General features: G+C 48.4%; 1 protein-coding gene across 3 annotated transcripts; it reads left to right on the top strand.

The window, feature by feature from the left end:
• The first annotated feature begins 17,055 nt into the window (after window positions 1–17,055).
• On the top strand, window positions 17,056–54,075 carry KIF3C (kinesin family member 3C). 3 transcript variants are annotated; one of them, XR_004678462.1, is made up of 10 exons: window positions 17,056–19,311; window positions 36,897–36,947; window positions 38,886–38,987; window positions 39,687–39,809; window positions 40,962–41,080; window positions 41,561–41,677; window positions 50,866–50,974; window positions 51,154–51,326; window positions 51,568–51,740; window positions 53,122–54,075. XR_004678462.1 is itself a non-coding variant. In XM_035000725.1 (9 exons), exons 1-9 carry the CDS (start codon window positions 17,764–17,766, stop codon window positions 51,659–51,661), a joined length of 2,436 nt encoding a protein of 811 aa, XP_034856616.1. In that variant the 5' UTR covers window positions 17,056–17,763; the 3' UTR covers window positions 51,662–54,075. The 3 variants fall into 3 exon arrangements, 2 of the variants coding, with proteins under 2 accessions (XP_034856616.1, XP_034856618.1); XM_035000725.1 differs by having other exon boundaries at window positions 51,568–54,075; XM_035000727.1 differs by lacking the exon at window positions 36,897–36,947 and having other exon boundaries at window positions 17,764–19,311; window positions 51,568–54,075.
• Window positions 54,076–70,856: the final 16,781 nt, after the last annotated feature.

The following is a 70,856-nucleotide window of genomic DNA, read 5'->3' as shown; positions in this document are numbered from 1 at the left end:
CCACGTCTGTCATGGTCAGGAATTATAAGAAATTTGTTACAGCTGGAGGGCAGAGTGGGTAGAGTAGAAAAGCAGGAGAAGATTCAGAGTTGGGGCAACATAATTGACTTGGATTTTGCCAAGAGGCTTACTTTAAAAGTCACCTCACCCCCACCCTTACTAGATGAAGGATTGTACAGGCTTCTTCCTCTTGGATCCCTCAGCCCCCTGAACCAACAAGGCTGCCACTGAACTGGGGCTAAGGTGAAACCCAAGTCAGGAAGCAGAAATGCTGAGCACACTCCAGTTTGTCTTGCTACACAACTCTGGTCTCAACAAGTCGAGGAACCCACGCCCTGTCCTTCCTCTATTCTGGGCTTCCTCTCTTGCCTACAGCCTCAGCACACTCCTCGGCCTGGTAAAACTGGGTAAACCTGGATGGGAAATTTTGCCCCACCTACCTGACCCTTAGGTTCATGTTAATGAGTCATCAGGGGTGGTTTCTGGGAGCACAAAAAAGTGAAAGGAAAATCCCCCAGTCCCCACATATCTTCCCCATGGCCTGCCAGAATGAAGGGTATCCCTCCAAAAGAAAGAGATTTTTTGGGTTGACCTTCTTTGTCCCTAAGTCCTCCTTACACGTTGTATGTATGTGTGTCTTGTACACCTGTTCAGGGCATTAGATGATTGAAATAGGCCCCCCATTGGCTGGAAGGAAGGGACTATCTCCCATGGACCAGAGAAGGCAGGGTCTCTTCTGGAAGGTGAGGTTCATGGTCGAGCTCTGCCTTCCATCCGGTTACTTGAACAACATGTATTCGGTAAAGTAGAGACCAGACTGCTGGAAGAGCTCCAAGGAATGTCAGAAGGAGACTCTTTCTTGGCTCTGGTTACAAAGGGAGTAGCTCTGGAGAAATAAGTGGTAAGATGGCACATCCCCAAGGAGAAGACAAAAGCCAGGACATGGAACCCAGGAAAAGTGCCCAGAGTGACACCAGGATTCTGAGACTAGAGTAAATATCATGAGACCAGAAGTTAGTGGGAGATTTGCAGGCCTGAGACTGAGTTAACTATGATATAAGTAGAAATCTTTCCAACCTAGCATTTTTTTTTTTTTGCCTCTTTTTCCGCTTCTTTGCAAGGTCAACTTTTTTTGTTTTAAATATTTTATTTATTTACTTGACAGAGAAAGAGAGAGAGAGAGAGAGAGAGGGCACACAAGCTGGGGGAGTGGGAGAGGGAGAAACAGGCTTCCCATGGAGCAGGAAGCCCAATGTGGGGCTTGATCCCAGGACCCTGGGATCATGACCTGAGCCAAAGGCAGATGCTTAACGCTTAATGACTGAGCCACCCAGGCGCCCCTGCAAGGTCAACTTTTTTTTTAAAAATTTTATTTTATGTTTTGAAGATTTTTTTTTTAAAGATTTTATTTATTCATTTGACAGAGAGAGAGAGAGAGACAGTGAGAGAGGGAATACAAGCAGGGGGAGTGGGAGAGGGAGAAACAGGCCTCCTGCTGAGCAGGGAGCCCGATGTGGGGCTCGATCCCAGGACCCTGGGATCATGACCTGAGATGAAGGCAGACGCTTAACAACTGAGCCACCCAGGCGCCCCTAAAGATTTTTTTTAAAGTAATCTTTACACCCAGCACGGGGCTTGTACTCGCAACCCAAAGATCAAGAGTCCTATGCTCCACTGCATGAGCCAGCCAGGCGTCCACAAGATCAACTTTTTTTTTTTTTTTTAAAGATTTTACTCATTTATTTGAAAGAGAGAGCTCCTGCTGAGCAGGGAGCACAACAGGGACTTGATCCCAGGACCCTGGGATCATGACCTGAGCCAAAGGCAGACACTTAACCAACTGAGCCACCCAGACACCCCAAGATGAACTTTTAAACCAACTAACTGGGATAATCAGCACACTCAAAATGTGTTCACTGTGGCTTGGTCTTAGGAGGAGAAGTAGAGAACAAAGATACAGTTTCTCCCCTCAAGGAGGCTACTAAGTAACTGGAGAGAAGAGAACAAGGCCTGGGAAACCCCTAAGGAACAGTGCAACTGATAGGATTTTTTGTTTCTCTTTTAAGCCAAAATCAAAATTATCATGAACTCCCTGAGCAGACACCAGCTGGGCAACAGTAAGAGTTAAGCATACAGGGCAGAGAGGAGGAGCTATCCTGGGACCCAAAATTATTTCCCATTCATCCGTAAGTGTTGATGATCCTTGTGTGAACTGTCAAATAAACTGTAATACTCCTAAAAAACAAATAAACAAGATAACGAAGACCATATCTAGTATTAACCTATGTGGGTTGAAAGGGTCCACAGGCACCCAAGAGGGTCTAGGTGCTGAAAAATTTCTACTTGTCACTGGCCTGGGGGCAGAAGGGAGGACAGGCTTTGGATAACCAAGCAAAGGGCATTCTGGACAGGGGAACAGCGTGGGGAAAAGGCAAAGAAATCATCACCTTCAAAATCACTCCCATTTCTCTTGAATTTTAAAGTTTTCATACAATTTTCATAGCCCTGATGTATTTTTTATTTTCCCAGTAGCTTTCAGCATTTGGCAGAACAGAGATTCCCACTCACAAGGGAAGTGAGAACTGGAGAGTATCTGTTGATCTTGTTTGCTGTCTCCCATCTTCTGCAACAGGGACCCTACTTTTCCTTGGGAAAGCACTTTCTCCACTCTCAGACTCCAACCAGAGCTGGCCCACCACTTACCACAGTAGTTCAGGCGTGAGCACGTGACCCAAGCAGGGCAATGAGACAATCCAGAACCTTTGATGGAACAACTGAGGAAGAAAATAGAGCCAACACAGAGGACACCTGAGCCAGGAGACCATTTCCTGGTGACACTGTTTGAGTCCTTATATCCAGCTATGCCTGAAGCCAGTCTTATCCTCAGATTTTTCAGAGAAGCAAGCCATTACATTTCCTTCTTGATTTAAGCCAGTCTGAATTCAGTTTTTGTTACTTGCTATTGAAAGAGTCCTGATTCAGGGGCACCTGGGTGGCTCAGTTGGTTAAGCAACCAACTCTTGGTTTCTGCTTAGGTCATGATCTCAGAGTTGTGAGATCAAGCCCTGCACTGGGGCTCCGCAATGGGCGGAGTCGACTTGGAATTCTCTCCCTCTGTCCCTCCCCCACTCGAGAGTGCTCTCACTCTCAAATAAATAAATAAATAAATAAATAAATAAAATCTTAAAAAAAAAAAAAAAGGTCCTGATTCAGAAAGCTTAGCAGTATATTTAAATTCAGACAGTCAATAAATGACAGGGAACTAGAATCATGTCCAGAGGTGACCACCTGGGTGACAAACAGGTCCTGGTGTGGGCAAGCTCTAAGGTCGGCGTTCGAAGAAAGCAGAAGAAGAGAGAGACTGGTTTCAGCCGGGGAAGGAGAGGCAGGGGAAGACCCGAGCCCAGCAGGGCTGCTGTGGGTGAGGGCGCCAGGGAGCCTGTGGCCAGTGACATTCTCTCCAGGATTCTTGCTTTCCCATCCCCACGCCACCCCCACCCCTCCCACTGCCCTGCAGCCTCCCTTCCTCCACTCCAGACTCCTTAAAAGCTGCCCCCACTCCCTCGCAGCCCGCTCGGCGGGGACTCCCTAGAAACGTGCTAGCGAGGTCTCCAGCTTTCTGGCTGCGCTAGCCAGGCCCTAGACACCCCCCAGTTCATTCATCCTTCATTCATCCATTTATTCAGAGAATGTTCGTTAGGCGCCAACTACTTGCCTGGTGGTGGGGCTATGATGCTGAGCAAGATGAACGAGGCGGAGGTTCTCTGCAGAGAGCGTGAACCTCTTCCTCCCAAGATGCCCCGCGCTCATCACGCATGCACATGCGCACATGCGCACATGCGCACACGCACACGTGCACAGGCGTCTGCGCTTGCTTTTTCGGTGCGGATCTCCCCCAAAGCGTCTGACCGGGAACCCAGCTGCCTGCCGAGCATGTGATCTCTGTGGGACACAGACAAATGGAGAGGAAGTTCGGCCTATAACTTAAGGCAGCTGGGGCGGAAGAGGGGTCAGTCGTCCCGGCGGGGGTACCCCCGATGTGCACATCAGCCGTCTGGCCTGGGGAGTGCGTAACTCTGAAGGGCAGGCACCCCGTGGAAAAGAGCGCTCTGCCAGGTTCTCGGGTTCTGGGCCACTTCAGGCAGTGCTGGGGGCAAGGCTCTTTCCAGAAGGCCAGGGAGGGACCCAGGGACCTGGTTCCAGCGTGTACATGTCTGCGACATCGTATTCCTTCACTGAATCCTGGCTTGGCTCCTGGAGCATGAAGCTCCCCACCCCCCACCCCCCCCGCGAGAGGGGAGACTCCGGGCGGGACCCTGGCATCTTATAAATGCAAAGAGCCAGCCAGTTAGAGCTCCAGCTGGTTGAACACCCAAGGGTTTTGGTGATGGAAGGTCCCAGAATTTTCCTTTCTTTCTCTTACTGGGGAATTATACAAAGTAAATGAAGAATAAAGAGGAGAAGGAGAAAGAAAAGGGGAGAAGGAGAAAAGAAGGAGCAGATAAGGAAGGAAGAGGTGGAGAAGGAAAGCATTTTTTAACAAAACACAGATCTGATCACAGTATTTCCCCCGCTTTTAGTAACTTCCCATTGCTCATGAGATAACCACAGCCTTCTTTACCCTCTCCCGGATCTCCCCACCCCTTCCAGTCATATGGGGGTTCTGAGGCCTGCTAGGATGTGTTCACACGACTTGTGGGAAATTGCCCCATGGGGTTGCAGCAACCGAAACAGGGAGCACCGTAATGGGCCCATCCTAAGGAGCATAGAGAGCTATAGAAAGGGGGTTTTAGTCCTGGCTCTGTGACTGTAGGACCATGAGAAAATCATGGTCTCTAAGCCTCCTTTTCTTCACCTGCTCAGTGGTCAGGGCGAACAATCCCTGCCCTGCTTCGCTGGTTATTGTGGGGCTCATGTGAGATAAAGAGCCTAGAAACTCTTTGTGAATTCTCAAGTACTGAACAAATAAAGGATTGTTCCTACTACTGAGTACAGTACCTCGAGAAGTGTCAGTGTGTCAGTGGCCTACCCCTTTCCTATGTCAGCGCTTTTCTGTCTAATAACCCTCATGTCATTACAACACTTTAAGCTTTTCCAAGTACTTCTATATACATTGTGTCCCTTGTTCCGACTCCGTTGCGGTGCAGGGGCTGGGCAGGGCTGCCCCTTGCTGGGCCTATCCGGGCATAGGCTCAGAGGGGTGAAGTCACCAGGAGGCCCAGCATCATGGGGCACACGGTGGCCAAGCCAGGCTGGAGCTCAGGTTTCCTGACTCCAGCTCAGAGCTTGCTCCCATCTCCTGGGGCCGCTCCACTCCCTGCTCATAACAGCTGTTGTTCTTTTTTGATTCTAAACCTTCAGAGAGTACAGACAGGATCTCCTTAGGGTATTAACTTCCCCATTGAAGAGAACACCTGAGCCTTTACCAGAGACACAGGCTTGGGTTTTGAAAATCTACTTGCCCTGGCCTGTGGGCGTTTGTCCCAACTCCTTTGTCACTCCTCGGTGACAGCAGTCAGCCAGCACTCAGGCCAGAGGTGCACATTATTTTTAAAGATTTTATTTATTTATTTGACAAATAGAGACACAGCGAGAGAGGGAACACAAGCAGGGGGAGTGGGAGAGGGAGAAGCAGGCTTCCCGCAGAGCAGGGAGCCAAATGTGGGGCTCGATCCCAGGATCCTGGGATCGTGACCTGAGCCGAAGGCAGATGCTTAACGACTGAGCCACCCAGGCGCCCCCAGAGGTGTGCATTTTGGACCACTTTGGAATCCTTCCTCCCGACACCATTTGATGGCTCCCTCTCACAGCTAGAGAGCGCATTCCGTGTCCAGCCGCGGGGTTGGGGAGAGGCAGACGATCAACGCATGCTCCCTGACTCATAGCGGCAGAAAGAGCATCGCATGAGAAACAGCCAAGGGGATGGCGTGAGTGCCCTCTCAAGGGGGGAGACACGATGACCCTCCAGGATGAGAGACACTACGAGCTCAGAAAGGCAGAGATCCCCAGGGACGCGGGGCGACACTGAGGAAGCTTCCTGGCTGAGGACACCCGCATCCCCCTTCCCCCAGGTCAGTCTCTGTGTCAGACTGAAACATTCCTGCAGTTTGTGAATCACACCAGGAAACCGCCCCTGCAACATTCCAGGATGCAGAAGCCAAGACCTTGGTCTGACTGCCGATTGGTGGTGGTGGACCAGGGGAAAGGGCACCAGACTGGGCAGTCTGCAGATGCAGGATTCTGTGCCTTGATCTCCACACAAGTTGGATGAGGCAGAGAGAGTCGGGTGCTTTTCCTGTCAAGGTCAAATGCCAGGGTGGCCAGAGTTTTGCCTCAACTCAGGTCTCCTGACTTTCCCCTCTAGGCACCTCCCAGCTTAGGGTTGGCTGACAGGCATGGGGAGAACCATCTGGAATTCAGGAGCAGAGCAAGGCTAGAATGTTAGTGGGCAATACCTCCCACCCCACCTCACCCTGGCTTCCTTTTCCTGAGTCCCGGAGGGCTTGGATGAGGTCGTTCCCACATTTAAAATAGTGTTTGAAAATAGAAAAAAGGGTCACCCTAAATGTGCAACAATAGGGAGAATGGCCTGAAATAAATTATAAAGTTAAGTTGCCATCTAAAACAATAATGCTTTTATTTTTTATTTTTTTATTTTTTTAAGATTTTATTTATCTGAGAGAAAGAGAGAGATATTGAGAGAGATCATGAGCAGGGAGGAGAGGAAGAAGCAGGCTCCCTGCTGAGCAGAGAGCCTGACGTAGGGCTCAATTCCAGGACCCTGGGATCATAACTTGAGCCAAAGGCACTTAACTGACTGAGCCACCCCGGCACCCCAACAATAATGCTTTTAGAGTCTAGGTGACGGTTGAGACTTCACTGCCAAGCTGGGAATGGGGCAGATGGCCGAGACTGCCTCTAGCACCTGCAGGATCTCACTTTGGTCGTGCAGACACTCCCGCAACAGATGCAAGATAAATGTCAGACTGTGTCCGACCAGATCATGGGAAGAATTGATGGCATGAGTAGTCCCATTGACGACCTGGAGAAAAACATTGTGGACCTCGTGACACAGGCTGGGCTGGAAGAACTGGCAGGTAAAGACAAGATAACCTGCCACACCAAAGAGTTGAAGGTTCCTAATTTACACTGAAATCCGGAACACCATTTTTACAAGCCAAGAGAAGACTGAAAGGCTTTTTGAAGCAACTACTATGGGTAGACAGGTTTTCTATGATAAAGTGTGCGTTCTTCTCTTATCACATACTGTCTAGTGAGTTTATAGAGTGATTCCTCCCAGTTTCTTGAACATGGTAACTTCACATCTTGGACCTTGGTCAGTTACGCTGCTAAATATTAAACACCCAAACTTGGCAGTTTCTGTATAAAATTGTCAAATTTTTTAGTGTAAAAAAAAATAAAACAACAGTTTTAGAAAATAATATAGGAAAATATCTTTGTGACCTTGTGTAGAGGAAGAGTTTTAAAGCAAAACGTGAAAAGGGCTAATCAAAGAAAAAGATTGAGAAGTATGTCTGCATTCAATTTAAGGAATCCTGGATATAAAAAGGCACCACGAAAAGAATGAAGTATCGAGCCACAGAGAAGATGCTTGTAACACATATAAGCAACAGAAAGTTCAAAGGCAAAATATGAAAGAACTCCTATAAAGCAATAAGAACAAGACAGGTAACTCAGCAGAAAAATGAGCAAGAGGGGCGCCTGGCTGGCTCAGTCAGAAGAGCATGAGATTCTTGATCTTGGGATTGTGAGTTTGAGACCCATGTTGGGCATAGAGATTACTTAAAAATAAAATCTTAAAAAAATGAGCAAGAGATATGAAGGGGTAATTCACAAAAGAAGATATGAAATGTCAACAGGCATATGAAAAGATGTTTAACTTTATCACCAGGGAAATCCAAAATAAAGCCACGATGAGATACCAAGTATCTAAAACCGAGAATGCCAATATTAAGTGTTGGTTCTGATGTGAAGCAACTGGAATTCTCATACACTGCTGTCAGTGCAACCTGTTACACCCAGTTGGTCAAACAGTTTGACACCATCAACTGAAGTTGAAATGTGCATGCTCTATGACCCAGCAATTCCACACCTAGGGATACGTGCAACAGAAATGGGTTCAATGTGCACAGGAGACGTAAACAAGAATGCTCATAGCAGCAAAAGCTATAATAACTGCACACTGGAAACAACCTGAATGTCCATCAAGAATAGATGATAATTTGGAGGTGATGGGTGGCTCAGGCAGTTAGCCATCTGGCTCTTGACTGAGACGTCAGCTCGGGTCATGATCTCAGGGTCCTGAGATCGTCCCCATGCATCAGGCTCCTTGCTCAGTGGGGAGTCTGCTTGAGGATTCTCTCTCCCCACCCTTCCCTTCTCTCGTGCTCTCTCGTTCTCTTGCTCTAAAATAAATAAATCTTAAAAAAAAAAAAGAGGGGTGCCTGGGTGGCTCAGATGGTTAAGTGTCTGCCTTCGGCTAGGGTCATGATCCCAGGGTCCTGGGATCGAGTCCCGCGTTGGGCTCCCTGCTCCTTGGGAGCCTGCTTCTCCCTCTGCCTCTCTCTTTCTCTCTCTGTCTCTCATGAATAAATAAAATAAAATCTTTAAAAAAAAAAAGAGTAGGTGATAGGTGGTATAGTCATACAATGAACTATCACACGGAATAACACTATACACAACAGACACAACAACATGGGTGAATCTATCAAATAAAAGAAACAAGAAAAAAGCCAGGTACAAAAGAATACACACTGTATAAAATTATATAAACCTCAAAAGTGGGCAAAACTGGGGCACATGGCTGGCTCGGTTGGTAGAGCATGTAATTCTCAATCTCAGGGTCATGAGTTCAAGATCCACACTGGATGTAGAGTTTACTTTATTTTTTTTTTTAATTTTTATTTATTTGAGAGAGAGAGAGCATGAGCAGGGGGCAGAGGGAGAAACAGACTCCCTGCTGAGCAGGGAGCCTGATGTGGGGCTCGATCCCAGGGCCCTGGGATCATGACCTGAGTCGAAGGCAGCCACTCAACCGACTGAGCCACCCAGGCGCCCCTCAACCTAATATTTCACAATAAAACCCAGTTTACATGAAGATAAGCAGCCATTCAAAATGATGATTGTAAAGGCCATTAATAACTACATTTGTTTACTTTATTTAAAGATTTATTTATTTATTTGCGAGAGAGAGAAAGAGAGAGTGCATGCGAGCTAGTGGGTGGGGAGGGGCAGAGGGAGAGAATCCTCAAGCCTCCTGGCTGAGCGCGGAGCGGGGCGCAGGGGCTTGATCCCATGACCCTGAGATCACGATCTGAGCCAAAACTAAGAGTTGCACGCCTAAGTGACCGGGCCACCCAGGCGCCCATCATTTATTCAACAAATGTTTAAAAAAACAAAAAAACCCCAAATGTTTCCCGAGGGCTTATGATGAATCAGGCATACTTCTAGGCACTGGACTAGAGAATCAAATTCTGTCATGGTGCTCCCATTCTAATGGATTTGAAAATGCAAGTGAATGAAGTGGAGGCGAGAGACCATGTGCAGCCACGGGAGGAAACGCCCGAGGGCAGAAGAAAGAGCAAGTGCACAGGCCCCATGACTGGAATGTGCTCGGCAGGGCTGAGGAACAAGGAGGCCAGTGTTACTGAATCAGAGCGCAGCAAGGGGAGAGAAGGAACAGGGACCCATCACGGAAGGCCCATGCGCCCAGGCAAGGGACTGCAGATTTTATTCTGAGAGTGATGAGAGGCCATTGGAAGGTTGAGAGCAGGAAGTGGTATGATTTGATTTATAGCGTAGAAGGAAGACTCTGGCTGTTCTATAGAGAAGGGGAAGTAGGGGCGTGGAAGCAGGGATTCCTGTTAAAATGCTACTGGGGTGTCCAGGTGAGAGGGGAGGTGAGATCAGGGTGGCAGCGGTGGGAGTCAGGATTGGTAGATTTTATAGGTAGAACCCAGGTAGGATTTGTTGATGGATTGCATGGAAAGTAAGCAGAAAAAGAGTCGAAGATAGATAGATGATGATAGATAGATAGATAGATAGATAGATAGATAGATAGATAAATAGATAGATAGATAATAGATAGATTTAGTTTTACTTCAGTGAGAGAGTGGAAGAGTGAAGGGGGGAGAGGCAAAGAAAGAGGGAGAGAGAGTCTCAAGCAGACTCCCTGCTGAGTGTGGAGCCTGACACAGGGGCTCAATCTCACAACCCTAAGGTCATGACCTGAGCCGAAACCAAGAGTCGGGCGCTTAACTGAACCACCCAGGCACCCTGATAATGTGTATATATTTTTTTAAATTAGGATACACAAAATCTTAAATAAATAAATAAATAAATAAATAAATAAATAAATAAATTAGGATACACAATTCTATATAGAGTCAAAACTCTTCAAAACATGTTCTGGGGCACCTGGCTGGCTCCAGTTGGAGGAGCATGCAACTCTTGATCTTGGGGTTGCAAGTTCGGGCCCCACGTTGGGTACAGAGATTACTTAAAAATAAAATCTTTAGGGGTGCCTCGGTGGCTCAGTCGTTAAGCGTCTGCCTTTGGTTCAGGTCATGATCTCAGGGTCCTGAGATCGAGCCCCGCATGGGCTCCCGCTCAGCGGGGAGCCTGCTTCTCCCTCTCCCACTCCCCCTGCTTGTGTTCCCTCTCTCACTGTGTGTCTCTCTGTCAAATAAATAAATAAAATCTTTAAATAAATAAATAAACTGAGATTTAAAAATAAATAAATAAATGAAATCTTTAGGGGGGCCTGGGGGCCTCAGTCAGTTAAGCAACTGACTCTTGATTTTGGCTCAGGTCATGATCTCAGTGTTGTGAGATGGAGCCCCTGAGAATCTCTCTCTCCCTCTCCCTCTGCCCCTCCCCCTACTTGCACACATGCCCTCTCCCCCTGCTTGCACACATGCCCTCTCTCCCTCTCTAAATAAATAAATAAATCTTTAAATAAAAAATAAAACAAAATAACAAAAATAAAAAATAAAATCTTAAAAAAAGCAAAACAAAACATGTTCTTAAAGTTTTTCGTAATGAGAAGCTCAAGTATGGAGAAGTAGAAGAAACACAGTTGGGGAGATGGAAAATTTTCATCAATGGATGGGTAACACCATTTAAAAAGCCAATGCTGGGCGCCTGGGTGGTTCAGTTGGTTAAGCGACTGCCTTCGGCTCAGGTCATGATCCTCGAGTCCCACATCCGGCTCCCTGCTCGGCAGGGAGTCTGCTTCTCCCTCTGACCTTCCCCCCTCTCATGCTCTCTTTCTATCTCATTGTCTCTCAAATGAATAAATAAAATCTTAAAAAAAAATAAAAAATAAAAAGCCAATGCTAATTACACATAGTACAAATGGCCACAGGAGGTAAGGAAAGAGACACACCCCCTTCCCCTGCCCTGCCCAGGCCTGGAGAAGGCAGAAAAGTGTTCACTGGGGAGGCAGGAGTTGATATGGGTGTTGAAAGAAGAAAGTGGAGCTGGTCCAGGTAGGGGATCCATTGAAAGCAAAGCCTCTGGGCCCAGTACAGAGTGATAGAAAGAGCACCCATTTTGGATTCAGAGACATTCAGCTCAAGTCCCAGGGCTGCCAGGTACCACCCGGATTAATGCGAAAGTTAGAGAAAACGTCTGTAATCCACCTATTAGGTGCCCAATAAAGGGTAGTTACTAAGGACAGTGTTTTTTCAATATTCAGATTTTTTTTAATTTTCTGATTTTTCCAAATTTTGAGTGGAGGGGATGGGTAGTTGACTCAACTCCCATTTACCAGAAAATACCGCAGAGAAAGGAAAAAGTAAACTGTTAGGAAAAGGAGAGCTGCTAGTAATCTAGACTTGGACACAGCTGGGGGTCTGGAGTTAGATAATCTCACAGTGATGGATAGTCCAGAGATTTGGAGCTCAGCCAGTGATTCTGTCACATAGTCATGTCTCCCTCTGCTGGCAGAACTTGGTTTTGCAGGGTAACCCCAAATCCTGAATAACTTGGGTCTGAAAAATTTGCAGGCCCCAGGATTACTAAAGAGCTAACACTGTCTGCTTGGTATAATCCCACCCTGACTGGTTCCTGGGACCTCACTGGAAGAAGATGCTTTTACGGGAATCCCCTGGGAAAGAACTGTCATTGTCACAGAAAACACGGGGAAGGGAGTTTCTTCCTCCCACGGAGCCAACGATGGGTCTGGACTCCTGTGAAACCATTATTCAAACCACGACTGAGAAGCAAGCATCCTGCCACGTCCACAGGAAGCTCGCCTTGTGGCATAAAAGACAGACCACCAGGATCGAAGGTTTGAAGTCTGAAGACTGACGGTGTCACTTGATGGCGGGTGTCCTTCCCTAGTCACTTAGCCTGAAGCTTAGAGTCCTCCTTTTAATGTGGGGATATTAATATTTGCCCCTCTTCTGGGGTTGATGTGGGGATTAAGTGAGAAATAAATGTGATAACACTTTATTAACTGTAAATCATTCTATAGATATAAGGAATTTTTTTTTTTTTACCATCGCTTCTTTGTCTTGCCTCCCCATTTCCTTACCCTGAAGGTCTTGGAACATTCATTCATTCATTTGCTTAACAACCGATTTTGATCTCCTAAAGTGAATATAGTATCATGCTAGATATGGGGAAAGGAGACACAGAGACAAAGAGGATAGCTCCTGTCTTCGGGGGGCACACGTTATGGGGAGGGAGACAGGTAACCATAGTACAAGGCAGACTGTGATGAGTACTATAAGGCTAATTAAACAAGGAGCTATAGAATTATGAGGAAAGGAAAGATTAATTAGGATAGATAGAATTTGGGGAGTCAAAGAAGGCTTCCCAGAAGAGGTGATATTCATACAGGGCTTTCATTTATTTCATTTATTTATAAAAATATTTCCTGAGCACATGCTGTGTGCCAGGAACTGGACTAGTCATGATGGATACAAGAATGAACAAAATAGAGGCACCTGACTGGCTCAATTGATGGAGCATGCAACTCTTGATCTCAGGGTCGTGAGTTTGAGCCCCACACTGGGCATAGAGTTTACTTAGGAAAAAAAAGAAAATGAATGAAACAGTCATGTTATATCTTCACAGAACAAGAAAAGTGGGCAAATAATTATTTAATTACAATTATGCTAAGTTCTATGAAAGAAAGTGCAGGGAACAATAAGAACATATTACAAAGGGATATAAACTAGGTGGGAAAGTCAAGAGATATATCCTAAGGAACTGACATTCAAACTAAGAGCTGAAGGATGAAGAGCAGATATCTAGGTAAAGATGGTGAGGATAAATGTTCTATGTAGCAGAAACAGGCCCTGTGTAAAGGCCCTGCAGTAGGAAGGTAGAAGGGAGCTGAAGAAGGCCATTGTAACTAGAGCCCAGGGAGCAAGGGAAGAGTGGCATGAGATGTGACAGGAGATATGGCAGCTACCAGACTGTATAGGTCTTTGGGGGCTACATTCATGATTTGGACTTAATGGCAGTGAAGAGCATTAAGAGGTTTTAAGCGTAGGGTGACATGATCAGACATGTGTTTTTAAAAGATTACTTTGTAAAGAATGGATGAGTGGAAGCAAGAGCATATCTAGTGAGACCAGACTGGAGGCCATTGTGGGATGCCAGGCCAGACAAGATGGTGGCTTGGGTCATGATATTGGCTGTGGAAGTGGAGAAGAAGTTAATAGATCTGACAAATATTAAGGAAGTTGAATTGATAGGATTTGGTGTTTAGAGGGATATATGGAGGGTTAGGGAAGAGCTGCTTACAGAGCTAGGGATCATTCTTGGAGGACAAAGTTTGGAAGGGAAGATGATGAGTTCAGTGAAAACAAATAGAATTTTAAGCACATGGGAGCCATCCAAGTGGCTATGTCCATTAGAGAATTGGATATATATAGAGATAGATATAGATTTGGAGCTCAGAGAAGCCTGGGCTGGAATACCAATTTAGGAATCATTTAGACATTAATTGAAGCCATGAGCTGTGGTGATCATGATAGGGTGACATTGCAAGAAAAAGAGGGCTTAGGACCTTCATGAACACCATTTAATGTTGGAGTTGAATGAGGTCAGTTGGTTAGGAAGACTGAAACTGAGCAATCAGAACTCATGAGAGCTGGAGGAGGAAACCCAGAAAAGTGTAGGGTATTGAAAACCCTGAGAGTTTGCTGAAGAAGGAAGAAATGGGTTATGTCAAAGGCTCCTATTGAAAAGGGCCCACTAGAAATGGCACCTTGAAGTTACTGATATCCTTGGCAAGAGGAATCTCTATTGAACAGTGGTTGTAGAAGCTATATGGGGTTGCAGAACGAATAGGTGAGGCTGTGTAGACAGGAACAAAGTTAGGAGAACATTGCAGACAGAGATGCAGTATGAGCAAAGGCATATGGAGGCCCCCCAAATTATGGTGTGTTTGTAGGACTTCAAGCAAACCCAAGTGGCCAGAGACTTGAGTATGGAACAAGGAGAAGGAAGGAAGAATGGCTGACAAAGATGCTGAAAAGGGAAACACAGGATGTGAACAACCTTGAATATGAAGGACAAAAGGAAGGAAAACTATGATTTCTTGAATGCCTTCTACATCATGGGAGTTTTTTCATTATCTCACTGAATCCTCATGTAAACCCTGTGAGTAATGGCAGAATTCTTATCTTCATTTTTCCCACTGAGAAAATAAGTTATTCAGAGAAGTTTTACTTAGCTGAGGATCATACATCTTGTGAGCAATGGAATTCCAGTCTCCTTCCCATGCAGAAGGATCTGGGCAAGCGTCTTGCCAGCTGGTGGTATCAAGTGGGAAAACAGGGCCAGAATCCCTTTCATCCAGTAGCTCCATGGTGTCCATGAGTTAGCCAAAGCAGAGAAAGGGTAGTCCAACAACCAAAGCCAAATGCAACAAGAAAATAGTCCAAGAGCCAAATGGTTGGTCCATCCAGAAGTCAGGTTGCCAGAGCCAAGAGAGGTTAGTCTACAAAGCCAAAACCCCACCCAGTAATTGGCCCCAAAGCCAAGTTAATCACAAGCTGCAGAGCTTGATCAAAGAGAGGCTTGAGGAAAGCCAGGACACTTCACAAGTAGGCAAGCCACCAGCTCAGCCTCAAGCTTCTGGTCTACCAGAATGAGATAAAGGACCTGCCCTGCAGGTCCTGGGGATTTGAAGATGGGGAGGAGGTGAAGAACTAAACCAAAAGGTCCCCTAGAGAATAACATGATCGGAAATGTTTTGTGCAAAGATTCTTCTGGTGTCTCTGTGGAGAGGGGCCTTGAGGTTTCAGATAACACTACCTCCTCAGTCTGGATCTCAGAGAGGAAGGACAACTCAGGCTCAGTCCACAGATGCAACTGCCCTCTGCAGAGTAGAACATGAGTAGGATACTGGCTCGGTCCTTGGACTTGAGGAATTATACCTGATTTGTATCCTAGAGGAAAAATACAAAGATCCCCAAAGAGGAACACCAAACAAGGACAGGACCTGGTCTATCAAGGATACTCAAGAAAGTGAGAGCTGTTAGGCAAACCAAGCCAGGCCACAAGCATGTATTAAGGGCTTACTTAAAAATAAGTCTTCTCAGGGACACCTGGGTGGCTCAATGCGTGGAGCATGTGGCTCTTGATCTCTGGTAGTGAGTTTGAATCCCATGTTGGGTGTAGAGATTACTCAAAAATAAAATTTGGAAAAAAAAAAAGTCTTCTCATTGGCAAAATAGTTTATTCATCGTTTCATTTGAGTCTCACAGCCACTGCACAGAGTATTATTCCTCTCCTCCTCTCCAACAGTTTTATTTTTTTAAAAGATTTTTATTTATTTATTTATTTATTTATTTATTTATTTATTTATTTATTTAACTTAGGGAGGGGAGGAGCAGAGGGAGAGGGACAAGCAGACTCCCTGCTGAGCCCCGAGCAGATGGGGGCTCCCCCCAGGACCTTGAGATCATAACCTGAGCCAAAATCAAGAGTTGGAGGCTTAATTGACTGAGCCACCCAGGCGCCCTCTAATTGTTTTAAACAGATGAGGAAATTGAGGCTAGAGCAAGGTTAAGAGATTGCCCAAAGTCACACCGCTGGATGGAGATGAGAAGTGCAAGTTGAACCCAAGTTTTGTTTTATGCAAATTCTGTGTCTCTTTCTGCTACGGAAAAGAAATTGATCAGGGGAGGCGCCCCAGAGGAGGAAGTGCCGGAACTGCGCCATTGGCAGGCCACCAAATGTAGAAGGGTGACAGCTCCCTCTGGGCAAAGGCACAAGGATGCAACACGGCACAGCCAGTTAAGAAAACAAAACACGGTTCTCAGAATGTGAGCTCCTTGCGGACAAGAGGTCCAGCTCCTAGAATGGGGCCTGGGGCTCAGCAGGCGCCGGGTAACTGTTTGAAGGAATGAATGTCTGGAACGCAGGTTCTCTGTGGAAGAGTACCTGGAACGGAGGCTGGGAAATTAGGCCGGGGTCAGAAGATGGAAGGGCTTGTATACAGTATGGAAGGCTAGAGGAAGAGGAGGGAAGGGGACCCGGGTGCATGTGCAGAGAAGACGTGAGGAGAGAATCAGCTGGAAGGTGGTTCCAGGAGACAAGAGCAAGGCCAGAAGTATACAGGCTAGGGAAACGGAAGGGCAGAGTCCAGAAACATTCAGGAGTCGAGGTGCCTAGCAACACTCTGAAGGGAAGGGGTGACATGCACACGTCCGCAGGCTGAAAGGCAGGAGCAGTGGAGAGATGGAGGACGGTGCCTTTGGAGGGGACAAGCGTGGGTGGTGGATACCCCCGTCCCAGGTAGGCTGCAACCTCAGCAGTCCCTCGTAGGCTGCGTGCCAGAGAGGGAGGGGCCTCCCGGACCGGAGAAGGCATCAGCAACCTGCCAGAACCCGGTTAACAAAGGCAGGACTACAATTCCCAGCATGCTCGGGCCCAGTGGGGTGACGGCGGGCGGTGGCTGCGCCGCACCCGCCTGGTGGGCGCGGGACCTGGGTCGGCACCCGAGCCTGTCATTCCGGAGGGGCCTGCGGGGGTGCGAGCGGGCGATGCACCCCTGTCCCCGGCGCAGCGGCCGCGCCGGGCTCGCGCCTCCCGCGCCGCGGCCCCGCCCCTTGCCCCACCCCAGCCGGGCGGCTTAGCTGGGGCCGCAGCGCGGCGGCAACATCACTCTCGCCGCCGCTGCTCCGCCCCATCCCCTTCTGTTTTTCTCTCTCATTCTCCGGTGGCAGCGGCGGGGAAGGTGGCAGCAGGGGCAGCAGCAGCCGCGCTGGCTGCAATGAATGATCCCCCAGCGCGGGGGGAGGACTCCAGGTGAGCCTCTGCCCTCGGGAGGGCCGGGACCCCCGGCCGCCCAGGACCGGCAGCCCCCGCCATGGATCCCTAGAAGAGGAGGAGGAGAAGACAGCTTCGCCGCCCACCCCCATCCCATTTTCCTCTTCCTTTATCTCATTGTTGCCGTCGCTGTTTACGGCAGCGCTCCCTCTGCCCCAGCATGGGGCGGGCTCCGGGCACTGCCATTCGGCCGGCGCGGCTGCCGGGGGGTTCTGCCTAATTCTCCCCTGCCCGGCCGGTGCAGCGAGGACCCGAGAGCGGTGGAGGCCCGGACTGCGGCGGCGGCGGCGGGGCCACCTCCCAGCATCCCCACCCTAGGAGGCTGCTTGCGGATTGAAGAGCGGCGCCCGGGGGCTGGGCTGGCCCCGCTGATCCGGACCTAGGGAGGACAGCAGGACCGCCCAGGCTGCGGAGCGGCCCGGGGGGCAGGAAGGACCGAGCAGCAAGATGGCCAGTAAAACCAAGGCCAGCGAGGCCCTGAAGGTGGTGGCCCGGTGCCGCCCCCTCAGCCGGAAGGAGGAGGCTGCTGGTCACGAGCAGATCCTGACCATGGACGTGAAGCTGGGCCAGGTGACCCTGCGGAACCCCCGCGCTGCCCCAGGGGAGCTGCCCAAGTCCTTCACCTTTGATGCTGTTTATGATGCTAGCTCCAAGCAGGCGGACTTGTATGATGAAACCGTGAGGCCCCTGGTAGACTCGGTGCTTCAGGGTTTCAATGGCACGGTGTTTGCCTATGGCCAGACGGGCACCGGCAAGACCTACACCATGCAGGGGACCTGGGTGGAGCCCGAGCTGCGCGGGGTCATCCCCAATGCCTTTGAGCATATCTTCACCCACATCTCTCGCTCCCAGAACCAGCAGTACCTGGTCCGGGCCTCCTACCTGGAGATCTACCAGGAGGAGATCCGGGACCTGCTCTCCAAGGAGCCTGGCAAGAGGCTAGAACTGAAGGAGAACCCGGAGACCGGTGTCTACATCAAGGACCTCTCCTCCTTCGTCACCAAGAATGTCAAGGAGATCGAGCACGTGATGAACCTGGGGAACCAGACCCGGGCGGTGGGCAGCACACACATGAATGAGGTCAGCTCCCGCTCCCATGCCATCTTCGTCATCACCGTGGAGTGCAGCGAGCGGGGCTCAGATGGCCAGGACCACATCCGTGTGGGCAAGCTCAACCTGGTGGACCTGGCCGGCAGTGAGAGGCAGAACAAGGCCGGCCCCAACTCGGCCGGAGGGGCGGGCGCGCAGCCCGCGAGTAGTGGCGGCGGCGGCGGCGGTGGTGGAGGCGGAGGTGGAGGTGCAGAGAGGCCTAAGGAAGCCTCCAAAATCAACCTCTCACTGTCTGCCCTGGGCAACGTGATCGCTGCTCTGGCGGGCAACAGGAGCACCCACATCCCCTACCGGGACTCCAAGCTGACCCGGTTGCTCCAAGACTCTCTGGGGGGGAACGCCAAGACCATCATGGTGGCCACCCTGGGCCCGGCTTCGCACAGCTACGACGAGAGCCTCTCCACCCTGCGCTTTGCCAACAGGGCCAAGAACATCAAGAACAAGCCCCGGGTGAACGAGGACCCCAAGGACACGCTGCTGCGGGAGTTCCAGGAGGAGATCGCCCGCCTGAAGGCCCAGCTGGAGAAGAAGGGGATGCTGGGAAAGCGGCTCCGGAGGAAGAGCAGCCGCAGGAAGAAGGCTGTGTCGGCCCCCGCTGGGTACCCTGAGGGGCCGGTGATCGAGGCCTGGGTGGCTGAAGAGGAGGATGACAACAACAACAACCAGCGCCCGCCCCAGCCCGTCCTGGAGTCAGCCTTGGATAAGAACATGGAGAATTACCTGCAGGAGCAGAAGGAGCGCCTGGAGGAGGAGAAGGCAGCCATCCAGGATGACCGCAGCCTGGTGAGCGAGGAGAAGCAGAAGCTGCTGGAGGAAAAGGAGAAGATGCTAGAAGATCTAAGGCGGGAGCAGCAGGCCACGGAGCTGCTCGCGGCCAAGTACAAGGTAAGGACCCCAGACGGCAGGGGTACTCCGGAGGTGGCCAGGGGCATCTGGGCTGGCGGGCTCTTCTTTGAGGGTCTCTGATCTGACCTGAAGCGAGGTGTCCTCCCTCGGCATAACACACTTGCCCTCCTGCCAGATACTCCCCTGGAGCAGCCGGGCAAATAAATCCCTGCGATTCCGGGCTGCCGGGCGGGGCCTCCCAGGAGCACTTAGGGGGACAGACAAACCACACAAACACACACACACACACACACCTACACAAATACATACACGAAGCAAAGCAGGCAGGTGGTCTTTCAAGCCAATGAGCTTGGGCTGACCTGACCCACAGCCTGTCTGTCTCTGCTGGTGGCCCTCTGGATCAGGTCCACGGGATGACCAGGCAAGTCCTCGGCCTCCTTTGGGTGTGGGTTCTCTTGCATGGCCGCTCCCCTGGGACCTCCTCCCCCTGTAGCACCTTCACACCTCACACCATTTTAATAGTATCTGACATTTGGATAGCACTTCCCAATCTACCAAATGCCCCACAGACATGATCTCATTTGATCCTTAGTCATCCAGGGTACTGGTTCTTAAATCCCCGTTTTGTAGGGGAGGAACTGAGGCTCAGAGGTGACATGACCAAGCTTCCATCCTACCAGGCAGCAGAGCTGAGCTGAAGCACATGGACCTTGTGCTCTTTCGGTACTTGGGTGGCAAGGAGGAACTAGGCATGGATCCCACTCCCCACGAAAGCAGTCCTTGGGACCCATGCAGGGCCCAGTGCTTGGGAGCATTAGGAAGGAGATTCAGAGATCACAGAGAGGGGAGGCCAGAGCACTGGGCTCTACCCTGGAGAACCAGAGTCTAGGCCTAGCTATTCTATCGCTCATCGAGTGACCTTGTGTAAGCTGCTTCCTCCTTTCCTGAAGCCTCAGTTTCCCTTTGTGTAAAATTGAGGTGGCCTGGGTGATCTCTGAAGCTCTTCCAACCTGAGAAGCAAACTGGCCCCCACACCCAGGCCTCATCCCAGGAAGATCTAATTCCCCACGGCCCTGAGAGCTATCCGGCCATCCTGAGCTGTTCCCTTCCTGATGGGGGCCCCCTAGGCCCAAGGTGGGGCTAAGCTACCGAGGCCCCTGCCAGGCACAGCCACAGACCTGTTAAATTTCATTGCTGCAGATAGCACAACTCAGTGTTCCAGGCATTTCCAGGTCCCTGGATTCCTCAACGCTGAGGGTTGGAGGAAGGACACAGGGAGCCAGGAGCTGATGACTTGCTGGAGAGAACAAAACGTTGCTATTTTTTTTATGCCCTCTCAGGAGTGTGGGCTGGGGAGCAGGGAACCCAGCCTGGGGAGGGAGAGCGGCAGTTGCTGGGAAGCCGGGCCGATGAGCTGTATGCCATTGTCTATGTTATGGGAATGTGTTGCTGCATCAGGGGCTCTGGCCTTGCATCTTTAATATTTAATTCACCTCCATGAGCTCAGCAAGGGTTCTGCTGGGGTGCTTCCTCAAAGAATGGCTCAGGGGCCTGGCGCCTTTGGGGCCATCCAGGGAGAAGCAAGATGTTAGCCGAATAGTTAGACTCAGCCCTCCCTCGGAGGAAAGGAATCCAGGCAATCTGGTGCTTTCCACTGGGAAATCTTACATGGGCAATCTGTCATTGGCTTCATTACCAAGGGTACCCCCTTCCCCCTTCCTTGCCTTCTCCACCGTCATTCCCCTTAAAGCTGGGAGGTAGTAGAAGCTAAGGTAGTGCAGAAGCACACTTCAGCCCTGAGGAAATGGGTAGAGGGGTTGGTGTGAAGGATCCAGCAGATCCTTCCCATTGGGAACAATGGGATCTCCCACTGTGGGCAACTGACTGGCTCCCTCAGTAAGATTCTCGGATCTAAGGCAATGGGGGGCACAGATAATAGGACAGTCAAGAATTCAGCCAGCTAGCACCAGATTTCTTGCACTGGAGGCATGGTCCACAGAACGTTTCTTCTTAGAGCTGGCAGGGGCCTTGGGAAACTGAGGCCTGGACTTGCCCAGGGGCACGCAGTTGAGTTAAGGAGGTCCCAGACTCTTCGTGCTTGATCCAACCTCTTTCCATTACACCACAGTCCTGATGTTACCTGTGCTACTTGACAATCAGAATAGTTCATTTTTATGTAACACTTTGACATCTTCATCTCAAGCAACCCCAAGAGATGGGTATTCCTGTCCCCGTTTGACAGTTAGGAACACCAAGACTGGGGAGCTGGAGTGACTATCTCCGTGCCCCCGGGCTGAGAAGTGGTGGTGGAGCGGGGACTGGGACCCGGGGCTCCTCATGCTCCCAGACCTGTGCTCTTCCCAAGTCCTCACCATCCCTCCATGTTTGCTCACTGTGTGACTCAGGGCAAAGGCCTTTGCCTCTCTAGGCCTCAGGTTTCTATTCTCCTAATGAGGAGAAGTCTGACATATCTCCCTGGGGACTGGGTGAAATGGTCATTATGTGCCAGGCTCTTAGACATTAGTGAAGGGGGCGGGTGGCTGGGAAATTCCAGGAGGGGAATGAATCTGTATCCTGTGACTTCTTGTCACACCCAGCCCCGGACAAACAGCAACAAGCAGCTCAGAGTGGAGCCCGGACAGAGGACCCCAACCCAACCTCTTTGTATCCCCAAGGCACTGCCTGGTTCGGTGTTGGATCTTTCTAGGATGGAGGAAACGATTTGAGGGCTCTTGAGGGATCACAGGGTAAAGAGGGGAGGAGCACGTTAGAGATAATCCCAGGCCTGCCTATTTCACAGGTTTGTGCCCAAGATTAAATGAGATCATTAGTGGGAGGGCATTTGAAGTAAGTTGAAAGTACCAAATAAATGGAGGAGCATTAGCAGCGACAGGGTGGCCTCTGTCAGTCAAGCAGGGGTCCAGTGATCTGGGGGACTGACATCTTTGTTGTTAGCTTGACTCTTTTCTCCCCCTCCCCCGGCCAATCCCAGCTGCCTCGCCATAACCCTACAGCTCCGGAAGCAGAACTGGGCCAGAAAGATCTAGGAGAACTCAGAAGACGGGAGCTTGGATCCCTCCTGGAAATTAACTGAGCTTTTGCTCCCCATCTGCAACACACTTCTCCGGTTCCCACTTCTGAGCTCCCCGAATCGCCTCCCCCCCCATTCCCTTCTTCCGGTTCACACCACCCTCTGGGGGCAACTAGGCCATAGCTGGTATGACCTACTGCCCTCATTCACTCTCTGACTCATCTTACAAGTCTAGCTCGCCTGCTTCCCCTGCCCGCCACCTCCAGGCTCCCCGTTGCCTTTGTTCTCCCCTCACTGTGTACAAACACCATGCCTGTCTCCTTGGAGTCTCCTTTCATCTCTCCTTCCATATTCACTGTGGGCCCCACGGGATGTGAGGGTGTGCAAATGTGTGCGGGCTCGGGATTGTGATCAGTGCCCGGTTTCTCACTATCATTAGCAACCCTTCCTTGCGTCGTATCCCCAGGGGGCTTGATAGCATATGAGGCCTGTGAGGAAGGGGGTGCAGGGAAAGTTAACTGAACAACTGAGGCTGTAGCTCAAATGTTTGTGCACAGTGCACGGACCGCAGTGAGGACCGGTGAAAGCGTGCGGATGGGCTGGGAGAAGGCCCACTTTTCGTTGTGCAAGACATTTTTTTAAATGACTGCTTTAATTTTGAACCCAGTTTTTTGAGGGATTGGACCAAGTGATTTCTACAACTTTGATCGTAGATGGTTAGAAGGAAAGCAGAGTGTCTAGGGGAGGTCAGGGCTGCAGATGGCACAAAACGCAGGTTCCAACTAAAGAGAGGAGTGGAAGAGGCCCCGCCTGTTGATCCCCTCATAAGTAGGTCTGGAGGGAGAAGAGCAGGCGGGTCTTGGCCGGAGCCCAGCTCTGTCTCTGGTGGGTGTAGAAAAGAGACCCTACAGAAGTAGCCCCCCCAGCCAAAGGGATGAGGTCATCGCAGAGAATACAAGCTGCAGTGAATGTTTACTGTCCACTCTGTGGCTCCCTCTTCTTCCCCCCACCTCTCAGCATTGGCATTAACCATAACAAGGTATGCAAGGAGGGAGTTTCAAGCCCCAGAAACAGCAGTAATCACAATAATGATGCTGTTTCCTTAACACTTGCTATGCGCCAAGCCCTATACTAGATATTACGTACACATGATCGAATTTAATCCACACAAACACCTTCCAAGAACGGGGTTGTTACTCTTCCCATTTTATAGCTGAGAAAACCAAGGCCCATAGAGGCTAAGTAACTTGTCCAAGGCCTCATAGTTTGTATGTGGCAAATCTAGTTGAGCGCAGGTTGGTTTAACACAAAATGTGATTTTCTTTTATGCTTCAAGACTTGGAATATCAATTTGGGAACTGGTTGCTAGGAAGGTGGTGAAAATTGGCAGAAGCTTGTGCCACGGAATGTGAGGTGACAAAATCCAATGAGCAGCTGGAAAAGGATCGGTGGAGTTTAAGAGCAAGCACAAGACTAGCGATGGAGATTGGAGGCCCGTCTGTAGAAGAGAGCTCAAATGAGACCCATGCCCTCTGTTGTTGACACTCTCCCTCTAGTAAATGAGTTCCAGATCAGAGGCTTCCATTCTGGTCTCTCTGCTGACCTTGTTTTGTAGAGTGCTGTGTTCAGATCATGTGTATCAGACACAGACAGGCTTGGGTTTCATGACTTATTAGCTCTAAGACCACAGTTACCTCATCTATAAAATGAAATAATAACAGTACCAACGTCAGTGTTATTGAGAGGATTAAATGAGATAATGTTAAAGCACTTTGCGCACTTCCTGGCATGTAAGCACAACTGTTTATTACTGCCAAAGGACAGTTTCACTTGGCTTCACCTTGATAAGTCAAACATACCACATTTTAGACTGACATTCAAGACCTACCAGAGACGGGCTGCCATATATCTCCTCCATCTTCCCCATCCAAGCAAGCTACTCTAATAGGAGAACCTCACAGCCAGCTGGTCTACCCCTATCTTTTGAACCTAATATGCACCTCACTGCCTTTCTGCTGATGGCACTGTTTTTATATCCTAGGTTGTCCTGGTAGCCAGGGGGTGGGAATTATGGGAGCAGACTAGGCTCAATATAAAGAATTTCTTGACACCTAGAAATGGGCTGCTTCTAGAGGTAGCAGGCTCCAAACCCTGGAAGTGCTCAAGGAGAAATGGAGTGTCAGAGCCGCTCTAAAGGGATTCATGTATCAGCAAAGCCATTACACTAGATCGTCTTTAAAGTCCCCTCCCCCTAAAAGTCCTTAATTGTTAAAAATACTATTTTTTTATTTTTAGTTTTTTTAAAAGATTTTATTTATTTGACAGAGAGAGGGAGACAGCAAGAGCGGGAACACAAGCAAGGGGAGTGAGAGAGGAAGAAGCAGGCTTCCTGCTGAACAGGTTTCCCTGGGATCATGACCTGAGCCAAAGGCAGACGCCTAACGACTGAGCCACCCAGGCGCCCTATTTTTAATTGTTTTTAAAGATTTTATTTATGTATGTATGTATTTATTTATTTATTTGTCAGAGAAAAAGTGCACAAGCAGGGGGAGTAGCAGGCAGAGGGAGAAGCAGGCTCCCCGCTGAGCAGGGAGCCGGCTGTGCGACTGGATTCCAGGACCCCGGTATCATGACCTGAGCAGAAGGCAGATGCTTAACTAACTGAGCCACCCAGGCATCCCAAAAATACTAATTTTTTTATTTTTTTTTTATTTTTTTTTTTTAAAGATTTTATTTATTTATTCATGAGAGACAGAGAGAGAGAGAGAGAGGCAGAGGGAGAAGCAGGCTCCCAAGGAGCAGAGAGCCCGATGCGGGACTCGATCCCAGGACCCTGGGATCATGACCTGAGCCGAAGGCAGACGCTTAACCATCTGAGCCACCCAGGCGCCCAATACTAATTTTTTTAAAGATTTTATTTATTTATTTGAGAGAAAGAGAAAAAACACATGGTGGGAGGAGGGGGGGGGACAGAGGGAGAGGGAGGACAGGGAGCGGACGCGGGACTCAATCCTAGGACTCTGAGATCGTGACCTGAGCTGAAGGCAGATGCTTAGCTGACTAACCCACCCAGGTGCCCCCAAAATACTATTTTTTATGATTTTTTATTTTATTTTACTTTTTAAAAAGATTTTATTTATTTATTTGAGAGAGAGAATGAGAGCGAGAGCACGAGAGAGGGGAGGGTCAGAGGGAGAAGCAGACTCCCTGCTGAGCAGGGAGCCCAATGCAGGACTCGATCCTGGGACTCTAGGATCGTGACCCAAGCAGAAGGCAGTCGTTTAACCAACTGAACCACCAGGTGCCCCCAAAATACTATTTTTTAGAGCAAACTATAAAATGCTCAGTTTATCTTTTTGAAAATTAAGATCAGAGGGTTTCGATTTTCATGTATGCATTCAATCAATAATAAAAAATAATTTTTCAGCTCTTTCTCATGGCCAATTAGAGAAAGACAATGAGCCGAAGAAGAGAGAAGAGAATGGGGAGAAAAACAGGGAAGAAAGAGAAGGGGACGGGGTGGGGGGGGGAGGGGAGGGGAGGGGAAAGTGGAGTCTTGAGGGCAGGGAGAAGGAGGGAGAGAGTGGGGAAGGGGGTGAACAGCAGGGATTCTGGGGAGAAGCCCGAATAGGAGAGAAAGTGCTGTAGAGGACTCATCACTGGCAGTGTGATCATTTAACAGAACTATCACGAGTTGGGGGCATTTTGTAATATAAAGATTTGACTGGCAGGAAGCATTTAAGACTAATACGTTTCCATCAGAGGTTTTGGGCTTCAAATTACGTGGAGGCTCCGCAGGCCTTTTGGTCCAGTGTTGGGTTTCCCCCAATGTGCGTTGGCTGGAGGAGTGTATTATCCATTGCCCTTAGTCATCGCCAGCCCCCAGATAGCACAAGACTGGATGAAGTGGCTGTGATAATGTTCTCTTTGTGCTCTGAGGACTAGAGGAAGGGCCTGGAATTCAGCTGGAGAAGGGCACCCTTCTCTGGCCATGCCCTGCTAGCCAGTTGCACCTGACCAGTCTTGCACACTTCTGGAGGCTTCTGGGCCTGAGAGCTGTTGAGCCAGGCGGCCTGAGAAGATAAGAAAATGGTCCCTCTTCCCACAAATGCAGCCCTTCAGCCCTGCACTCTGTGCAAGGCACACCCCTGTGCTCAGAGTTCATAGGGCACCTGCTCTTATGGTTTGGTGGATCTAGAATTTTTAATATCCTGAGAAATTCCTGGGCATTAACTCCTGGTCAGACTAAAGAGTTACTTTTTAGTTGTCTCCTTTTCCTGCCAGATGTACTCAGCAGTGGAGGACCAGGCCCTGGGCTGGTCTGTTTCTATAGCACTAGGTAATGGACCTGCAGGCTTTCTCCTTTCTCGAGGCGAGCCTGCAGAATATTAATGGCAACAATGGTAATGATGATGACAGCTACCATTTCTTTATTTTTTTTTATTTTAAAAATATTCGTTTATTTATTTGAGAGAGAGTGCAAGAGTGAGAGAGCACAAGTAGGGGGGAGTGGCAGAGGGAGAGGGAGAAGCAGGCTCCCCAAGCAGGGAGCCTGACTTGGGGCTCTATCCCAGGACCCCGCAATCATGACCTGAGCCGAAGGCAGACTCTTAACCAACCGAGCCACCCAGGCGCCCCGATAGCTACCATTTCTTTAGTGCATGTCTAACACCAAGCATGCCGCTGTTTCCTTTATGTGCATTGTTTTCCTCCTCACGATAGCATCATAAAGTAGTACTATTTTAATCTCCATGTGACAAAGGAGATCCTGAGACTCCTTAAGGAAGGAACAACCCAAGGTCACATGCCTAGGAAGTGTTAGGGCCAGAATAGCAGCCTCTGTCTGCCTGATTCCAGAACCATGATCTTTACCTCCACACTGTAATACCAGCTTCGAAAATGAAGGATTCATACCAGATCCCTGGCTAATAGGCCCCAGTGGGAGCTCTTGTCTGCTGAAATACTTAACTCAACCCATCTCTGTCCTTCCGTGTGATGCAAACCCCCAGCCTCTGACTCACCTGGCTCCATCCATTCATATAATCAACAAATCTTTTTAAGTACCCATGACCAAGAACATAAATCAGTAGTTATAGTTAACGAACTCTTCAAATTATTTAAATTTCTGGAAGGAATCATGAGAATTTACTAATAGTGGTTGTTTCTAGGAATTTTAATGGGGGAGGGGGCTTTTATTTTTCACTTCATACTTTGTTTTACTTTTATCTTTTTATTTTTATGTAAGCATGTATTACTTTGTTAAATAAAAACTAATCTAAAAAGTTTAAGGGAGAAAAAATATAAAAGAAATGTGTTAACACCTGGTTGGAAGGTTGCCTTAAAAATAATGAATAACTGGGGCGCCAGGATGGTTTATTTGGTTAAGAGTCCTACTCTTTGATTTCAGCTCAGTTTATGATCTCAGGGTCACGGGATTGAAACCTGCGTCAGGCTCAGCATGGAGTCTGCTTCTCCCTCTCCCTCTGTTCCTCCCCCCACCCCGCAGATAAATAAATAAAATCTTTTTTAGAAAATGAGTAATTGGGGCATCTGCGTGACTCAGTTGGTTGAGTATCTGCCTTTGGCTCAGGTCATGGTCTCAGGATCCTGGGATCAAGCCCTGTGTCGGGTTCTCTGCTCAGAGCCCCGCGTTGGGTTCTCCGCTCAGTGGGGAGTTTGCTTCTCCCTCTCCCTCTCTGTTCTCTCTCTCTCTCTCAAATAAATAGAATCTTAAAAAATAATAAATTAAAATTTAAAAAATAATAAAAAATGAATAATTGAGGGAGATCCAGGATTGATAATAATTCTCAGTGATACCCAGTTATTGGCAATCCTGTGACCTTGGGCAAGTCCCTTTCCCTCCCAGAGACTGTAAGAAATCATCAGTAGATGATTCCTTGCTTTCTGCACGATTTGCTGATTCACCTCAGAAGCAGCAGGTCAGGAGCCCAGGGTTAGAGGTCAGCCTGAATGTCGGGCAGTGGGAACTGAAGCAGGATGACCAAGCATTGCCCCGAAGCTACAGGCCATACGACCCAGGATGACCCACCTAAGCCCTTGGGCCCTGTGCCTAGGCTGTCAAATGCTGAGTCTGCACTTGATGCCTCCTTAGGTCTCATCCCGTTCTGACACTGTAGCACTCTATTGTCTGGCCGGAGGGAAACAGGGGAGAAGGAGGAGGGTAGGAATCAGGTCTGAGGTGCTTGTGGTTTTCTCACTGAGGTAGAGGGGCCAATTTTTTTCTTCCTGCTTTTCTCCAAGGGGCATCGAAGCACTACTGGGCATCCATACTCTGTCTAGGACAAGGCTGCAAGTGGAGTCCAGCTCACCTCACTCCCCAGCCTATACATTTCCTGATCCCAAATTGTTTCCTTCTTGATGAGAGAATCCCTAGCATTGGAGAGACCGATCATTTCTGTTGTGTTTCGAGCCAACCAAGGAGACTCAAGGCAGGAAACAGACTGGGTCTCCTGATTTCTGTTCCCCAGGACAGAGAATCACTGAAAAGAGCACTCTTCTTCCCTTTACCATTGTCTCTTTTGTTTCTTTTTCCCTTACTGCTGGCTCCTTGAGATCTATAACCAGGGAGCCCCAAAAGGAGAAATAGGTCTGTGACAGTTGGAGTGGCTGTAATAAGAGAGAGAAGCAAAGATCGGTCCACTAATTGGGTTTTTTGGCTCTTTGTGATGAGTTGTGAGTACCTGTCAATCAGATACTGATTGACAAGTAACCACTGACATGTGATTGTACTTTATCACTTACCGAGTACTTTCACGTCTGTTATCCAACTCACCCTTCTTACCAAAGCCTGCAAGGTTAGTGGGTATTCTCTTCCATTTTACAGATAAGAAAACTGAAGTCCAGGGGCTGATGCCCTAGATTTCATAGCAAATAGGGTGTACTAGCGTTCAGGCTCTCTGACATGCCCAGTGCTCTATATATCGTCCCTCTATGGAACAGCAGACGTGGCCCTTTCCCATGAGCATCCCAGGACTTAGCCTCTCTCCGGGATGCTAGCGATCCTGACAACCTCTCCCAAGCACGTGATTAACGCTCTAACCCACTCATCTCAGAGGTCCCCATAAGATGCCTCAGGTTCGGGCACCTGGGTGGCTCAGTTGGTGAAGCGACTGCCTTCGGCTCAGGTCGTGATCCTGGAGTCCCGGGATCGAGTCCCGCATCGGGCTCCCTGCTCAGCGGGGAGTCTGCTTCTCCCTCTGACCCTCTTCCCTCTTGTGCTGTCTCTCATTCTCTCTCTCAAATAAATAAATAAAATCTTTAAAAAAAAAAAAAAGATGCCTCAGGTTCAGAAGCATCTTCAGCACAGCTCTGCCTGCTTTCGCGGGCAGAGAAAGAAAGGATGCCCCGAGCTTTCCTGATGGTTCCTGAATTGGCAAAGGTGCAAATACCAAATGCTGCTGCTGTTCTCCAAGGCACCTTCCTATCTGAACCCAGGAGAAAGCTGTAGCCCAGGGAAAGGGACCCCAGTGGAATTAAGAGGCTGGTGTTCAAATATCACCTCCGCCGTTTGCTGGCTCCATAACCTGGAGTGAGTCAGTTCACCTGTCTGAATCTCGGTTTTCTTTTACGTCAAATGGGGATCATACTTGTTATCTCACATGGTTCTTAGGGTGATTAAATAGGATGATTAGTTTAAAAGGGACCTAGCCCAGCCACAGGCAACATGACAAGTTGCATCTGAGACTCCTGTCCCCTGCAGCGTGTGAGCGATTAGCTGGCTGTGGCCGAGCAGAGCCTGGCTGGCTTCTCTGTGAAATCAGACCTGATGGTATCTTCTCAGACGAATGGCTGGCTGGGCCTGGCTGTCTCCACTCCGGCTTTTCAGATCAGCGCTTAATGAGTACTCGGGCCTCCTTCCTCCTCCTCCTCCTGGTCTTGCACCCCAGTTGCTTCTGGAACAGGAAGGGGTAAGCCTCTGAATATCCCAAGCTGGGTCTGTAGACTGACATGGTCCCTGTAATGAGTTTGGCTATTAATTGTCACGGCAGCTGACCCGCCTCTAATACCTGGAATTGAGACCCTGATCAAATTGGGAGATTAATTGGAAAGAACATAGTCAATGTAGGAGCAGATACACGTAAAAATTCCTTAATTAGGAGACTCCAGGCTTAGACTACTCCATCTCTGGGCCTGTTTCCTAATCTGTAAAGCAAAGGGGATTGGGATCGAGGATTCGCTGAGGTCGCCTTGGTTACGCTGTGATTTGTAGTGGTCTCTCCAGAGTCAGACCACGGCCCCAGAGCTCCCCGCCCTGCTTCTTCCACCCCCACAGCTGCTGCTGGCCTTTTAGTTACACCGGACTGATTTAGAACCAGTAGGACCAAACCCAGTCCTGCCTGCAGGCCCCACCCACCTATCTTTTGCCTTGAGGGATCACGAAGGCATCATTAACTCCGGGGGCTAAGAACTCCAAGGAACTTTTCCTGGGGACTAGGACCCCTGTATTCCCAGCCCCTCTGCTTAGTATCCCCCAGCCTGAAGGGAGACCTAGAGATGTGAGACATCCCTGTCCCTCCCTGCCCTCCGTAGATGATAGTAAGAACAGAGATCTGAGGAAAAGGAGGAGATGGCCATGGGTATCCTCAGAAAAATGGGGAAAAATTAAAAGCAAAAGCAAAAAAAATAAACCAAACCCTGTTTCTAAGCAAAGAACTGAAGTCGTGCATGATGTATTTTAGAGCGTGGGGGTGAAGCAGACGGCATGGGTTGAGACTGGGGAGAAAGTGGGGGCTGAGACCTTGCACCTGGATTGGGGCCCACCCACAGATTTCATGCCAGGACCAGCCCCTCTTCTAGCACAAGACAGGCTCTGTCAGGCAGGCTTGGCTGATAGTGTGGGCTAGGCAAGTGGGCAAGCCTTGGCGAGTCACCAGAAAGGCAAATTCAGTTGTCATTCAGACCACGTCTGCGCTGGGTCTCAGCGGGACTAGTAGAGAAGCATAGGGGCAGTGGACAGATGGAATAGGGTGATACTGGACAGTCAGACAGCATCCAGAATTCTCTTCATGGAGCCCAGGACCCAGCCAGAAGGAGAGATCCTGAAGCAGAGTTCCAGGTCCAAGGAGGGGATCTAACCTGTAGGCCGATGAGCCAGAACCAACAGAAGGAAACTTGTCCTGAGGATCATGTCGTGGGGGTGGGGAGAGGCTTAGAACTTGGAGGCCCTGGTAGTCTTGGCTGATACATCAGATTCCAGGCCTGATTGGCAGCTCAAATCCCGCCTGACTGTGTCCAAATGGGTTTCTTGAATCCAGAATTTTGAATGAGAAGAGCATGGGACTAGGTGTGGGTAGCTGGAGAAGGTGGAGGCTGAACAAAGAATTGTTTGAATCAGAGGTCTGTCTCCCTACTTAAAAATCACCAAGAGGGGCACCTGGGTGGCTCAGTCAGTTGAGTGTCAAATCCGTAAAAAAAAAATTTTTTTTAAATCACCAAGAAAAAAAATAATGTAAAAAATGCATAAAGGGGTATGTTGTGAAAGGAGAGATCAGATCTCCACAAGTCCACCTCAAAGGTACAGAGAATATAAAATCAATGGGGAGGCTCAATTTTATATCTATTATTATAGCAAATTTTTTAAATAATGATAATCATGCCTATGACACTATAATAAAAGGTGTTCCATTATTTATTGCTGGCAGTAATTTAAGTGGTATAATCTTTTTTTTTTTTTTAAGATTTTATTTATTTGAAAGAGCGTGAGCGAGAGAGCACAAGCAGGGAGAGCAGCAGAGGGAGAGGGAGAAGCAGACTTCCTGCTGAGCAGGGAGCCCAATGTAGGGCTCAATCCCAGGACCCTGAGATCATGACCTGAGCCAAAGGCAGCCGAAGGCATCCCGAAGTGATATAATCTGTTAGAAAGGAAACTTGGCAATATGTTCTAAGATAAATAAAATGTTTATAATCCTTCATCAGATCCTGAAATTTCCTTCTAAGAAAGTCATCTAGGGGAGCCTGGGTGGTTTAGTCAGTTAAGCATCTGCCTTTTGCCCAGGTTGTGATCCCAGGGTTCTGGGATCAAGCCCTACATCAGGCCCTCTGCTCAGTGGGGAGCCTGCTTCTCCCTCTGCCTCTGCTGCTCCCCCTGCTTGTGTGCGCTCTTTCTCTCTCTGTCAAATAAATAAAATCTTAAAAAAAAAAAGTCATCTAAAAAAAATTATATGTACAAGGGTGGTTTTTTTTACAAGGGTGTTTATTGTAAACATTGTACACAACCAAAATATCTTCTCATAGGGGTTAATCAAGTATATTTAAATTATCCACTGTAAATATTATGCAACCATTAAGTTTACAGTCATAAACCTTATGGAAGTAATAGGAAATTCTGGAGAGATTTGATAAAATGGAAATAGCAGGACATGAGCTTATATTTATACCATATGTATTGGTGTGAAAAAATGATGTGTGCATTTGGAAAATTCTGGAAAAACGGAAAATAAAAGAGCTGCTTAGGTGAGGAATATGTGAAATTTTTTCTAATTTTGTTTTATTTCTGTAGTTATTTTGATATTAGTTCATATTTTTTTTTCTAAAAAGAAAGACAATAAAAGGTTAAAAATATGTCCCCAGGGGCACCTGGGTGGCTCAGTCGGTTAAGCGGTTAAGCGGTTAAGCATCTGCCTTTGGCTCAGGTCATGATCCCAGGGTCCTGGGATATGAGTCCCGAATTGGGCTCCCTGCTCCGTGCGGAGTCTGCTTCTCTCTCTCCCTCTGCCTGCCGCACTCCCTGCTTGTGCTCTCTCTCTCTGTCAAATAAATAGGTAAAATCTTTTTTTTTCTTAAATGACACCATTTTATTTTTTTTAACTTTTTTTTTTTAAGATTTTATTTATTTATTTGACAGAGAGAGAGACAGCGAGAGAGGGAACACAAGCAGGGGGAGTGGGAGAGGGAGAAGCAGCCTTCCTGCTGAGCAGGGAGCCCGATGCGGGGCTCGATCCCAGGACCCTGGGATCATGACCTGAGCCGAAGGCAGCCGCTTAACGACTGAGCCACCCAGGCGCCCTTTTTTTTAACATTTTATTTATTTATTTGACAGAGAGAGGGAGAGCACAAGCAGGGGGAGTGAGAGAGGGAGAAGCAGGCTTCCTGCTGAGCAGGGAGCCCAATGCGGGGCTCGATCCCAGGACCCTGGGATCATGACCTGAGCTGAAGGCAGGCGCTTAACCGACCGAGCCACCCAGGCACCCCTAAATAGGTAAGATCTTAAAAAAAAAAAAAATGTCCCTAGTGGGGCTCCTGGCTGGCTCAGTCTATAGAGCATGCAACTCTTGATCTCTGGGTTGTGAGTTCAAGCCCCACTTTGGGCATAGAGCTCACTTAAAAAAAAAAAAAAATTTCTCTAGAATCCCTTAATAAACTCTTAGATATTTAATACAGTCCTCCTGAGATAACAAATTCCATAAATTTATTACCTTCTATAAACAGTAGATCGTCCCTTTATTTGTCCTAAAAGTCCAAAGTATAAGCTCTTCCTCTATGTACCAGGATTGATTGGAAAAGTCTGGATCATTCCTTTTCACACCTATTTTATTTTATTTTTTTAATTAAGTGAGCTCTACACCCAACCTGGGGCTCGAACTCACAACCCTGAGATCAAGAGTCGCATGCCCTGCAGAGTGAGTCAGCCAGGCTCCCCCACGCCTATTTTGATCATATAGTTTCCAGGTCTATCCTCTTAACCTTTCTTTGTCTTTGCACACTAAAGAGTCCTATTTTTTAATAGCCCTTGGATGGTTTTAGCCGTCCTTCCCTGGATCTCTTGCTCCTGCCTGTCCCCAGAGATGCAGTGAGGGACTACACACAGTACTCCAGATTCAGCTGCATCACCAATTTATTTTAGGGTAGAATGATTTTTGTTTTGTTTCCAAAAAGCCCTCATGATGGTGGCTGGCCAGATACTAGTGGCCTTTTTAGCTCTGGCGGCATATTAAGCCAATGTCTTCTGGGAACAATAGCGAATTACTCCCCACCCCATGCTTTTCTTTTTCTTTTTTCTTTCTTAAACTAAATTAAATTTAATTATTTTATTTATTTTATTTTATTTTTTAGCTTGTAACTGACAGTGCTCACAGCTATCATTTAATGAGTAGAGCTAGGATTACTTTTTCCTAGAGCATAAAACTGTAACTGAAGCTCATCTGACATTTTTTGTCAGCTCACACGGCCTAGAAATGCTCTCGAACATTACCACTTAGGAGGATCTGGGGGCATCTGTGGAGCTGGGTGTCTGGCCAGTGCTCTTTCTTGCATGATTTCTAATGGAGATCAGTCCTGTCTTTTCATATCTGCACATTTTTCCATCCAGAGACATGCCTGTTTGTTTCTGTTTCCTTTCCCTAATCCACCCCCCATCCCCCCACCTGCGTTATGAGAAAGTACTTCCCTGTCTCTGTCTCCTCACCCCCACTCCCATCTAACTTTGACTAACCTCTGATGTAGAACCATTTCAGGAGCATTTTAACCCCTAAAGGGCTGCCCACTGCTTCCCCAAGTACGGGAATAACTGGAGATTAGTCAGACGTGATTTCCTCCTACTGGAAACATGTTGCTTTTCTTTTAGCAGGTTCTGCTTCCTAAAACATTGAACAGAAAGAATGTATGGAGTAGAAAGAGCACGGGCTTTGAAGCCAGGCCGACCTGGACCTGGATTCTCCATTAAATTGAGTGGCCGTGATGTGACCTTGGATGGATTACTTACCCTGTCTGAGCTTACATGAGGAAACTGGTGGTGTTAGTATATGCCCTTAAAGCATGTCCCACAGGCCACCTGGGGATCTCATTTACGAAGCCGATTCTGATTCACTGGGTCTGCGTAGGGCCTGAGATCCTGCATTTGTTTCTTTCTTTTTTTTTTTAAGATTTTATTTATTTATTTGAGAGAAAGAGAGTGAGAGAGCACAAATGGTGGGGGTGAGGGGAAGGACGGAGGGAGAAGCAGACTCCCTGCTGAGCAGGGAGCTGGACGCGGCGCTCAATCCCTGAGATCATGACCTGAGCCAAAGGCAGACACTTAACCGACTGAGCCACCCCGGCGCCCCTGAGATCCTGCATTTCTAACAAGTCCCCAGGTAATACTGATTCTGGGGGACCTCAAAAAGCAGTGATTCTTTTTTGTTGTTGTTGTTAAGATTTTATTTATTCATTTGAGAAAGAGAGAGCACAAGCAGGGAGAGAGGCAGAAGCAGACTCCCCTCCCCGCCCCCGATGAGGTGGGAACCTGACCCAGGGTTCCATCCCAGGACCCAGGGATCATGACCTGAGCCAAAAACAGTGATTCTTTAATGTGAACCTTTAAAAACCACTGATGCCTGGACCTCATCACGGACTCCCCGGCCCCTTCGCAGTTTAATCGGCTGTGGGGTGTAGTCTGGGCACTGGGCCTGGTAAAAGCTCCCCGGGTGATTCTAATATGCATCCGAGTCTTAGACCCACTTTTTTTTTTTTTTTTTTTAAGATTTTGACAGAGAGAGACACAGCGAGAGAGGGAAACAAGGCGGGGAGTGGGAGAGGGAGAAGCAGGCTTCCCCCTGAGCAGGGAGTCTGATGCAGGGCTCAATCCCAGGACCCTGGATCATGACCTGAGCCGAAGGCAGTCGCTTAACCAACTGAGCCACCCAGGCGCCCGAGAAGTAGTGTCTTTACGAGGTGGCAGAGTGAAGAACGCTAGAATGCTGTAAATTACCAAGGGCGGTGCGAGGACTCAGGGCTGGAGTGTCCCAGAATAGGAAGCCAGGCCAGACACCAGGTCCCCAGGATCTCATGACCCAGTAGTTAGAGGGATTGGTTATCATGGCCCCAGCAGGAGGGGGTTTCCTGCCTTGTCTCCTTCCTCCCTTTTCACACCCATCCCCTGCCTCCTGTCAGCCTTCGCAGATGCTCAGACCCTGCTGCTCTGACCTTTTGCCCTGCAACAGTGCGTGTGGGTTGGTCCGTTGAAGGAGGAGAAGCTGGGATAAAGGGTCAGTTCTGTTCTGGATAAGAGAGCCCAGGAAAAGGACTTGGAACCCCCCCACTGCGATGACCCCAGGGGTTCCTTTCAGTTCCTCAAACATTTACTGAGCACTTACTCTGTGCCAAGCACTGTGCTAAGCCCCAGGACCCTGAGACCTGAGTAAGACATGATCCCTGCCCTGAAGGAGCTCACCGGGGAGACAGGATGTAAGCAATAATGGTCCATGAGGGGGAAAGAATAGGAACGTGTCCTGGTTGTTGAGGAGGCCGAAAGGAGGAAATGTGCCGATGTGAATGACTCGGAGAACACATCCCAAGTCTCTCCAACTGGGTCTTGCAGGGTAAGTAGTGGTTTTCCAGGCGGACGTGGAGTGGGAGGAGAAGCCCAGTGTTGTGAAAAGGCCCAGCACATTCCAGGAGCTGGAATTCTTTAGGCGAAGCTGGAGCGCAGAGCGCATGGGGAGTAAGCGGTAAGAGGAGGCTGGGAGGCCGGGCCAGCCCACGGGGCAGGGCGCCGCTGCAGACTTTGGGTTTCATCCTGCAAGGAATGGAGGACTGTTGAGTATTTGCAGCAGAGGAGAGGCACGCTCTGACTTGTGTTTCTGGTGAATGCCCCCGGGTGTCATGTGGAGATGGATGGAAGGGGGAGCTGATGGCAGGAACAGTGCAGGTGAGTCATGAGGACCGCAGTGAAATCGGCAGGTGTATTTGCGGCTACAAAGGTGGGAATGGTGGGAGCCCTAACAAGAAGGCAGACCTGATGGGATTTGATGACCGGCCCAGCGTAGGGGAGGCAAGAGACGCACGCAGGGCAGGGCCTGGGCCAAGGGAGGTAAGGTGCATAGGGCACAAAATTTAAGGAATTGTTCACTCAAAGGATCGTGCAGTTGCTGGGCTTAAGGGAGAAGGAAGCATCTGGGATGAGTTCAGGCCTGTGCTGTGGGGGCGGGCCCGATGCTGAGACACTGCCCCCAGAGCAAGGCCTGCAGGTGGCAGTGGTGTGGCGGGGAGGACAGGCAGCTCTCAAGGGCCCCGGGCTCTGCAGCAGCTCTGCCCTTGGCCTCTGAGGCTGCGTGGGGCCGCTCTGGCTGGCCTGCTTTCGTGCAGGGTCCCGTGGCGTCCTCACACAGCCCAACCTCTGACGCCCCCCCAGAAGCAGCCCTCCACCCCCGTCCCGCTCTGTCCCCAGTGACGGGGCTTCCACAGGTGGCAGAGGGAGGCCCCCCTGCCCCACATCGTGACAGCACCTCCCGCTTCGAGAGCCCACAAGCAGGTCAGCTGGTTCCCCCGGGAAAAGTTCCAGTGGGGAGGCAGCCAGTATCTTCTGGTGGCTCAAGGTGATTTCAACCTTCCGGGAAGCGGGCGATGAAATCAGAGGACAGCTAGAGTGCCCTGGGGCAGCGCCCTCTGAGGAGCAGGAGTGAAAATGCATTTTACGGTGTCACAGTTTACCCACTTTATACAAATCCATTATCCGTGAAGCCCCAGATTCAACAGGCACCTGCGGCGTGTCTGTGCCAAGCCCCGGGGCTGGGGGCCTTTCACACAGCACAGGGGCTCACGGAGTGGGATCGGCGGTGGTGGGTTCAAATCTTACTTCTTCGTTAACTAGCGGCATGACCTGGGGCTAGTTACTCTCAATTTCTTCATTTGTTTTGTTTTTTTTTAAAGATTTTATTTATTTATTTGAGAGAGAGAGAATGAGAGAGAGCACATGAGAGGGGGGAGGGTCAGAGGGAGAAGCAGGCTCCCTGCCGAGCAGGGAGCCCGATGCGGGACTCGATCCCGGGACTCCAGGATCATGACCTGAGCCGAAGGCAGTCGCTTAACCGACTGAGCCACCCAGGCGCCCAATTTCTTCATTTGTTAAATGGGGAGAGTAATAGTAGCTTTCTCTTAGGGTGAGGATGTAGACAGTGTTTGTTAAAGGCTTAATTCAGCCCCTCGAGAATAGTACTTAGCAATATTTGTCAGCCATCCTGGAACAGAGGCTGTTCCGATATTTCAGATGAGAGAGCCGAAGGGGGTGCCTTGGTCTAGGCCTTGCATTTAGTGGGCCGAACACCGGTCTCTCTGGCCGTCTCCAAAGCTCATGCAGCTTCTGGGGCCTCACACTGCCCCTTAGTGCTGCAGAGTCTTCTCCCCTTGGCTTTTCTTCTGCCACTGAAGATTACATCTGTGCTGAAAGCCCTCTTCTTGAGCCAGGAGCCAGTTAGCTAAAGAGCTGGGCTGCCCGGTGACCGTGTCTCTGCTCCACACTCTTGAACACTGGCTGGGAGCAAAGTGCCAGGATTCAAAAGCCTCCTGCACGCCCCTCCCAGGCATGGTGAACCAACCTTCCATCTGTATCCAAAGCAAACAGATCAGGTGCCTCTATTCCCTGAGGGATGCCCTCTCTTATGGTCTTATCGACAATGGAGGCAGTGGGCTGGAGCCCAGGAGGCTGGAGGGGAAACTTTGTTCTCAGTGGGGGCCACGAGGCCGCATCTGAGACACATCTTTTGTCCACTCCTGGAAGGACCACAGAGCAGAGAAGCCAAACCTCTCAAGCTGGTGATGCTGTGGCCATCTTTGAAAAGCCCATCTCTTAACCCCTCTGTGTTCACAGGCCATGGAGAGCAAGCTGCTCATCGGGGGCAGGAACATCATGGATCACACCAATGAGCAACAGAAGATGCTGGAACTGAAGAGGCAGGAGATTGCGGAGCAGGTAGGGCTGGGGGCTTCAGGTCTCATGGGAGCGCATGGCTTTGAGGTCTCGTCTGGAGGACACAGGGCCGTGAGCCATCATGGACTCAACATCCCTGGAATATAGTGCTAAGAACCTAAGACATGCCACCCTGGATCCCTTGGGTCCACCAGCCCAAGAGCCTGCCTCTGTCAAGGGCACTGCCAGCTAAGGGGTGAGAGGAAGTGGTGGTTCTCCATTGATGTCAGCCAATGCAGGGCACCTCGTGTTAATTCCTGGGCCTTCCATAGGGTGTAAGTTCTTTGCCAACTGTATGACGATGTCCTAAATCTTCAAGAACCACAATTAGTTGGTCCTACCAGTCGTCTGTGATACCATGTGGGGAGAGGGTGAGGCAGCTGGGAAGCCAGTATGATGCCAGTCTACATCGGCTCAACACTCCTAGAATGCGCCAGCTATTCGGGCTGGGGTCTCCATCCCCGGGGGGCCAGTGTTGGCAAAGACACGGCCATATGAGCTAAGAAGAAGGTTCAGAGAGGCTCTGCTGACGATGGGCAGGAGCGGGGGCTGTGGGCCATGGGCCGCTCTCTCCTTCCCGGCCTCTGTGGCCGCCGTGGAGCCCGATCCCGTGACAGGCAGCATGAGCTTGTCCCCTGAGCTCCCTTGGCCCTCCCTGGTACACGCCGCCCCACTGAGCCCCTGTGCCCTGCCTTGGCCTAGAAACGCCGTGAGCGGGAAATGCAGCAGGAGATGATGCTCCGTGACGAGGAGACCATGGAGCTCCGGGGCACCTACACGTCCCTGCAGCAGGAGGTGGAGGTCAAAACCAAGAAACTCAAGAAGGTGAGAGGCCGCAGGGGGCTGAGGGCCTGGCAGCCTCTGCCCAAGACACTTACCCACCCGAGGGGTCTGTGCTATAGGGAGGGCCCCCTTCCCCGCGTTGCTTGAACCGCTGAAGCCTGAGTGACTTCGCCGGGGCTGCCGGGGTGAGGAGTGGGGGAAGGCGGGGGCCTGGTGCTGGAGGGGACGAGCGCCTCTTCTCCTGGGCCAGGCTGGGCCTGGTGGGCTGGGAAGGCCTTCACTTCCAGTCTCCTGTTGCCATCCTGACGGCGCTGGGTAACTTCCCCTGCACACTGTCATCAGTGGATCATGGTTGGGTAGCCCGGCTCAGGACAGGAGTGTCAAGGAGGCCTGAGGGGACGCAAGCCTGGGGGAGCTTGGGAGGAGAGCCGCAGGCCCCCGTGGACGTGGGAAGGGATGAGACTGTCTGATCTCCGGAACCCTGCAAAGTCCACAGCCAGGGAAGGGCACGTACAGGGACAGGAAGCAGCAAACTCCAGCCCAGATTCTGGGAAGAACCTGGAAAACCCACTGGGGCGCCGACGTGACTGGCCCAGAGCAGGCCGAGCAGAGGCCCAGCCACAGGGGCAGTTTCCAGGGACATATGTACCTCCTGGCGGGTGAGGAGCGGGACAGCAGGCTCTCTGCTGCGCTCCACACCCCCATTCTTGAGAGCCCCTAAAGAGGCAGAAGTGGGGCAGGTCACCTTCCAAACTGGCTTAGGCCCCCTACCTCCTACCCTCTCCCCCCCTCCCCCCGCCGAGCCTGCACAGCAGTTCTGTCCTTGGGTCCTGATTCAGACTCTTCTCTTAACTAGTTGTGTGCCCTTGAGCAACTGTGTACCTGAGTCACCTCTTCTATAAAAAGAGGGTGTTGGGACTAAAAGGCCTCTCGGGTCCCTTTCAGTTTGAACATTCCACAAGGCTGAAAACAGCGGACGGGGAGCAGGTAACAGGCCCTAGGGTAGGAGGGACAGGACAGCCCATTGAATAACCTGCCCTCATTTGTGGTGGGGCAGGAGGGAGATTCAGACCGGGGCCTCCCCCTGGACTCGGCCTGTGGAGGCCGAGCCCGCAGCGTCAAGGCCCGGGGCCAGGTGACAGGGGCCTCGCCGCCACCCTGCGTAGCCTCTGAGTGGCGCCTGTCCCCACGCAGCTCTACGCCAAGCTGCAGGCGGTGAAGGCAGAGATCCAGGACCAGCATGATGAGTACATCCGCGTGCGGCAGGACCTGGAGGAGGCGCAGAATGAGCAGACCCGGGAGCTCAAGCTCAAGTAGGGCCCCCTCCTCTTCCCATTCCTGGTCCTCACAGCCATCCCTCACTGCCTGGCCTCTCCCTGAGGGGCTTATTTCCTTCCTCAAGGCCTCATTCCAGGCGTCTATTCCCCCAGGAGTCCACATCCCTTAGGAATAGAATGTGTCTGAGGGGTGAGGACGAGGTCTAAGTTCCAGAGCTGTTTATATCTCCTCTGTTTCCTTCTCCTTCCTCTGCTCTGCCATAATGATAAGGCCCCCGAAGTGCATGCTGGGTGCTGGCCAAGAGTAACCGCTAAGACCCTGAGTCCACAGCCTTTGCACTGGAAGCAGGGATTTCAAGTTCTGTGATTGCTGTAGGGATCCTCTCTTCGTCCGACTTTCTGGTTTTTCCATCTCCGCTGCTCCCTCTGCCTCTTTGCTTCTTGCTTCACCCTTCACATGTCCCCTGTGGTCTCTCACTCCCCAGTTCCCCATCTCTACCTCATTCCTGCTCCCAGGTACCTAATCATCGAGAACTTCATCCCCCCTGAGGAGAAGAACAAGATCATGAACCGGCTTTTCCTGGACTGTGAGGAGGAGCAGTGGAAGTTCCAGCCACTTGTGCCTGCCGGAGCGTGAGTCTCTCACCGCCTGGTCTGGGCCCACCCCAGGTTGGGGGTGGCCAAGGACCTGAGGGGAGACGGGTAGGAAAGATGCAGATGGAGGATGGATTTCTCCAACATAGGGGTCTTCACGAAGGGTGTTCTGCCCAAAACAAAATGTCTCAGGTGCCCCGCGAGGGACCTACGGAGGGGGAGCGCATCTCAGCCTCTTGGCAATCCCAGTGAATGATAACATTTGGTCAGTCTGGTGCATATTCATTTGTCAGGTGCCCAAAACAGCAACGATAGTTAATATTTGCCTTGCTGTGTTGGGCACTGTGTACAGGACTCTCCAGACAGAAGGGAAATCAGACATGGTCAGAGCTCCCAGTCCAGTGAGGAATGCAGGGAAGTGATCAGATCAGGAAATGATAGAGGTGTGACCCAGTCTTTATAACCTCACGCAGCTCAGCTTGGTGATTCAGCATTTCCACGTGTTTCCATACAGCCTAGCTCTTAGATACAGTTTGCATCCACCGGCTCTGTATGTAGCTCCCTCTGCTGGTGGCCATGAAGAATAAGATGCTACTGAAACCCAACAGAGGGACTGCTTCCCTCAGCTGGACCACCCTGTCCCTTAATTGAAAATCTGTATACAGAGCTGTTTAGGAGGCTGGATACCAAAGCACTTCCCTGGAGGTTCTTTGCTCTCTCTGTCTTAGGAATATTAATGACAAGATAGCACAAGATTCTCCCCAACACTGGGTGGGAAGCTAGCTATAAAGGTCTCTGGCTTCTCACATCAAATGCCTACTTGATCTGTCTACTGTTTAAAAGACTGACCCTACCCAGACTGATACAATGCAACTTTGTAAGTGGCAAGTTCATGAGTAGAGGACTTTTCAATGGTGTCACTTTGGACTTTATGCAAAGCTTCCAGGTGATTCTGCAAGGAAGCCAAGCTTGAAAGCCGCTGCTCTAGGGCCCTCTGCTGGAGGGAGATGCTGGTGAGGTTTCTGATCTGTCGGGTTATTGATTTTGTACTTAGAAGAGTTCCTCAATTGAAGTTTTACAGGCGTGCCTGGCTGGCTCAATTGGTAGAGTATGCGATTCTGGATCTTGATCTTGGGGTTGTGGGTTCAAGCCCCATGTTGGGTGTAGAGATCACTTAAAAATAAAATTTTAAGGGGCGCCTGGGTGGCTCAGTCGTTAAGCGTCTGCCTTCGGCTCAGGTCATGATCCCAGGGTCCTGGGATCGAGCCCCGCATCGGGCTCCCTGCTTGGCGGGAAGCCTGCTTCTCCCTCTCCCACTCCCCCTGCTTGTGTTCCCTCTCTCGCTATGTCTCTCTCTATCAAATAAATAAATAAAATCTTTTTAAAAAATAAATAAAGTAAAATAAAATAAAATTTTAAGATTTTATTTATTTATTTGATAGAGAGAGAGAGCAGGGGCAGGATAAGGGGCAGAGGGAGAAGAAGCAGACTCCCTGCTGAGCAAGAGGCTCAATCCCAGGACCCTGAGATCATGACCTGAGCTCAAGTCAGGTGCTTAACCAACTGAGCCACCCAGGAGCCCCCAAAATAAAATCTTTGAAAAGAAAAAAGTTTGGGGCACTTGGGTGGCTCAGTCGTTAAGCGTCTGCCTTCGGCTCAGGTCATGATCCCGGGGTCCTGGGATCGAGCCCCACATCGGGCTCCCTGCTCGGCGGGAGGCCTGCTTCTCCCTCTCCCACTCCCCCTGCTTGTGTTCCCTCTCTCACTGTGTCTCTCTCTGTCAAATAAATAAATAAAATCTTTAAAAAAAAAGAAAAGGAAAAAATTTGCAGATGGAGTAATTTCTTTACATTAGATAGAGATAGGATGAGAGGCTCTGAGAAGGCATGTGTTTTTAACTTTTTATTTTGAAAAACAAGCATTGCAAGAACAGTGCAAAGAATTCCCATACCCCCTTTATCAAAATTCACCGATTGTTAATATTTTGTCACATCTTTATTAATTCTTTATCCCCTAACCATTTGAGATTAAGTTGCAAACATCTTGACCACTTACCTGTATTTTCTAAGAATGAGGACATTCTCTTCCATAACCACAATACAATGCTCAAATCCAGGAAATTTTATGTTAGCACGATACTATTATATAGGCAATATTCAGCTTGAGCCAGTTATCCCAGTAGTGTCCTTGAGGGCAAATTCCCCCTGCCTGACCTGAGCTGGCGCACGACATTTAAAGGCAATGCCTCGTGGTTCTCCTTCAGTCTGGAACTAAGAAGGGATCTTGGTTGGAGTTTTGTAGTTTCATGCTTCAGAAGAGTTTATCCATTTCTCAGAATAGTTTGCATACACTGAAAAACCATGCACAGATTTTAAAAATTAAAACAGCTATCTTAAAAGAGTACTTTAAATAATGTTTAAGAATAGATACCAGTAATAACTATTAAAAAGAAAAAAGTCCTTCAAAATCGAGATAGGTATCTTTGCTTACTGTTTCACTGTTGACTTCCCTAGCCCATTGTCTCCTGTCTCTTCTGCTTTAAAGGTGAAGCTGTGCTCTTGACATGCTCTTTGTGTGCCTCAGAAACCCCCCTGGTGGGGGGGGGGTGCCTGGGTGGCTCAGTCGTTAAGGGTCCTGGTTTCGAGCCCCGAGCCCCGCATGCAGCCCCCATCCGGCTCCCTGCTCGGCGGGAAGCCTGCTTCTCCCTCTCCCACTCCCCCTGCTTGTGTTCCCTCTCTCGCTGTGTCTCTGTCAAGTGAATAAACAAAATCTTAAAAAACAAAAGAAAGAAAGAAAGAACACCTCCCCCCTCCCACCCCCCACCCCCGCCCCCACAACAGTTGGGGGCAGGACACAAGAGCTTAGTTGCCTGTGAGGCCCTGTCCCCACTTCTCTCCCTTCTCATTCCCCCCACCATCAGTCTTGCTTGAGGAAAGTAATGCAAAGAGAGAAAGATTCAGTGTTTTCCTTGCCATCAGAAAGCCTGAAAACTGATCATTTCTCAAAAGCTTCTCACTAGAGCTTACCTGTGTAATGTTTTCTTTTCCAGAACTCTTTGGGAAGAATCAGTCCCTACATATTGACTTAAACTTGCACAGAGTTGTCCCTCAACCTGCATGCAGGTTTTTGTTTTGTTTTGATTTGTTTTAAAGATTTATTTATTTGACACAGAGAGAGAGAGAGAGAGAGAGACACTGAGAGAGGGAACACAAGCAGGGTGAGTGGGAGAGGGAGAAGTAGTCTTCCCACTGAGCAGGGGGTCCAGATGCGGGGCTCGATCCCAGAAGCCTGGGATCATGACCTGAGCCGAAGGCAGATGCTTAACGACTGAGCCACCCAGGCGCCCCTGCATGCAGGTTTTTGGGGGGTTTTTTTGTTTTTGTTTTGTTTTAGAGACAGAGGGACAGCATGGAAGGGGCAGAGGGAAAGAGAAGGAATCTTAAGCAGGTTCCAGGCCCAGTGTAGAGTCCTATGCAGGGCTCGATCTCACAACCCTGAGATCCTGACCTGAGCCAAAATCAAGAATTGGACGCTTAACCGACTGAGCCACCCAGGCGCCCCGCCAGGCAACTCCTGAAAGATGCCCATATGCACTTATTTTGGAAGGCCACCCCTTTTTCTTTTTACTCTACTACCTCTGTGCCACCACCAGTTGATACACAAGTGAGGTGCCTTCCACCATCACAAACAATTTTGAATTAAAGTTACTTTGAAAAACCAGTTTTGCAACCAGCTCCAGCAAAAACTATTCTATAATATGACCTTTTATTTTTAGTTTCTCATAATAGACTTTAATTTTCATTGGATTTATACAAAATTGTCTTCTAAGGGTTTATATTTGGCACTGGCTGTAGCCATTGGTTTACAGTCACAAAATTCTATTTGTAACTTTAGCCCTTGGCCCTTTGCAACCCCAGCCATGCTAGATTCTTCTCAAAGGCATCATGGTGCAGTACGAAGAGACTGGACTTTGGATTTAGAGCATTCTGGATTCTAGTCTCTGCTCTGCCACTTACTTGTGGCCTGGAAAAGCTTTTTGTTTTTGTTTTAAGATTTTATTTATTTGAGGGGCAGCCTGGGTGGCTCAGTCGTTAAGCGTCTGCCTTCGGCTCAGGTCATGATCCCGGGGTCCTGGGATCGAGCCCCGCATCGGGCTCCCTGCTCAGGGGGAAGCCTGCTTCTCCCTCTCCCACTCCCCCTGCTTGTGTTCCCTCTCTCACTGTGTCTCTCTCTGTCAAATAAATAAATAAAATCTTTTTTTTAAAAAAAAAAAGAAGATTTTATTTGAGAGAGAGAGAGTGCGAGAGTGAGCGGGGTGAAGGGTAGCTGGACAAGCAGACTCCCTGCTGAGCGTGGAGCCTGGCCTAAGGCTGGGACCCTGAGATCATGACCTGCACCAAAATCAAGAATCAGCCACTTAACCAACTAAGCCACCCAGGCGCCCCAGAAAAGGTTTTTAAACCTCTCTGAACCCAAATTGCTTCACCTGTAAAGTTGGGATAGTAAATGTACTCTGTAGGATTGTTGAGGTTGAAATGGGATAATGTGTGGGAGGCTCCAGGCCACAGAAGAGATGATCAATAAAAGGTTGCAATCATACCAATAGGCCAATGTTATAATTACAGGGACTCCAGAGAAGCCAATTTGCCTTCATCTCTTAGAAGTGCCAGAGAAGGGCAGTTTGGTTTACTGTTTTTGTTTTAGATTGCGATTTTTTTATTCAGGCTGTCTCCAAGTTTAGAGACGGAGCATTCCTTGCTCTAAATAGAATCAAGATAGTTAAACTGGTTCCGTGATAGAGGCGAAGTTTACCTCAGTGAGAACATTCTCAGCTCTGGGTTGAGTCCCTAGCATGATTCACAGGTCTGTGACAACTGAGTTGAATCAAACCGGGAGAAGTCGCAGCCTCCCCAGGCAGGGTAGGGCAGTGTGGAGGGAAAGAAAAAAGTAAGCAGAGGAGCACCTGACTCTGGATTTCCGCGTGGGTCATGATCTCAGGGTCCTGGGATCCAGTCCCGCTCTGCACTCAGTGGGGAGTCTGCTTGAGGATTTTCACTCTCTCCCTCTTCGTCTGCCCTCCCCCTGCTTGTGTTTTCTCTCTCTTAAAATAAATGTAAAAATCTTAAAAAAAAAAAAAAAAAAGAGTAAGTAGACATGCAGGGGAATGCTGCAGGGTGGACAGCAGGCCTGTAGGGACAGAGGGGCCAGATCGCAGAGACAAGTCAGGCACACTGTGGCAGGTGACTGGGAACGACCTGGAAGGAAAACTCACCCTATGATGTAGGATGCCAGTTTTCAGCACAGAGGAGCAAAAGGGGGAGATCAGACAGCCAATAATAATGACATTGGGGTCAGCCCCTAAGACAGCGAGCTGAGAGATCACTTTTTAATATTAAGGGGGGAAGATATATTGTGATAGCAGCCAGGGTGGGTCATATGACATCTTGGGCTCTGCTCAGCCCGAAACTACTGTGGGTCTCTGCTGGGAGGGGCAGATCCGGGCAGAGCCAGGCCCCTGCTCTGGGCTGTCGATCACAATAGGCTTGCTAGAGAGAGATCAATCATGGAAAGTAGGCCTGGGGCAGAAGAGGGAGTAGATGGGAAGTTTGGTGTCCCAATTACAGACTCCCCTCCCCCAGCCTCTTCTTCCCGCATGCCACTCAGAATAGCCCTGGCATCTTTACTGGGTCAGGCTGCCAACTCACAGTGACCCACTGCTCCGCTCGCCCAGCCCTGTCCCCCGGTCCTATTCTCAGAGCTCGCAGCCTGGCGGGGTGCGCTCCTGCGAGACAGTACAGCATCCTAAAAAGAGTATTTGGGCAGGTCCAGTTCCAAGTGTCTTCCTAATCGGTCGACCTGAGGAACAAAAGGCATTTTGCTTGTCTGAGCCTCAGGCTCCTTGTCTGCCCGTCTACACCTCGGGAGGTTGTGGCAAAGTTCAAACGGGATGTGTAGACGCAGCTTACAAATGATAGGGGGTGATGTTACTAATTTCCCCCTCTCCCCTTGAGTTGTGCCGGCCTGCTGTGCGTTTGCACAGCCTCCCATGCCCCCCACCCCCCTCCTCCCCCCTTCTCCCTTCCCCCGCCCCAGGGGCCACACAGGCCCAGAGGGAGCTGGGGCTTCTACAGTGTCATCCTTCCCTGTTTTTATCCATAAAGTGGGCTCGAAGGGACCCCCTAGGTGGGGTCCAGCACTCTTTTGTGTGCTTGAAAAAATGAACCACAAGAATGGCGTTTCTCGGTACTCTGCTGCAGAAGGCAGGCACTGTTCCATTAGCCCCTGCACTGCTCTGCTCCTTCCACTCGTCAAGGACAGGATGTCCTATCTGTGAAGTACTCGGCCTGTTTCTTCTCTTCTGTCTTCTGTCTGCCTTTTGGCTTTTTTTTTTTTTTTTTTTTGCATTGCTCCTTTGTATCCCTGCTTGAAATTAGCAAGTTGAATCAAGAATAAATAATCATCACAGCTGCGGGGCAGGGGTGTGGGGGGGTGTGGGGTGGTGTTTGAGCCTTTGCCGTGTGCTGTGCTAAGTGCTTGTCTTGCTTCATCTCAGCAGTTCTGGGTGACTGGAGCGGGGAAGGGGGGGCGCGGGGGGGGTGTCATAGCTGAGTCTCAGAGGTAGCTGGCCACTTCCCAAGGTAACAAATCTTTAAGGGGCAGAGCCAACATTCAAACTCAGATATGTCTTACTCTAAAACCTGTGTTAATTTGTTTTAGTGCAAATAGTTTCTTGATTTCTTTCCTATCTTTGTTTCTTTTGGATAATAAATGCAATACACCACACTCATCAAATTGCTGAAAGGAAGAAGGCTGATATTCTGTGAGTTGGCTAGGATGGAGAGCAATGGAAGCTTTCATACATATAACCGCTTTGAAAAGCAATTTGACGATACCTAGTAAAGTTGAAAAGGTACATACCCTACAGTGGAACCATTCCATTCCTAGATATATACCCCAGGGAAACTGTTGAATATGTACTTGAAGATACCTGTACGGAAATGTTCACTTGAAGATACCTGTACGGAAATGTTCACAACAGCACTGTTTATGTTTTTATTTTTTTAAGATTTGATTTATTTGACAGAGACACAGTGAGAGAGGGAACACAAGCAGGGGGAGTGGGAGAGGGAGAAGCAGGCTCTCCGCTGAGCCGGGAGCCCAATGTGGGGCTCAACCCCAGGACCCCGCGATCATGACCCAAGCCAAAGGCAGATGTTTAGCCAACTGAGCCACCCAGGGGCCCTACAGCACTGTGTTTAATAGAATAAAAAAAAAAAATCAACCCAGGTGTCCATCAACAAGATAATATTATACATATACATATATATATAATATATTGCAACCTTAAAATAGTTCATATAAGCAAACTTTAGTAATCTAATCTAGAGCTACATGGATAAATCTAAAAAAAAAAGTTTGTTGAGCACAAAAAATATGCAGTATGTATACCACATAGTTCAAATTTTAGAAATAGGCATACAAATACCCATGTATATTGTTTATGAATATCCACATATATAAGTAGCTAAACACATGCACTGTGTTGATTAGCACCAAATTCAAGAGAGTAACTTGGGGGGAGGGGGAAGATAGGAGTTTTAAAAACTGCCTACATTTTATTTCTTAAAAAAAATTTTGGTGTAGGGGCGCCTGGGTGGCTCAGTCGTTAAGCGTCTGCCTTCGGCTCAGGTCACGATCCCAGGGTCCTGGGATCGAGCCCCGCATCGGGCTCCCTGCTCAGGGGGAAGCCTGCTTCTCCCTCTCCCACTCCCCCTGCTTGTGTTCCCTCTCTCACTGTGTCTCTCTCTGTCAAATAAATAAATAAAATCTTTAAAAAAAAAAAATTTTTGGTGTAAGTATAACAAAATGTTAAACAGATGATTTGACAAAGCTGAATGGTAAGTTTACATATATATTATTTTCTATACTTTTCTGAATGTCTGAGATAATTAGATATAAAGTGATATATTTTCATTATAAAAAAAAGTTCAGATTTTGCAGAGGAGCATAAAGATAATAAAAGTTACCTGTAATCAAACCATCCAAAGATAGTAACTATTCACATTTTGTTGAACATGCAGACTTTTTTCTTAGCTCTTACATTAAAATCTGTGATCTATTTTGAGTTAATTTTTATAGATGATACAGGGTAAGGATCCAACTTCATTTTTTTGCCTGTGGACATCCAACAATTGTCCCAGTATCGTTTGTTGAAGAGACTGTTCATTCCCCATTGAATGGTTTTGATACCCTTATAGGAAATGAACTGATTGTAGATATAAAGATTTATTTCTAGGGCGCCTGGGTGGCTCAGACGGTTAAGCGTCTGCCTTTGGCTCAGGTCATGGTCCCAGAGTCCTGGGATCGAGTCCCGCATTGGGCGCCCTGCTCCTTGGGAGCCTGCTTCTCCCTCTGCTTCTCTCTCTCTGTCTCTCATGAATAAATAAATAAAATATTTAAAAAAAAAAGATTTATTTCTAGACTCTCAATTCTACTCCATTGATCTATATGTCTGTCCTCATGCTAGTACTACACAGCCTTGATTACTGTAGGCTTTGTGTTAAGTTCTGAAACTGGGACATGCAAACCCTCCAACTTGGTTCTTTTTCAGGATTATTTAGGCTATTTTGAGACCCTTGCATTTCAAGCTTGATTTTTTAATCATTAAGATTTTTATTTATTTATTGGGAGAGATAGTGAGAGAGAGAGAGCATGAGAGGGGGAGGGTCAGAGGGAGAAGCAGGCTCCCTGCCGAGCAGGGAGCCCGATGCGGGACTCGATCCCAGGACTCCAGGATCATGACCTGAGCCAAAGGCAGTCGCTTAAACAACTGAGCCACCCAGGCGCCCAATCTTTTTTTTTTTTTTTTTGTACTAACTTTTAAGAAGAAAAATGAAAAGAGGAACCACTAATCACCAATGGTTTTGCATAGTGTGTGAAATCAGCATATGAATCTGAAAGCTAAAAGAAGATTGGATTTCCTTTCTTCATTTCAGGCCTTAATCAAACCTTTTTACTGTGGAAAAAAAAACAAGAGTAAAGAAATATATGCTTTCTTGTGTTATGATAGTTTTTAGTTATCCAGCTGAATTAGAAGAAATGAGAAGAAAATTCCTGTGAACCATCTACAGAGCCTCCTGCCTACTTTGAACGATACTTAATTCTTCACGATATCATTTTACCCATCTTCAAAAGAAATCCACTCTAATATAGCCTCTTCCCCACAGCAATAACAGCCAAATGAAGAAGCGGCCAACGTCTGCCGTGGGCTACAAGAGGCCCATCAGCCAGTATGCTCGGGTTGCTATGGCAATGGGGTCCCACCCCAGGTACAGGGTAAGAAGCTGGGAAATAGAAGGGGGGAAAGGAGAGAGAGCCCAAGGGAGGCGATGCTCGTAATCTCTGCTTGCTCTTCCTACCTCATCACCTTTGCTATAACCCAATATTTACTGAGTGCCTAAGACGTAGCATCATCTGCACCACTGCTCACGTCTGGTCTGACGTTCCCGCCACAGGCTGAAAACATCATGTTTCTGGAGTTGGATGTGTCCCCTCCAGCTGTCTTTGAGATGGAGTTCTCTCATGACCAAGACCAAGACCCCCGCGCGCTACACATGGAGAGGCTCATGCGCTTGGACAGCTTTCTGGAAAGACCTTCCACATCTAAAGTTCGAAAGTCCAGGTCCTGGTCAGTACCACTGTGGTCAGAGTGGGCAGTGGACTTAAGAGGCGGGGAGACCGTATGAGCTGGTTGAGGCTGAAGAGGGTTTGGGCTGTACCTGCGAGGCATTAAGGGCGGGGGGGTAACTGGGGGTCGTCGGGGAGGAGTTCCCACAGCAACAGGATGAGGGAAAAGCAAGTCCTCACTTTTCTGTTTCCTGCTGTTTCCCAACCTCCCCATTCACCCACCTCATCCCGACCCTCTGCAGGTGCCAGAGTCCTCAGCGGCCTCCACCCTCTACCACACAGGCCTCACTGGCCTCCGCTGCCCAGCGCCCCACAACAGTGCTAGACCATGAGTGACAGCCTTCAGTCAGGCTGCCCATCCAAGAGCCTCCTGGGATGGGGAGCCAACCCCGGATCATCTCACCTGCCGCTCAGTGTGCGTGCGTGTGTGTGCATGTGCGCGTGCGTGTGTGTGAGGGGGTGAGAGTCTGGCAGACCGTGCGCCGGCCTGCTCCTCTTAGCCTCCTTTATTTAATTAATGTTATTTATTTGTGGAGCTCAGTTGTGGGGGGAGATGCCCTCGCCTGAGCCCGCCGTGATCACTGCATAGCCTCCATTCCTTCTGACTTTAGGACCCCCACCCCATGTCAGACCTCAAGCTCCTCCCCGTCAGCTGCTTCCAGAAGGGAAGGTAGCCAGTGCCTGGGAAGAGAGTACTTTTTCTCCCTGTCTCACTCCATAATCCATCTCCTCCTGCGCTGACGGTGAGCAGTTCCTAAGCACTTTCTGGGACTAGAAAAATGCTAGATGCCCACAAAGGACCAGAGATGTCCTGCCAGTGTTGGGCCTGTGCTCCCAGTGGAAAGAGCCCTACACTTCACTTTCTGGAACTCAGATAACCTCTTTTGGCCTCTTGGGCTCCTTTTCAAGGACTTACATGACCTCACCGACGCAGCCCATGCTCTTCGGCTTTGGCAAGAACTCGTGGCTTACCAAACTCTGCTTCCTGGCCACCTTCCCGACCTTTGGATGGGAATTGTGAGCCAGACGGTTGCTGCCTCCTCAGGGCCTGCAGAAAATGAAACAGTAGTGGAGACAACATGGACAGTCATCACAGGAAGTCCCTTCTCTGAGTCACTTTGTTTCTGTCCCCTCGGAGAAGTAACTTGGGTCAACAAGTGATCAAGCCAACTGCCCATTTTTGAGATGCTGCTCCTTCCTGCTTTGGTCATTTTCCTCTGCAGCTGCCTGGATCCCAGCTCATAGTGGGAGGAATCAATGTCATTCTCCCCCTGGCTACGCAAAGGTATTGGAATCTGTTGCTTGCCCCTTCATTTGGCACAGGCGACAGACCCAGGCACAATCTGGCAGCTTTGCTTCTTACTCCTGTTTCTGCATCACATTTGTTGAGCACTATTTTGTTGAAAACGGATCCTTTCTTCAGCATTGTGAAAATTGGTCCCTAGGGAAGTACTCCCCACCTCCTTTTGTGACATCCCAAGATGTCTCCAGGTATCTCAAGTAATAAGTAAATTTCTACCAAAAAAAAAAAAAAAAGGAGAGAGAGAGAGATGAATTTGCATTGATTTACTTTTTAAGTGTGTATTTTGGTAGAGGAGTGAAGAGGTAATCATGAAAGAAACAAGTGATTTAAGATCTCAAAATGCCCTAATAGTGGGAATCTCTGGTTCCCAGAAATATAAGGATTTTAGTCATTGGGAGAAAAGCATGAAACTGATGGAGCTGCTTGAATTTGGTGAGTGGGAGGTGGGGGCGGGGGGTGGGGGCTGATTACCTGGTTCTTCTCTTTCCATCAGGAAGTGGACCCTTCTTGCACAGTTCAAGTTCTGCTCTAAGGACCAAGCTATGGTCTGGTTTAATTCAATGATGCTGTCATTTCTGCCATAGTTACTGGACTAGATGGTTGGACAACTCAATTGCCATTTACTCCTGTCCTTCTAGGAAGTATCATTATTCATCAGAGCCCAAGAGATTATTTGAGACTCAGGATTCAGATCAGAGGTTTGGCTGTGTCTGGGACAGGAATTATGCGTAGAAATCCCAGGTGGCCTGGGCACCGGGGGACTTCATGCCTACATTGAGCAACCTCTACTGCTGACCTTTCTTGTTTGTGGATGAAACAGCACGTGTCACCCCCATTCATCACTTGGACACATCGACTCTGCATCATCTGGTCACTTGACCCTCACAGTCTTAGAGCACAAAGTACCCAGTTCCACCACCCCCAGTCTGAGGGCTGGGCCCGCGGTGTGGCGGAGGAGCTCTTGCCTGCGGCTTTGTGTACGTGTGTTACGTGTGTTTGTGTGTGCGTGTTTGTGTGTGTGTTTACCTCCACTCTACACTCGGGGGACACTCTACACTCGGTGTAAGATATGCTGGGAACAGGACCACCGAGGCGGTTGGATCTGTCTCTCTGTCTCTCTCCTTTCCCTTTTGATGTATCAAACATTTGATTGACAAAGTGAAGGCCTTGAGGAGGACCAAATTTCCATGTCTGTTGCTATGGTCTTTATTTAGGACAACAGTGAATGCAGTGGCCCATTCTTGTCACTCTATACATATGACTATACGGGGACATATGTAATATATAAATATATATAAAAAACCGTCACCCTCCGTCTCCTTGGCTTCAGATGAGGCCACTCTGTTGAGCTGAAATGCACCTGCAGCCTGGTGCCGCCTGCAGCCCGCAGCCCAGCCCTGTTCAAATTAACACAGTCGATAATAAAGGAATGAGTATCGTCACAGAATCGCTTGACTGCCTGCTCTTCCCTTTGTTCTTATACTCTCCTATGCACTTTCTCCTTTCTCTCTCTGCCTTGTTTTTCCAAGAGGGGTGGGAGAGTACTTGGAGCTCAGCGGCTGCTATCAGGACCTTGGGGGAGAACGGGCTGCTTAAAAGGGACTCGTGTGCGCAGGAGGGCTGAGAGGCAGGTCCCAGGCTCTAGCGCGAAGTCTGTGCCAGACCCATGGCAATAGCTGTTCGTGTTCCGGGCGAACGGTCCCCACCCCGTTCGTTCTGAGCTATTAGCAGATGTCCAAACAGCCTAGATGTCCAGATGAGCTGTCGATATCCTTTGACAGCTCTGCTCCTCCATTGATCAGCCAGGAGAGATGAAAGCGGGTAATAATGTGTGTAAAGCACAGAGATGTGCCCGGCACATGGTGGGCACCGAATTAAAACAGTTTCAAAGACTAATGTCCCATTCGGCTCTATTCCCAGGGCTTCTTCCCCTCCCTCTGGGTTCTGGCTGTTGGTGCCCTGGAGCAGGGAGATCTTATGGGAAATGAAAAGTAGTTCCTGCTAACAAACAAACAAACACAAAGCCCCTGACTCCCAGGGGAGTGCTGTGGTCGGCCCGGTGCACGCAGCAGGTTTGGACACCGGACGCTTCTCCTGGAGGGGCTCCCTGCCCCGACGGCCAGGCCTGGAGGGACTCTGCTATTTGAGATCTGCCAGGTGCTGGGTCAGGTACTTGCCCCATGCACACCCACTTCATCCTCCCACGTGGAAGGTATTGTCACTGGTTTACAGACGGGATTTAGGAAAATGAACTAACTAGGCTAAAGACGTGAGGTTAGTGACGAGGCTGGGTTTCCCCACTCTAACGCCCGTGTTTTTTCCTTCTGGGCCACCCCTCGAGCCCAGCCATACCTTAAGAAAACTGATGGGCACCCTGTGTGTTTTATAGGTAGTGAAGGCCAGGGACAGAAGGGCAGTGGTCAGAAATAAAGCCAGATCTTCAGAACCTGAACGTAGAGGTCTTCTTTCAAAACCACTCGTGGGCGCCTGGGTGGCTCAGTCGTTAAGCGTCTGCCTTCGGCTCAGGTCATGATCCCAGCGTCCTGGGATCGAGTCCCGCATTGGGCTCCCTGCTCCTTGGGAGCCTGCTTCTCCCTCTGCCTCTCTCTCTGTCTCTCATGAATAAATAAATAAAATCTTTAAAAAAAAAAAAAAACAACAACCACTCGTTTCTCCTGTTAGCAGGTGAGGTCACTTGTATGGCTGACATTGGTGGTTTTCTAGAGCTTCACAGAAAAGCCAGAGGGTAGGAACTCTCCCTTGGCGCCCAGGGCTTTTGTTAACTGTTTGTTGATAAAGAAGCTGCCATGTTTCACTTCTTCCTCCAAGGCTGGGCACCTGATCTCCAGAGGCTGGGGTGTGTGTTAGTTGAAACTCTTGGCCGCTACTAAAGATTCATTTAAGATGGCCTGAATGAAAAGCGTGCCATGGACCCCAAGGGCAAGGACAGAACCACTCCTCAGAAATAATCGAGTACCAGGGACTCAAACACCACAAAGACCCTCTCTAGCTCACCGACCTTCTTTCCGTTTGGGGTTCGTACTCTTTCCTCGGCTACTCCAGTCGTGATGTAGAAAACACATCTGCTAGCAGCAGCTAACCCAGAGAGACTTCGAATCTCAGTCCCGGTGCCAAATTCATGGGAATGTGATCCCAATCCAGTGGTTTGGGTCAGGTGGGTGAAACATGATATCTGACCAAGACCTTCGAAAGTTCTGCTGCTGTAACCATGTGTATGGAGGAAGGGTGGAAATAAAGATTTTTCTCAAGAAAGATGGTGGGGGTAGCCGTGGGGATGGAGTATGCTCTGCACAGCCAACAGAACAGCCGTCCGTGACCAGTGCATCCATCACCCACGATGGCTTAAGAAAGGTTGCCCTGGGCTCATCCTATTATCCTGGCTATTTTTCTTACAACGTGGTCCAAGGCTCACCTGCATCAAAATTAACACCCTCAGAGAGTCTACTTCATTAGGTCGAGGATAGATCCATGGGGTAGACGCTATAGGTTGTCTTTCCAATATCCGTTCTTCCTTGACAAAAATTGTTCAAGGAGAGCAGTGTACCCAACTAAAAATAATCATATTCCTAGACTCTCCAGCAGCAACAGGTGGCCATGTGACATGGTTTTGGTTCCATGTGACATGGAAGTCGGTTAGGAATTTCTGGAAATGTTTTTCCTCTTCCCCTTTCTTCTTCCTTCCTAAAACTCACATGTACCTCCTAGAAGTGCATTCTGTCATTGAACAACCATTTATTGAGCACCTGTTAACCCATATGTTCATCCCAGGCATTGTTCTAAGTGCTGGGAATACAGGAGTGAATGGAATAAACAGAAGCCCCTGCCCTCCCCCGCCCCTCCGCCTCCTGCTTACACTTTAGGGTGGGGAGAAAAAGACACTGAACAAGAAAAACACATTGCATGTCAGATGGTGATAGTGTGAGCAGAGAAGGGAGACCGGAGTTTCCCAGATGGTTGGGGTGGGGCGGGAGGAGTTGCAGGGGTTTTTTGTTTTTTTGTTTTTTAAAGATTTTATTTATTTGACAGAGAGAGACAGAGAGAGAGGGAACACAAGCAGGGGGAGTGGGAGAGGGAGAAGCAGGAGGGAGAAGCAGGACTCCTGCGGAGCAGGGAGCCCCATGCGGGGCTCGATCCCAGGACCCTGGGATCACGACCTGAGCCGAAGGCAGACGCTTAACGACTGAGCCACCCAGGCGCCCCTGGAGTTGCAGTTTTAAAGCCTTTACTAAGAAGGTGATATTTGAGCAAATTTCTGGAAGTACGGAAGTGGACTCCAGGAGAGGAAAGCAAATGCAAACCTCACGGGTGGGAGTATGTCAGGCTTGTTCAAGGAACAGCCACCATATTCCCACCCTGAGGCTGCGAGCACAACGTGTAAAGGCTGACGGAGAGGAAGACATGGAGAACCAAGTTCCTGATGACCTTTGTGCTGCTCTACCAGCTGGGTCTCTCCACTTCTGGATTTATAATGGAGGCAGACAGGCCACCTGGCTGGCTCAGTCCGAGTGGAGCGTGTGACACTTGATCCCGGGGTTCTAAATCCAAGCCCCACGTTGGGTGTAGAGGTTACTTAAAAATAAAATCTTTTTTAAAAAGAAGAATGGTGGCAGAAAAATCCCTACAGGTTTAAACCAGTATTAGGGGGATTTGCCAGGAATTTGCATTTGAAATGAGCACCTCCAGGTGATTGCAGTGAATACTCACTAAAGTGTGAGAATCTCCTTTCAACCATTTGCAATTCCAAGTCACCCTCACAGTGGGCCTGTCCTTCAACGCTGCTGGCACTGGGACCCTGGGCTTGTGTAGACACCAGGACCATGCTCAAGGATGGTAGAGGAGGAAAGCTCAAAGCCACTCGAGGCCCCTCAGAGCCCCTGGAGCCCCTGTATTCAGTCATGCATCATTTTTTCTTCACAACTGGGCAGAGGGAGGGGTAGGCTGCTACCTCCTTTGGGCTAGAAAACCAAAGTGATTGGGGCACCTGGGTGGCTCAGTTGGTTGAGCGGCTGCCTTAGGCTCCGGTCATGATCCCAGGGTCCTGGAATCGAGCCCTGCATCGGGCTCCCTGCTTGGCGGGAAGCCTGTTTCTCCCTCTCCCACTCCCGCTGCTTGTGTTCTTTCTCTAGCTGTCTCTCTCTCTCTGTTAAATAAATAAATAAAATCTTTATTAAAAAAAAAGAAAGAAAACCAAAGTGATTCTTTGTTCACATCCAAAGCTCCCACTTGCCAATAAGCAACAGTAGACCCAGAAAAGGAAAATGATTTCCCAAAGTCACACAAATGGTTAGCAGGTGAGATGGGCCTGAAAGGCATAAGGATTTTACTAATCTAATTCACTGTTTATATTTTCTGTTGTGTGTTGATTTTATTTTTCTTTTTTAAATAACTTGAAACTCACAGAACAGTTGCAAGAATTGTACTAAGAACAGCCATATATATACTCTTCTGTTTTTTTTTCAAGTTTGTTTGTTTGTTTTTTGTTTTTTTAAGTAGCCTCCATGCCTAGCGCAGAGCCCAATGCAGGGCTCAAACTCAAGACTGAGTGGAGATCAAGAGTCTACTGCTCAACCGACCAAGCCCCCCAGGTGCTCCTTTAAGATTTTATTTTTACGTAATCTCTACACCCAACAATGGGGCTCGAACTCACAACCCTGAGATCTGGAGTCACAGGCTCCATCGACTGAGGCAGCCAGGCACCCCACCCCCTTAGTCCATTCTTGACCTTTGCACCCTTAACATTTCTCGGTCTTTCAGGCCAGTTAATTTGTGGACTATCCCTCAATTAAGGTTTGATGTTTCCTCATGATTAGATCCAGGTGATGCTCAGACAGACATGACGCTGTGGCCTTCTCACTGTACCCCATCAGGTGGCAGGTAATGACATTGCTTTGTCCTGTTACTAGTGACCTTAACTTTGATCATTTATTAAGGCAGTGTCTACCCGGCTTCTCTGTTGTAAAGTAATTCCTCCTTATCCTTTTGTAATGAATAGCATTTTGTGAGGAGATACTGTGAACTATGTAAATATCCCACTCTTCTATGTTTCACTAGTTTTAACATACATTGATGTGTCCTGCTTGAATTAATTATTGTTATACAGTTGCTGAAGGGTGGCTTTTTAATTCCATTATTTCTTCTGCATTTATTAGTTGACATTAATGTGAGAAACAGCTTTCTCTTATTTTTTTTGCTTGTTTATATCAATGTGGCCTCATGGATTCCTGTTTTATTCAATGGGTTATAATCCACTATTGTCATTGAATTCTATGCCCAACGTGGGACTCAAACTCATGACCCCAAGATCAAGAGTTGTATTTGTTTTGATGCTCAAATTATGTCGGATTTGGTCAGCAGCAGTGCCTTCAAGCAGGCTTCTGTGTTTTTCTTTTTTTAAGATTTTTATTTATTTATTTGACAGAGAGATAGAGAGCGAGCACAAGTAGGCAGAGTGGCAGGCAGAGGGAGAGGAAGAAGCAGGCTATCCGCTGAGCAGGGACCCAGACGTGGGGCTCGATCCCAGGACCCTGGGATCATGACCTGAGCCGAAGGCAGATGCTTAACGACTGAGCCACCCGGGTGCCCCCAATTCCTCCACTTTCAACCCAACATCTCAGGGTTGGTTTTGGTGTTCCCGCTTTTCATATTTGTAACTCCTTTCCCTGACAGATGAGACACCTGCCTCCCATTAACCCCAGTGTATTTACTTATTTGCCCAATTCCCCTTGTATGTGGCCAATTTCTTGACCCCTGCAGGACTGCCACCATGCTGGGTTGCCCTCCCCCTGTGGGTACCGACTTTTGCCACACCCTGCTCTGCAGCCATGCCAGATGGCTTTTTAACTGAATCCCTAAGGAAAGGAGGGAATAAAGAGGGACAAGGGGAGAGACACATTATATTTGAAGTAGGAACCCTCCTCGATTTTACATCCCTTTCCATGTGCTGTAGCAAATTTCCAAAAGTACAAGACGAGAAAAGCAAGGATGTAAACTGCCCTTATTCTAGGGGTTTACAAATAAAATAGTCAGGTGTGAATGTTAAGAGCAAAAAGCCAGGGCACCTGGGTGGTTTAGTTGGTTAAGTGCCTGACTTTGGCTCAGGTCTTGATCCCAGCTTTCTGGAATCAAGTCCCAGGGCACTCTCCCTGCTGAACAGGGAGTCGGCTTCTCCCTCCTCCTATTCTTGCTCTCTCTCTCTCTTTCCCTCTCAAATAAGTAAAATCTTAAAAAAAGAAAAGAAAAGGGCACCTGGGTGGCTCAGTCATTAAGTGCCTGCCTTTGGCTCGGGTCATGATTTCAGGGTCCTGGGATCGAGCCCCGCATCAGGCTCCCTGCTCAGCAGGAAACCTGCTTCTCCCGCTCCCACTTCCTCTGCTTGTGTTCCTGCTCTCACTATCTCTCTGTCAAATAAATAAATAAAATCTTTAAAAAGAAAAGAAAAGAAAAGAAAAGAGCGAAGAGCCAGCATGCTCATCACCCACGCTGAGGCCCGATGTGCACACGTCGGATTCCACCTGGCACTTCTCCCCATTGGTGAGGTAGCGGTATTAGGGACCCTCCCTTATGTTCCTAGGCAAGTCAGTCAACAACCTGGGCCTCAGGATCCTCATAGAAAAGGTCAAAGTGATGACCTTTCCCTACCCCACCCCCTCACCAGCAGTTACTGATCCTAAGAGACACCAGAATTTTATAAAGAATAAAGAACCCTATGTTATTATTATGGTTGTTGTATCAGCTAGGATATAAGATCAGCTGCCTAAAGGCAATCCACAGTAACTAGGGCTTAAACAAGATAGAAATTTTACTACTCCCTCACATAGTATTCTGGGTCTAAGTGGACCAAGGCTAGTTTGGGGACTGATAGGGCTGTTCCGTGGGACTGGAGACCAATACTCCTTGCATATTGTTGGTTGAACATCTTTAGAGTGTTGTCCTTGTCCACGTGGCCAAGACGCTCACCACCACATTGGCATTCCAGACACTGGAAAGGGAAAAAAGAAGTAGAGGGCATGCCCTGTTCCTTTACAGGAACCTAGAATTTGCATAATCCTATTGGCCAGAACTTTGCCACACCTACCTTCAAGGTGGAAATCTATGTCTTTATTGTAAGAGGCTAATTATCAGAGATTTTAATATGGTACTATTGCATGTATTGGCCCTGTTCCTGTTTGCAGGGTATCCCCTGTATTTTTTTTTTTTTTTAAGATTTTATTCTTAAGTCATCTCTACACCCAATGTGGGGCTCGAACTCACAACCCTGAGATCAAGCGTTGCATGCTCCACCGACTGAGCCAGCCAGGAGCCCCTGCCCTGTATTCTTTGGGCTTTTCATAATGGCCTCTGCAAAGTCCAAATATGTCTCTGGCAGGAAGAGCAGAGACAAGGTTTGCAGGATTTGGACCTTATACAATTTGGGGGAGAGGAAGGAGAGCCCTTATTAAGAAAAAGAGCAGGGGCACCTGGGTGGCTCAGTGGTTAAGCGTCTGCCTTCAGCTCAGGTCATGATCCCAGGGTCCTGGGATCAAGTCCCACATCGGGCTCCCTGCTCCGCGGGAAGCCTGCTTCTCCCTCTCCCGCTCCCCCCGCTTGTGTTCCCTCTCTCGCTGTCTCTCTCTCTGTCAAATAAATAAATCAAATCTTTAAAAAAAAAAAGAAAAAGAGCAAATATTATGAAACAAAATTAGATATCAAAGTGAATATTTGTTTAGAATGAGAAAATAAATCACAACGTATTACACAGTTTAAGAGCTGACAAATACCACACTGCAAAATTCAGAAAAATAATATAATATTGGTATTATTTAAATACCTGACAGACCTCTCTAAAACTTTTTGCCCTGTATTTTTCTACTGTGCATCTTTTGGATGCCTCTGCCTTTGACAGCAATTTTGTAATGTTTTCTAGCCAAAAAATAGAAAAATAATTCAGTCTTTCTCCTATTGAGAGTTTAGAAGTTTCTTTCCACTTCAACTCTTTATTGGTAATGTCATGTAAATTCTTAGAATTATGGCTAAATTTGGGAAAACCTCTATCAAATTTTTTTTCATCTGTGAGCTATAAGATTTCAGGGTATTCCAAGTTGTATGTGTGCAATAACTAATCTTAAACAGTTTGAAATAATAATGCCTTTTTTTTTAAGATTTTATTTATTTATTTGACAGAGAGAGACACAGCGAGAGAGGGAACACAAACAAGGGGAGTGGGAGAGGGAGATGCAGGCTTCCCATGGAGCAGGGAGCCCGACATGGGGCTCGATCCCAGGACCCTGGGACCATGGCCTGAGCCAATGGCAGAGGCTTAACAACTGAGCCACCCCGGCACCCCAATAATAATGCTTATTAACCAGTTTGTTGACAATGTTCTAATTGTGATGGTTTCATATGAATTTTTGGTATTATTTTCACATGTCAGTATCTGTGGGGATGCTGAAAAAATATAACATATACACAGATGTCCCAGCTCTTTTAGTATGGCTACAAGATTGTGCCTGTAAACACAAGAATCCTGATAAATTCTCTTCTGCACCATTTCCAACAAAAAGGAAAAATAATGAATTTTATGCTTATGATTTTTTTTTAAGATTTTATTTATTTATTTGACAGAGAGAGAGCACAAGCAGGGCGAGCAGCAGAGGGCGAGGGAAAAGCAGGTTCCCCGCAGAGCAGGGAGCCCGATGTGGGACTCGATCCCAGGACCCTGGCATCATGACCTGAGCCCAAAGGCAGATGCTTAGCCGACTGAGCCACCCAGGCGCCTCTATGCTTATGATTATATACACTGTCATGTACATTCCTAACAGGAGGGAATTTCCATTTTGATCAGGCATTGCAGAGAACCCAACAGTCCAGTTACACTGTTTTGCACATCTAAGAGTTGGAAGAAATTTCTGCAGACTAGCTTTTGGCTCTGTAAATGTCAGCCTTGTCTCTTTCACTACCCACCAACGTTTGGTGCCAGACACTGCACGACTCTTCGTTATCCATTTATAACGTCTGGCCTCGCACCTTCACATTTTGCTACCAGATGAGTTGGGAGTGGATGATAGGCATATTCCTGGCAGCCATTCCTGCACTAGGTCAGCAAGCAATAATGTATCTATACATGCATGTGACTGTGAACCACACAAATATATCCCACTAAACCAAACTAAATTTGTCTCCAACTCAACTTCTCTTTAGTTAGATCCCCAAAATGCCTGCAGCCATGCCATGAAGGTATGAAGGAAGTGGGAGTAGAAAGAGACAGTGGTTTTAAGTAACTCCAGTAAAAATATCTTTTTTTAAAAAAGATTTTATTTATTGGGAGAGAGAGTGAGCAAGAGAGAATAGGAGCAGGGGAGGGGCTGAAGGAGAGGGAGAACAGACTCCCCGCTGAGCATGGGCTGGATCCCAGGACCCCAAGATCATAACCTGAGCTGAAGTGCAGACGCTTACCTGACAGAGCCACTCAGGCGTCCCCAAAATATCTTTTAGAATTTTTTTTTAAAGATCTTTATTTATTCATTTGAGAGAGAGAGCACAAGCAAAGGGAGAGGGAGAAGCAGACTCCCCGATGAGCTGGGAGCCCCACGTGGGGCTTGATCCCAGGACCTGGAGATCATGACCCAAGCCAAAGGCAGACGCTCAACCATCTGAGCCACCCAGGTGCCCCATCTTTTAGAATTTTTTTAAGGAACATATGACCATATAAATACATTGTTAAGGCTCCTCACTGGGCCCTGCAAATAGGGGTGTCCTAGGGTTTAAGCTTCAGCAGCTTCCGAGTAAATATACCTCAGTCCCTGCAGCCATAGGGTAGAGCTTTTAAGGCAAAGTGATTCAAGTTAGAAAGCAACCTTGCATTCCCCTTTGGTACCTTAGCCCTGGTTTTTCTGCCCTCCCCTCTTTAGCACTTCACCCCCCAACCACCATCCCAAAGACCGCTCTCCTCCGGATAAAGAAAACGTAAATAGGCAAGTATCCCCATGGAAAAATTGCTTAATGTGAAGCTATTTGTTTGTTTGTTTATTTGGATTTCTTTTTAGTAATCTCTACACCCAATGTGGGGCTCAAACTCACGACACCAAAACCAAGAGTCGCATGCTCTTCCAACTGAGCCAGACAGGTGCACCACAAATTAGTTTTTTAATTATAAAGATCAATACCTGCCAAGTCAGAAAATTTGAAATACATAAATAAACATACACATACATGCGCACATATACACAGGAAATTAAGCGATACCTAGACAAATAATTCTAATATTTTGGTCTATGTATTTGGGGGACTATTGAGAATGGGAAGCTAAGAGGCTGCCCAACCCACTCCGGACTGTGCCCAGTTCACAGGCTGCATTCATGGCAGGCGGAGCTTCTCCAGCCCCCGGGGGTGGGGGGCGGCTGGCCTGTGGCAGGGGTGAGGGTGCGCATGCGCAGGCACTCCCGCGCCCCCACTCAGGTGTAGGCACCTGGCTACACATCCGGCGCTGTGTGGAGTGTGTGTTCTCTTTGGCTAGCGCTCTCTTTTCCGTGATGCCCTTTGTTTTTTGTGGGTTTTTTTTATTTTTATTTTTTAAGATTGTATTTATTTGAGAGAGAGAGAATGAGAGACAGAGAGCATGAGAGGGAGGAGGGTCACAGGGAGAAGCAGACTCCCCGCTGAGCAGGGAGCCCGATGCGGGACTCGATCCAGGGACTCCAGGATCATGACCTGAGCCGAAGGCAGTCGCTTAACCAACTGAGCCACCCAGGCGCCCCTCCGTGATGCCCTTTGGACACATGCTTCCTCACCCAACCATCTGTTTGGTCTTTCTCCAAAGGGGACGAAGTTTCTAGAGCTACATATTCATACGAACGTTCATTTTTGATGCCCAGTCGGTGTGACCTCCCTTTCCTGAGCTAGTGCCAACACTGGATTGTAGATGATTAACTAACATCTTTATTTAAAAATAGGCATAAAGTCTGATGACACAATTAGGCGGCCCCCACAGAAAGGAATCTAAGTGCATAGACTTCCATACCTTCCTTCCTTCCTTCCTTCCTTCTTTCCTCCCTCCCTCCCTCCCCATCTCTCTTTCTTTCCCTCCCCCCTCCCCCGCAGTCAGTGACCCACAGGGGATAAAATCGTAATTTAAAAACAAAACAAGGGGTGCCTGGGTGGCTCAGTCGTTAAGCGTCTGCCTTCGGCTCAGGTCATGATCCCAGGGTCCTGGGATCGAGCCCCGCATCGGGCTCCCTGCTCAGCGGGAAGCCTGCTTCTCCCTCTCCCACTCCCCCTGCTTGTGTTCCCTCTCTCACTGTGTCTCTCTGTCAAATAAATAAAATCTTTAAATAAATAAATAAATAAATAAATAAATAAATAAATAAATAAATAAAAACAAGACAAGAATAAATTTAAAAAAAAAGAAAACAGATTTTTTCCCTATCTTTGAGAATGTTAATACATTTTACTTATGTACATTTTTAATGAGGAACTGAGAACATAGAACTAATAGTTAAAATATATTTTTTAAAAACCTACTAAAGTTCTGCAACTTGGCTGCTTTTGTATTTGCCTGGTTAAGAGATGGTATTAGAGAGAGAGAAATGGGTTTGCAGGAGAGAGAAAAAAAGGTGCGAGAGAGCTCTCCAGGGACCTCAGCTAGAAAGGCCAGGATCTAGAAAGGACAACGCCCGGCAAGCAAGGACTCAGTGGGAGATGAGAGGGAGCTCAGCAGGAAGCTCTTTGTGCTCACGCCCCACACCGGCCCTCCAGGTCCTGGGAGCTAAAGGAAGTTAAAGCTGACCTTTAATCCTTTTGATTGGTGCAAGAATTTCAATGTCACCACTGCAACGAAAAATAGGCTTTCTCCTTCTATTATTATTATTATTTACCTTTTGAAACTTACTGCTAAAACAATGGCTTAATGCTAAAACAATGGAATTGCTTAAACAGGGAATTCTCTAAGTTTTGCTAGCATTTGAAGGAGTGACTTGTGTTTCAGATGCTTCCCCCCACACACCTAAGCTTCCTCGGTGGAGCAGTTTGACAGCTCTCTTTAATCTGCAAAAGCTGCTTGACTCATCTTTGTTCTTGCAGAGATCAGGGCTGTCGTCTGCCACAGACTGACAATTTACAGGTGTTCATGGCGCTTTCCCCTTGTCAAATTAAATCCATATTTTGATTGCATTTTGTTCTAGCAGGATGAGATGCAGTGGAAACGGTAATAAAAACAGCTCAGTGAAAATGACTTAGAGGAATAAATTGATTTTGCCCTCAGTGCAGCAGGGAATCCGCTCGTCACTCCCAGTCTCTCCCGGCAACCAGAGTCCCCAGAGCCCGACCAACGCCTTACTCCTCCCAGGGGAATCGCAGAGCTCCCAGGCCGCCCCCACTCAATTTGCTTTACAAAGGGAAAATGATTCTCAGGGAGCTGTTGGAAACTTGCATTCTATCCGGCAAAAAGGGGGGAGGGTAGCAGTGAAATATTTAAAAAGAGAGCTAGAGAGTGAAGGGGCATAGGAGAGCCAGAAAAGATTCAACTAATGCGAACATCCACGCCCACACCCACTTCTACAAAATCCCTGTTACCAAGTAGACAGTGGAACCCAGTTTGGGGAACAATGATGTGCAGAATTCTTCATTTCATCAGTGAAGGATTATCATCGTGTCATTTCAGAAAGGAAGGGAGCTTCGTTCTTTCTCTCATTCGTTCGGTGACTATCTGCTGATCCCTACAAGGAGCCAAGCAGTGTGATGGGTTGTTCCAACAGCAAGTGCTCACCACTGTCTAGCTCACCATTTCTCACCATTTCACGGGCAACTTCCCTGCCCCCATCAGGAGCCTCCTAACCGGTCAGTCTGTTGGGCCTTGCTGCCCCTTCCCCTCCTGCCCCTCCCCCATGGAACATTATCCACACAGTAGCTAAAGAGGTATTTCATAGCAAACAAGTTATATTGAAAATGCAAAAGGATGGGGCGCCTGGGTGGCTCAGTCGTTAACCATCTGCCTTCGACTTCGGTCATGATCCCAGGGTCCTGGGATCGAGCCCCGCATCGGGCTCCCTGCTCCGCGGGAAGCCTGCTTCTCCCTCTCCCACTCCCCCTGCTTGTGTTCCCTCTCTATCAAATAAATAAATAAAATCTTGATTCAGTCGTTAAGTGTCTGCCTTCGGCTCAGGTCATGATCCCAGGGTCCTGGGAAGGAGCCCCGCATCGGGCTCCCTGCTTGGTGGGAAGTCTGCTTTTCCCTCTCCCTCGGCTGCTCCCCCTGCTTGTACTCTCTGGCTCGCCCTCTCTGTCTCTCAAATAAATAAATAAAATTATAAAATAAATAAAATAAAATGCAAAAGGAGGTTATACTAGTCTTCTGCTTCAAGGTCTCCAATGGCTTTATGTTGCACTTCAAAAAATCCTGTCTGCTTTTATGACAATCTTGTATCCCTCTACCTCCTTCAAAATACTCTGCAACTACAGTGGTACTTTTAAAGTCCTATTTTGTTCCGCAAATATGCTGTGCTTGTTGCCTGTTCAGGGCCTTTGCACTTGCTTTGTCTTTTTCTTGGAATGGCCCACACTCCAGATTTTTAGATGGCTGGCTCCTTTTCATCATGCAGATCTCAATCAAATATCACCCCAGAGAGGTGTGCCCTGGTCACCCATCTAAAGTCGCCCCCCCATCTGGATAATGTTCTACTCTTGTTTCCCTTTTTTATTTTCTAAAAGCATAGCACTTACCATTATCTGAAGGTATTTTAGCATTTGATGATTTTTTTTTTTTTAAAGATTTTATTTATTTATTCATGAGAGACAGAGAGAGAGAGAGGCAGAGGGAGAAGCAGGCTCCCAAGGAGGAGGGAGCCCGATGCGGGACTCGATCCCAGGACCCTGGGATCATGACCTGAGCCGAAGGCAGACGCTTAACCATCTGAGCCACCCAGGCGCCCCAGCATTTGATTATTGACATCAGTGCTCAAAATGTGGCCCCTGGGACCAGCAGTTTTAGGATCCACTGGGAATTTACTACTATTGCATATTCTCTTGCCCTACCCCAGACCTACTGCATCAGAGCATCAGACCTGCTGGTTGGGGCCAGAGATCTGTATTTTAACAAACCCTCCAGGGCGCCTGGGTGGCTCAGTTGGTTAAGCGACTGCCTTCGGCTCAGGTCATGATCCTGGAGTCCCGGGATCGAGTCCTGCATCAGGCTCCCTGCTCAGCGAGGAGTCTGCTTCTCCCTCTGACCCTCCCCCCTCTCGTGCTCTCTATCTCATTCTCTCTCTCAAATAAATAAATAAAATCTTTAAAAAAAAAAATTTTTTTTAAAAACACACCCTCCAGGTGATTCTGATGAAAAATGAAGTTTGAGAACCACTGGCTTACGATGATTATTGCTTCTCTCCCCTGTGCCCCGCCTAGAATGTAGACTCCAAGAAAACAGAAGGCCATCTCTCTTGGTCTGCACGGGGCTACCAGCATGGAACTCACAGCAGGCACTCAATAAAATGAATTGTTGAATGGTGACAGTGAATGAATGATGGATCTGGTGCCTTGCGTTCTGTCTCAGGGGCCACGTGGGAGACACTTAGCAGAGAGCCCATAGAGTGGTGCCCCAAGGATCTCCTGGCCACCTTCCCACTGGCACTTTTGTCTGCCAAACATATTGATCTTGCAGCCTAGCAAAACCCAAAGAAGGGGTTCTGAGATTAAAGAAACACTTGAAAACTATGATTCAAAATGTTATTAATTACAGTTTGGAAACTGCAAGTGTGTTCCAAGGTCCTTCTCAGAGAGCCAGAAGGTCTGTAGATTTGTAGATGGTATTCAATTAGAGGGGAAGGATAACATCCTTTTCTTTCCAGCTCTGTAGAGCTCTTAGTGCATTTGTCCCAGAGCAGGCTACTGACTGACAAAGTGGCTTTCTCTTCCCTCAGTCTTTCTGCTTTATATCAATCTTAGAATCGTAAAAAAAAAAAAAAAAGTGCGTGTTGGGGGCGGGTGGTGCGGCTCTAAACCAATTAATCCTGTCTCCAGTGCTTTCTAAAAGCTTTCAGATTGCAAACACCAGGTCAACCCCTAGTCCAGATCAGGGAGGAAAAACACTATCTTTGCAGAAGACATTGAACTTTAGAAAAGGTTAGATCAACACCAAAAACAATGGAAGGGCCTTGGGAGCCTGTCCTTAGAAATAATATGTTGGTCTGAAGCAAATACTATGGGCCAGGCACCACGCTAGATACCAGGGTTACAAAGACCCGGAGAATAAAGTTCATGTCTTCAAGGAACTCACAGTCTGGGGGAGAGACAGGTGTGTACACAGGTGGAGCAGGGTGTTGGTGCTGTAGGAGTGACCAACTGCTTAGTTTTGCCTGGGAAAGATTTCTGAAGGAGGTGATATTTGAACAGATTTGGAAAGCTGTGTCTTGCTCGGGAGGTGAGAAAGGAAGCACAGTCTAAATAGAGGAGACAAGTGTAAAAGCAGAGATGAAAAGGGGCAGGGTTCAAACACAGTGAACAGAAATGACTGAATTTGTTAAAATATATATATACACACATTTAGGGAAATTTGAATACTGACTGGCTAGTTAATGAGATGATGGAATTGTTAATTTTTTTTTTTTTAAGATTTTATTTATTTTTTAGAGAGCAAGCAAGCGAGAAACAGCATGAGAGGGGAGAGGGTCAGAGGGAGAAGCAGGCTCCCCGCTGAGCCGGGAGCCCGATGTGGGACTCGATCCCAGGACCCTGGGATCATGACCTGAGCAGAAGGCAGACGCTTAACCATCTGAGCCACCTAGGCGCCCGGAATTGTTAATTTTTAAAAGATTTTTATTTAGGGGCACCTGGGTGGCTCAGCCATTAAGCGTCTGCCTTTGGCTCAGGTCATGATCCCAGGGTCCTGGGATCAAGCCCTGCATCAGGGTCCCTGCTCGGTGGGAAGCCTGCTTCTCCCTCTCCCACTCCCCCTGCTTGTGTTCCCTCTCTCCCTGTGTCTCTCTCTGTCAAATAAATGAATAAAGTCTTTAAAAAAATTTTTTTTTTCTATTTATTTATTTGACGGAGAGGGAGAGAGCACGACGAGCCAGGGGAGAGGCAGAGGGAGAAGCAGACTCCCCGCCAAGCAGGGAGCCCGACGCAGGGCTCGATCCCAGGACCCTGTGATCATGACCTGAGCCGAAGGCAGACATTTAACGACTGAACCACCCAGGAGCCCCATGGAATTATTAATTTTTATTTTTTAATATTTTTTAAAAAAGATTTTATTTATTTATTTGACAGAGAGTGAGAGAGCACAAGCAGGGGAAGCAGCAGGCAGAAGGAGAGGGAGAAGCAGTCTCCCTGCTGAACAGAGAGCCCGATGCAGGGCTCGATCCCAGGACCCTGGGATCATGACCTGAGCTGAAGGCAGCCGCTTAACCGACTGAGCCACCGAGGCGCCCCTGGAACTATTAATTTTTAAAGTATGTTAATGATTTGTGGTTATGTTGTAAACGAGTCCTCATTTTTGGAGATACATATTGTAACATTTCTGGATGAAATGATGTGATATCTGGAGTTTACTTCAAAATAATATGGGCCTAGGATATACCATTTAGGTAAAATTAAAAAAGATTTTGGGAGGAGGTAGATATAAAATATAACTACCACTTCTCTCTGAGAGAAGTCTCACTGGAAAATTGGAATACCCAAGCAGGGCTGAATCCTTTATAGGTAGACCAGATGACCCTTTCTTGGTCAGTTGGAGAGACTTCAGTGTAGACTCTCTAAAAACAACTTCCTTAAACACTACAGAGACTAGAAATATCACTATTGGAGAGTATTTCTTTGATACTAAAATTCATAAGAGGGGACATACATTGTGCACTTATCAGACTATTATTATTAATAATTTTATGCTAATAGTGTCTTAAATTCATGTAGTATTGTGAAGTTTACAAGACTTTTTTTTTAAGATTTTCTTTATTTATTTGGCGGAGAGAGAGAAAGAGAGCACAAACAGGGGGAGTAGCAGAGGGAGAGGGAGAAGCAGACTCCCCACTGAGCAAGGAGCCCTATGTGGGGCTCGATCCCAGGACCCTGAGATCATGACCTGAGCCAAAGGTAGACACTTAACCGACTGAGCCACCCAGGCGCCCCTACAAGACTTTTTTTTCTCCTAAAGATTTTATGTATTTATTTATTTTTCTCTTTTTAAAAAATATTTTATTTATTTATTTGACGGAGAGAGATGCAGCGAGAGAGGGAATACAAGCA

This window comes from Mirounga leonina, unplaced genomic scaffold (genome assembly GCF_011800145.1).
Source record: "Mirounga leonina isolate KUSES-001 unplaced genomic scaffold, KU_Mleo_1.0 Mir_125, whole genome shotgun sequence".
Taxonomy (NCBI): Eukaryota; Metazoa; Chordata; class Mammalia; order Carnivora; family Phocidae; genus Mirounga; species Mirounga leonina.
The sequence above is the reverse complement of the archived record's forward strand: the minus strand, read 5'-3'. Positions and strand labels throughout refer to the sequence as shown.

Bases quoted from the DNA above. Each gene is read 5' to 3' on its own strand.
- KIF3C (XM_035000725.1), top strand. From the start codon at position 17,764: ATGGCCAGTAAAACCAAGGCCAGCGAGGCCCTGAAGGTGGTGGCCCGG. The intron at 41,081-41,560 runs GTAGGGCCCCCT...TCCTGCTCCCAG, and splicing joins ACCCGGGAGCTCAAGCTCAA to GTACCTAATCATCGAGAACT. The intron at 51,327-51,567 runs GTCAGTACCACT...GACCCTCTGCAG, and splicing joins GTTCGAAAGTCCAGGTCCTG to GTGCCAGAGTCCTCAGCGGC.